The sequence below is a fragment of the Phyllobates terribilis genome, unplaced genomic scaffold (assembly GCF_046119375.1).
Source record: "Phyllobates terribilis strain yellow unplaced genomic scaffold, ASM4611937v1 Scaffold_8__6_contigs__length_399053987, whole genome shotgun sequence".
NCBI lineage: Eukaryota > Metazoa > Chordata > Amphibia > Anura > Dendrobatidae > Phyllobates > Phyllobates terribilis.
In genome coordinates, this window is record NW_027362768.1 from 380501485 (window position 1) to 380573573 (window position 72089).

The following is a 72089-nucleotide window of genomic DNA, read 5'->3' on the forward strand; positions in this document are numbered from 1 at the left end:
ATGTGGCCTTCTGTGGCTATGGCCGTATACACTATGTGGTCTTCTGTGGCTATGGCCGTATACGCTGTGTGGCCTTCTGTGGCTATGGCCGTATACACTATGTGGTCTTCTGTGGCTATGGCCTTATACACTATGAGGCTTTCTTTGGCTATGGCCGTATACAATATGTGGCCTTCTGTGGCTATGGCCGTATACGCTATGTGGCCTTCTGTGGCTATGGCCGTATACGCTATGTGGTCTTCTGTGGCTATGGCCGTATACGCTATGTGGTCTTCTGTGGCTATGGCCGTTTACACTATGTGGCCTTCTGTGGCTATGGCCATATACATTATGTGGCCTTCTGTGGCTATGGCCGTATACACTATGTGGCCTTCTGTGGCTATGGCCGTATACACTATGTGGCCTTCTGTGGCTATGGCCGTATACGCTATGTGGTCTTCTGTGGCTATGGCCGTATACGCTATGTGGTCTTCTGTGGCTATGGCCGTATGCACTATGTGGCCTTCTGTGGCTATGGCCGTATACACTATGTGGCCTTCTGTGGCTATGGCCATATACGCTATGTGGCCTTCTGTGGCTATGGCCGTATATGCTATGTGGCCTTCTGTGGCTATGGCCGTATACACTATGTGGCCTTCTGTGGCTATGGCCGTATACGCTATGTGGCCTTCTGTGGCTATGGCCGTATATGCTATGTGGCCTTCTGTGGCTATGGCCGTATACGCTATGTGGTCTTCTGTGGCTATGGCCGTATACGCTATGAGGCCTTCTGTGGCTATGGCCGTATACACTATGAGGCCTTCTGTGGCTATGGCCGTATACACTATGTGGCCTTCTGTGGCTATGGCCGTATACACTATGTGGCCTTCTGTGGCTATGGCCGTATACACTATGTGGCCTTCTGTGGCTATGGCCGTATATGCTATGTGGTCTTCTGTGGCTATGGCCGTATACACTATGAGGCCTTCTGTGGCTATGGCTGTATACACTATGTGGCCTTCTGTGGCTATGGCCGTATACACTATGTGGCCTTCTGTGGCTATGGCCGTATACACTATGTGGCCTTCTGTGGCTATGGCCGTATAAGCTATGTGGCCTTCTGTGGCTATGGCCGTATACGCTGTGTGGCTGTCTGTGGCTATGGCCGTATACACTATGTGGCTGTCTGTGGCTATGGCCGTATACACTATGTGGTCTTCTGTGGCTATGGCCGTATATGCTATGTGGTCTTCTGTGGCTATGGCCGTATACGCTATGTGGTCTTCTGTGGCTATGGCCGTATACGCTGTGTGGCCTTCTGTGGCTATGGCCGTATACGCTGTGTGGCCTTCTGTGGCTATGGCCATATACGCTATGTGGCCTTCTGTGGCTATGGCCGTATACGCTATGTGGCCTTCTGTGGCTATGGCCGTATACACTATGTGGTCTTCTGTGGCTATGGCCGTATACGCTATGTGGCCTTCTGTGGCTATGGCCGTATACGCTATGTGGTCTTCTGTGGCTATGGCCGTATACACTATGTGGCCTTCTGTGGCTATGGCCATATACGCTATGTGGCCTTCTGTGGCTATGGCCGTATACGCTATGTGGCCTTCTGTGGCTATGGCCGTATACACTATGTGGCCTTCTGTGGCTATGGCCGTAAACGCTATGTGGTCTTCTGTGGCTATGGCCGTATACGCTATGTGGCCTTCTGTGGCTATGGCCGTAAACACTAAGTGGCCTTCTGTGGCTATGGCCGTATACGCTATGTGGTCTTCTGTGGCTATGGCCGTATACGCTGTGTGGCCTTCACTGGCTATGGCCGTAAACACTAAGTGGCCTTCTGTGGCTATGGCCGTAAACGCTATGTGGTCTTCTGTGGCTATGGCCGTATACACTATGAGGCCTTCTGTGGCTATGGCCGTATACACTATGTGGCCTTCTGTGGCTATGGCTGTATACACTATGTGGTCTACTGTGGCTATGGCCATATACGCTGTGTGGCTGTCCGTGGCTATGGCCGTATACACTATGTCGCCTTCTGTGGCTATGGCCGTATACACTATGTGGCCTTCTGTGGCTGTGGCCGTATACGCTATGTGGCCTTCTGTGGCTATGGCCGTATACACTATGTGGCCTTCTGCGGCTATGGCCGTATACACTATGTGGTCTTCTGTGGCTATGGCCGTATACGCTATGAGGCTTTCTGTGGCTATGGACGTATACACTATGTGGCCTTCTGTGGCTATGGCCGTATACGCTATGTGGCCTTCTGTGGCTATGGCCGTATACGCTATGTGGTCTTCTGTGGCTATGGCCGTATACGCTATGTGGTCTTCTGTGGCTATGGCCGTATACACTATGTGGCCTTCTGTGGCTATGGCCGTATACGCTATGTGGTCTTCTGTGGCTATGGCCGTATACGCTATGTGGTCTTCTGTGACTAGATCCGTATGCACTATGTGGCCTTCTGTGGCTATGGCCGTATACACTATGTGGCCTTCTGTGGCTATGGCCGTATACGCTATGTGGCCTTCTGTGGCTATGGTCATATATGCTATGTGGCCTTCTGTGGCTATGGCCGTATACACTATGTGGCCTTCTGTGGCTATGGCCGTATACGCTATGTGGCCTTCTGTGGCTATGGCCGTATATGCTATGTGGCCTTCTGTGGCTATGGCCGTATACGCTATGTGGTCTTCTGTGGCTATGGCCGTATACACTATGTGGCCTTCTGTGGCTATGGCCATATACGCTATGTGGCTGTCCGTGGCTATGGCCGTATACACTATGTGGTCTTCTGTGGCTATTGCCGTATACACTATGTGGCCTTCTGTGGCTATGGCCGTATACGCTATGTGATCTTCTGTGGCTATGGCCGTATACGCTATGAGGCTTTCTGTGGCTATGGCCGTATACACTATGTGGTCTTCTGTGGCTATGGCCGTATACGCTATGTGGTCTTCTGTGGCTATGGCCGTATACGCTATGTGGTCTTCTGTGGCTATGGCCGTATACACTATGTGGCCTTCTGTGGCTATGGCCGTATACACTATGTGGCCTTCTGTGGCTATGGCCGTATACGCTATGTGGTCTTCTGTGGCTATGGCCGTATACGCTATGTGGTCTTCTGTGACTATGTCCGTATGCACTATGTGGCCTTCTGTGGCTATGGCCGTATACACTATGTGGCCTTCTGTGGCTATGGCCGTATACGCTATGTGGCCTTCTGTGGCTATGGCCGTATACGCTGTGTGGCTGTCTGTGGCTATGGCCGTATACGCTATGTGGCCTTCTGTGGCTATGGCCGTATACACTATGTGGCTGTCTGTGGCTATGGCCGTATACGCTATGTGGTCTTCTGTGGCTATGGCCGTATATGCTATGTGGTCTTCTGTGGCTATGGCCGTATACGCTATGTGGTCTTCTGTGGCTATGGCCGTATACGCTATGTGGCCTTCTGTGACTATGGCCGTATACGCTGTGTGGCCTTCTGTGGCTATGGCCATATACGCTATGTGGCCTTCTGTGGCTATGGCCGTATACGCTGTGTGGCTGTCTGTGGTTATGGCCGTATACGCTATGTGGCCTTCTGTGGCTATGGCCGTATACACTATGTGGCCTTCTGTGGCTATGGCCGTATACGCTATGTGGCCTTCTGTGGCTATGGCCGTATACACTATGTGGCTGTCTGTGGCTATGGCCGTATACGCTATGTGGTCTTCTGTGGCTATGGCCGTATATGCTATGTGGTCTTCTGTGGCTATGGCCGTATACGCTATGTGGTCTTCTGTGGCTATGGCCGTATACGCTATGTGGCCTTCTGTGACTATGGCCGTATACGCTGTGTGGCCTTCTGTGGCTATGGCCATATACGCTATGTGGCCTTCTGTGGCTATGGCCGTATACGCTATGTGGCCTTCTGTGGCTATGGCCGTATACACTATGTGGTCTTCTGTGGCTATGGCCGTATACACTATGTGGCCTTCTGTGGCTATGGCCGTATACGCTATGTGGTCTTCTGTGGCTATGGCCGTATACCCTATGTGGCCTTCTGTGGCTATGGCCGTATACGCTATGTGGCCTTCTGTGGCTATGGCCGTATACGCTATGTGGTCTTCTGTGGCTATGGCCGTATACACTATGTGGTCTTCTGTGGCTATGGCCGTATACGCTATGTGGCCTTCTGTGGCTATGGCCGTATACGCTATGTGGTCTTCTGTGGCTATGGCCGTATACGTTATGTGGCCTTCTGTGGCTATGGCCGTATACGCTATGTGACCTTCTGTGGCTATGGCCGTATACGCTATGTGGCCTTCTGTGGCTATGGCCGTATACGCTATGTGGCCTTCTGTGGCTATGGCCGTATACACTATGTGGCCTTCTGTGGCTATGGCCGTATACGCTATGTGGCCTTCTGTGGCTATGGTCATATATGCTATGTGGCCTTCTGTGGCTATGGCCGTATACACTATGTGGCCTTCTGTGGCTATGGCCGTATACGCTATGTGGCCTTCTGTGGCTATGGCCGTATATGCTATGTGGCCTTCTGTGGCTATGGCTGTATACGCTATGTGGTCTTCTGTGGCTATGGCCGTATACGCTATGAGGCCTTCTGTGGCTATGGCCGTATACACTATGAGGCCTTCTGTGGCTATGGCTGTATACACTATGTGGCCTTCTGTGGCTATGGCCGTATACACTATGTGGCCTTCTGTGGCTATGGCCGTATACACTATGTGGCCTTCTGTGGCTATGGCCGTATATGCTATGTGGTCTTCTGTGGCTATGGCCGTATACACTATGAGGCCTTCTGTGGCTATGGCCGTATACACTATGTGGCCTTCTGTGGCTATGGCCGTATACACTATGTGGCCTTCTGTGGCTATGGCCGTATACACTATGTGGCCTTCTGTGGCTATGGCCGTATACGCTATGTGGCCTTCTGTGGCTATGGCCGTATACGCTGTGTGGCTGTCTGTGGCTATGGCCGTATACACTATGTGGCCTTCTGTGGCTATGGCCGTATACGCTATGTGGTCTTCTGTGGCTATGGCCGCATATATTATGTGGCCTTCTGTGGCTATGGCCGTATACGCTATGTGGTCTTCTGTGGCTATGGCCGTATACACTATGTGGCCTTCTGTGGCTATGGCCGTATACACTATGTGGCCTTCTGTGGCTATGGCCGTATACACTATGTGGCCTTCTGTGGCTATGGCCGTATACGCTATGTGGCCTTCTGTGGCTATGGCCGTATACACTATGAGGCCTTCTGTGGCTATGGCCGTATACACTATGTGGCCTTCTGTGGCTATGGCCGTATACACTATGTGGCCTTCTGTGGCTATGGCCGTATACACTATGCGGCCTTCTGTGGCTATGGCCGTATACGCTATGTGGTCTTCTGTGGCTATGGCCGTATACACTATGTGGTCTTCTGTGGCTATGGCCGTATACGCTATGTGGCCTTCTGTGGCTATGGCCGTATACGCTATGTAGTCTTCTGTGGCTATGGCCGTATACGCTATGTGGCCTTCTGTGGCTATGGCCGTATACACTATGTGGCCTTCTGTGGCTATGGCCGTATACACTATGTGGTCTTCTGTGGCTATGGCCGTATACACTATGTGGCCTTCTGTGGCTATGACCGTATACACTATGTGGCCTTCTGTGGCTATGGCCGTATACGATATGTGGTCTTCTGTGGCTATGGCCGTATACACTATGTGGCCTTCTGTGGCTATGGCAATATACGCTATGTGGCTGTCCGTGGCTATGGCCGTATACACTATGTGGTCTTCTGTGGCTTTGGCCGTATACACTATGTGGCCTTCTGTGGCTATGGCCGTTTACACTATGTGGCCTTCTGTGGCTATGGCCGTATACACTATGTGGCCTTCTGTGGCTATGGCCGTATACGCTATGTGGTCTTCTGTGGCTATGGCCGTATACACTATGTGGCCTTCTGTGGCTATGGCCGTATACACTATGTGGCCTTCTGTGGCTATGGCCGTATACAATATGTGGTCTTCTGTGGCTATGGCCGTATACGCTATGTGGTCTTCTGTGGCTATGGCCGTATACGCTATGTGACCTTCTGTGGCTATGGCCGTATACGCTATGTGGCCTTCTGTGGCTATGGCCGTATACACTATGTGGCCTTCTGTGGCTATGGCCGTATACACTATGTGGTCTTCTGTGGCTATGGCCGTATACACTATGTGGCTTTCTGTGGCTATGACCGTATACATTATGTGGCCTTCTGTGGCTATGGCCGTATACACTATTTGGCCTTCTGTGGATATGGCCGTATACGCTATGTGGTCTTCTGTGGCTATGGCCGTATACGCTATGTGGCCTTCTGTGGCTATGGCCGTATACAGTATGTGGCCTTCTGTGGCTATGGCCGTATACACTATGCGGCCTTCTGTGGCTATGGCCGTATACGCTATGTGGTCTTTTGTGGCTATGGCCATATACACTATGTGGTCTTCTGTGGCTATGGCCATATACACTATGTGGTCTTCTGCGGCTATGGCCGTATACGCTATGTGGCCTTCTGTGGCTATGGCCGTATACACTATGTGGCCTTCTGTGGCTATGGCCGTATACGCTATGTGGCCTTCTGTGGCTATGGCCGTATACACTATGTGGCCTTCTGTGGCTATGGCCGTATATGCTATGTGGTCTTCTGTGGCTATGGCCGTATACGCTATGTGGCCTTCTGTGGCTATGGCCATATACGCTATGTGGCCTTCTGTGGCTATGGCCGTATACACTATGTGGCCTTCTGTGGCTATGGCCGTATACGCTATGTGGCCTTCTGTGGCTATGGCCGTATATGCTATGTGGTCTTCTGTGGCTATGGCCGTATACGCTATGTGGCCTTCTGTGGCTATGGCCGTATACACTATGTGGCCTTCTGTGGTTATGACCGTATACACTATGTGGCCTTCTGTGGCTATGGCCGTATACGCTATGTGGTCTTCTGTGGCTATGGCCGTATACACTATGTGGCCTTCTGTGGCTATGGCCATATACGCTATGTGGCTGTCCGTGGCTATGGCCGTATACACTATGCGGTCTTCTGTGGCTATTGCCGTATACACTATGTGGCCTTCTGTGGCTATGGCCGTATACGCTATGTGATCTTCTGTGGCTATGGCCGTATACGCTATGAGGCTTTCTGTGGCTATGGCCGTATACACTATGTGGTCTTCTGTGGCTATGGCCGTATACGCTATGTGGTCTTCTGTGGCTATGGCCGTATACGCTATGTGGTCTTCTGTGGCTATGGCCGTATACACTATGTGGCCTTCTGTGGCTATGGCCGTATACACTATGTGGCCTTCTGTGGCTATGGCCGTATACGCTATGTGGTCTTCTGTGGCTATGGCCGTATACGCTATGTGGTCTTCTGTGACTATGTCCGTATGCACTATGTGGCCTTCTGTGGCTATGGCCGTATACACTATGTGGCCTTCTGTGGCTATGGCCGTATACGCTATGTGGCCTTCTGTGGCTATGGCCGTATACGCTGTGTGGCTGTCTGTGGCTATGGCCGTATACGCTATGAGGCCTTCTGTGGCTATGGCCGTATACACTATGTGGCTGTCTGTGGCTATGGCCGTATATGCTATGTGGTCTTCTGTGGCTATGGCCGTATATGCTATGTGGTCTTCTGTGGCTATGGCCGTATACGCTATGTGGTCTTCTGTGGCTATGGCCGTATACGCTATGTGGCCTTCTGTGACTATGGCCGTATACGCTGTGTGGCCTTCTGTGGCTATGGCCATATACGCTATGTGGCCTTCTGTGGCTATGGCCGTATACGCTGTGTGGCTGTCTGTGGCTATGGCCGTATACGCTATGTGGCCTTCTGTGGCTATGGCCGTATACACTATGTGGCCTTCTGTGGCTATGGCCGTATACGCTATGTGGCCTTCTGTGGCTATGGCCGTATACACTATGTGGCTGTCTGTGGCTATGGCCGTATACGCTATGTGGTCTTCTGTGGCTATGGCCGTATATGCTATGTGGTCTTCTGTGGCTATGGCCGTATACGCTATGTGGTCTTCTGTGGCTATGGCCGTATACGCTATGTGGCCTTCTGTGACTATGGCCGTATACGCTGTGTGGCCTTCTGTGGCTATGGCCATATACGCTATGTGGCCTTCTGTGGCTATGGCCGTATACGCTATGTGGCCTTCTGTGGCTATGGCCGTATACACTATGTGGTCTTCTGTGGCTATGGCCGTATACACTATGTGGCCTTCTGTGGCTATGGCCGTATACGCTATGTGGTCTTCTGTGGCTATGGCCGTTTACCCTATGTGGCCTTCTGTGGCTATGGCCGTATACGCTATGTGGCCTTCTGTGGCTATGGCCGTATACGCTATGTGGTCTTCTGTGGCTATGGCCGTATACACTATGTGGTCTTCTGTGGCTATGGCCGTATACGCTATGTGGCCTTCTGTGGCTATGGCCGTATACGCTATGTGGTCTTCTGTGGCTATGGCCGTATACGTTATGTGGCCTTCTGTGGCTATGGCCGTATACGCTATGTGACCTTCTGTGGCTATGGCCGTATACGCTATGTGGCCTTCTGTGGCTATGGCCGTATACGCTATGTGGCCTTCTGTGGCTATGGCCGTATACACTATGTGGCCTTCTGTGGCTATGGCCGTATACGCTATGTGGCCTTCTGTGGCTATGGTCATATATGCTATGTGGCCTTCTGTGGCTATGGCCGTATACACTATGTGGCCTTCTGTGGCTATGGCCGTATACGCTATGTGGCCTTCTGTGGCTATGGCCGTATATGCTATGTGGCCTTCTGTGGCTATGGCCGTATACGCTATGTGGTCTTCTGTGGCTATGGCCGTATACGCTATGAGGCCTTCTGTGGCTATGGCCGTATACACTATGAGGCCTTCTGTGGCTATGGCTGTATACACTATGTGGCCTTCTGTGGCTATGGCCGTATACACTATGTGGCCTTCTGTGGCTATGGCCGTATACACTATGTGGCCTTCTGTGGCTATGGCCGTATATGCTATGTGGTCTTCTGTGGCTATGGCCGTATACACTATGAGGCCTTCTGTGGCTATGGCCGTATACACTATGTGGCCTTCTGTGGCTATGGCCGTATACACTATGTGGCCTTCTGTGGCTATGGCCGTATACACTATGTGGCCTTCTGTGGCTATGGCCGTATACGCTATGTGGCCTTCTGTGGCTATGGCCGTATACGCTGTGTGGCTGTCTGTGGCTATGGCCGTATACACTATGTGGCTGTCTGTGGCTATGGCCGTATACGCTATGTGGTCTTCTGTGGCTATGGCCGTATATGCTATGTGGTCTTCTGTGGCTATGGCCATATACGCTATGTGGTCTTCTGTGGCTATGGCCGTATACGCTATGTGGCCTTCTGTGGCTATGGCCGTATACGCTGTGTGGCCTTCTGTGGCTATGGCCATATACGCTATGTGGCCTTCTGTGGCTATGGCTGTATACGCTATGTGGCCTTCTGTGGCTATGGTCGTATACACTATGTGGTCTTCTGTGGCTATGGCCGTATACGCTATGTGGCCTTCTGTGACTATGGCCGTATACGCTATGTGGTCTTCTGTGGCTATGGCCATATACACTATGTGGCCTTCTGTGGCTATGGCCGTATACGCTATGTGGCCTTCTGTGGCTATGGCCGTATACGCTATGTGGTCTTCTGTGGCTATGGCCGTATACACTATGTGGTCTTCTGTGGCTATGGCCGTATACGCTATGTGGCCTTCTGTGGCTATGGCCGTATACGCTATGTGGTCTTCTGTGGCTATGGCCGTATACGTTATGTGGCCTTCTTTGGCTATGGCCGTATACGCTATGTGGCCTTCTGTGGCTATGGCCGTATACGCTATGTGGCCTTCTGTGGCTATGGCCGTATACGCTATGTGGCCTTCTGTGGCTATGGCCGTATACACTATGTGGCCTTCTGTGGCTATGGCCATATACGCTGTGTGGCTGTCCGTGGCTATGGCTGTATACACTATGTGGCTCTCTGTGGCTATGGCCGTATACACTATGTGGCCTTCTGTGGCTATGGCCGTATACGCTATGTGGTCTTCTGTGGCTATGGCCGCATATATTATGTGGCCTTCTGTGGCTATGGCCGTATACACTATGCGGCCTTCTGTGGCTATGGCCGTATACGCTATGTGGTCTTCTGTGGCTATAGCCGTATACACTATGTGGTCTTCTGTGGCTATGGCCGTATACGCTATGTGGCCTTCTGTGGCTATGGCCGTATACGCTATGTAGTCTTCTGTGGCTATGGCCGTATACGCTATGTGGCCTTCTGTGGCTATGGCCGTATACACTATGTGGCCTTCTGTGGCTATGGCCGTATACACTATGTGGTCTTCTGTGGCTATGGCCGTATACACTATGTGGCCTTCTGTGGCTATGACCGTATACACTATGTGGCCTTCTGTGGCTATGGCCGTATACGCTATGTGGTCTTCTGTGGCTATGGCCGTATACACTATGTGGCCTTCTGTGGCTATGGCAATATACGCTATGTGGCTGTCCGTGGCTATGGCCGTATACACTATGTGGTCTTCTGTGGCTTTGGCCGTATACACTATGTGGCCTTCTGTGGCTATGGCCGTTTACACTATGTGGCCTTCTGTGGCTATGGCCGTATACACTATGTGGCCTTCTGTGGCTATGGCCGTATACGCTATGTGGTCTTCTGTGGCTATGGCCGTATACACTATGTGGCCTTCTGTGGCTATGGCCGTATACACTATGTGGCCTTCTGTGGCTATGGCCGTATACAATATGTGGTCTTCTGTGGCTATGGCCGTATACGCTATGTGGTCTTCTGTGGCTATGGCCGTATACGCTATGTGACCTTCTGTGGCTATGGCCGTATACGCTATGTGGCCTTCTGTGGCTATGGCCGTATACACTATGTGGCCTTCTGTGGCTATGGCCGTATACACTATGTGGTCTTCTGTGGCTATGGCCGTATACACTATGTGGCTTTCTGTGGCTATGACCGTATACACTATGTGGCCTTCTGTGGCTATGGCCGTATACACTATTTGGCCTTCTGTGGATATGGCCGTATACGCTATGTGGTCTTTTGTGGCTATGGCCATATACACTATGTGGTCTTCTGTGGCTATGGCCATATACACTATGTGGTCTTCTGTGGCTATGGCCGTATACGCTATGTGGCCTTCTGTGGCTATGGCCGTATACACTATGTGGCCTTCTGTGGCTATGGCCGTATACGCTATGTGGCCTTCTGTGGCTATGGCCGTATACACTATGTGGCCTTCTGTGGCTATGGCCGTATACGCTATGTGGCCTTCTGTGGCTATGGCCGTATACAGTATGTGGCCTTCTGTGGCTATGGCCGTATACACTATGCGGCCTTCTGTGGCTATGGCCGTATACGCTATGTGGTCTTTTGTGGCTATGGCCATATACACTATGTGGTCTTCTGTGGCTATGGCCATATACACTATGTGGTCTTCTGTGGCTATGGCCGTATACGCTATGTGGCCTTCTGTGGCTATGGCCGTATACACTATGTGGCCTTCTGTGGCTATGGCCGTATACGCTATGTGGCCTTCTGTGGCTATGGCCGTATACACTATGTGGCCTTCTGTGGCTATGGCCGTATACACTATGTGGCCTTCTGTGGCTATGGCCGTATACGCTATGTGGTCTTCTGTGGCTATGGCCGTATACACTATGTGGCCTTCTGTGGCTATGGCCGTATACACTATGTGGCCTTCTGTGGCTATGCCCGTATACACTATGTGGTCTTCTGTGGCTATGGCCGTATACGCTATGTGGTCTTCTGTGGCTATGGCCGTATACGCTATGTGACCTTCTGTGGCTATGGCCGTATACGCTATGTGGCCTTCTGTGGCTATGGCCGTATACACTATGTGGCCTTCTGTGGCTATGGCCGTATACACTATGTGGTCTTCTGTGGCTATGGCGGTATACACTATGTGGCTTTCTGTGGCTATGACCGTATACACTATGTGGCCTTCTGTGGCTATGGCCGTATACACTATTTGGCCTCCTGTGGCTATGGCCGTATACGCTATGTGGTCTTCTGTGGCTATGGCCGTATACGCTATGTGGCCTTCTGTGGCTATGGCCGTATACAGTATGTGGCCTTCTGTGGCTATGGCCGTATACACTATGCGGCCTTCTGTGGCTATGGCCGTGTACGCTATGTGGTCTTCTGTGGCTATGGCCGTATACATTATGTGGTCTTCTGTGGCTATGGCCATATACACTATGTGGTCTTCTGTGGCTATGGCCGTATACGCTATGTGGCCTTCTGTGGCTATGGCCGTATACACTATGTGGCCTTCTGTGGCTATGGCCGTATACGCTATGTGGCCTTCTGTGGCTATGGCCGTATACACTATGTGGCCTTCTGTGGCTATGGCCGTATATGCTATGTGGTCTTCTGTGGCTATGGCCGTATACGCTATGTGGCCTTCTGTGGCTATGGCCATATACGCTATGTGGCCTTCTGTGGCTATGGCCGTATACACTATGTGGCCTTCTGTGGCTATGGCCGTATACGCTATGTGGCCTTCTGTGGCTATGGCCGTATATGCTATGTGGTCTTCTGTGGCTATGGCCGTATACGCTATGTGGCCTTCTGTGGCTATGGCCGTATACACTATGTGGCCTTCTGTGGTTATGACCGTATAGACTATGTGGCCTTCTGTGGCTATGGCCGTATACGCTATGTGGTCTTCTGTGGCTATGACCGTATACACTATGTGGCCTTCTGTGGCTATGGCCATATACGCTATGTGGCTGTCCGTGGCTATGGCCGTATACACTATGTGGTCTTCTGTGGCTATTGCCGTATACACTATGTGGCCTTCTGTGGCTATGGCCGTATACGCTATGTGGTCTTCTGTGGCTATGGCCGTATACACTATGTGGCCTTCTGTGGCTATGGCCGTATACACTATGTGGCCTTCTGTGGCTATGGCCGTATACACTATGTGGCCTTCTGTGGCTATGGCCGTTTACACTATGTGGCCTTCTGTGGCTATGGCCGTATACACTATGTGGCCTTCTGTGGCTATGGCCGTATACACTATGTGGCCTTCTGTGGCTATGGCCGTATACGCTATGTGGTCTTCTGTGGCTATGGCCGTATACACTATGTGGCCTTCTGTGGCTATGGCCGTATACGCTATGTGGTCTTCTGTGGCTATGGCCGTATACACTATGTGGCCTTCTGTGGCTATGGCCGTATACTCTATGTGGTCTTCTGTGGCTATGGCCGTATACACTATGTGGCCTTCTGTGGCTATGGCCGTATAAGCTATGTGGTCTTCTGTGGCTATGGCCGTTTACACTATGTGGCCTTCTGTGGCTATGGCCGTATACACTATGTGGCCTTCTGTAGCTATGGCCGTATACGCTGTGTGGCCTTCTGTGGCTATGGCCGTATACACTATGTGGCCTTCTGTGGCTATGACCGTATACACTATGTGGCCTTCTGTGGCTATGGCCGTATACGCTATGTGGTCTTCTGTGGCTATGGCCGTATACGCTATGTGGCCTTCTGTGGCTATGGCCGTATACACTATGTGGCTGTCCGTGGCTATGGCCGTATACGCTATGTGGTCTTCTGTGGCTATGGCCGTATACGCTATGTGGCCTTCTGTGGCTATGGCCGTATACACTATGTAGCCTTCTGTGGCTATGGCCGTATACGCTATGTGGCCTTCTGTGGCTGTGGCCGTATACGCTATGTGGCCTTCTGTGGCTATGGCCGTATACGCTATGTAGCCTTCTGTGGCTATGGCCGTATACGCTATAGGGCCTTCTGTGGCTATGGCCGTATACACTATGTGGCCTTCTGTGGCTATGGCCGTATACGCTACGTAGCCTTCTGTGGCTATGGCCGTATACGCTACGTAGCCTTCTGTGGCTATGGCCGTATACGCTATGGGGCCTTCTGTGGCTATGGCCGTATACACTATGTGGCCTTCTGTGGCTATGGCCGTATATACTATGTGGCCTTCTGTGGCTGTGGCCGTATACGCTATGTGGCCTTCTGTGGCTATGGCCGTATACGCTATGTGGCCTTCTGTGGCTATGGCCGTATACACTATGTGGTCTTCTGTGGCTATGGCTGTATACACTGTATACACTATGAGGCCTTCTGTGGCTATGGCCGTATACGCTATGTGGCCTTCTGTGGCTATGGCCGTATACGCTATGTGGCCTTCTGTGGCTATGGCTGTATACACTATGAGGCCTTCTGTGGCTATGGCCGTATACGCTATGTGGCCTTCTGTGGCTATGGCCTTATACGCTATGTAGCCTTCTGTGGCTATGGCCGTATACACTATGTGGCCTTCTGTGGCTATGGCCATATACACTATGTGGCCTTCTGTGGCTATGGCCGTATACACTATGTGGCCTTCTGTGGCTATGGCCGTATACACTATGTGGCCTTCTGTGGCTATGGCCGTATACACTATGTGGCCTTCTGTGGCTATGGCCGTATGCGCTATGTGGCCTTCTGTGGCTTTGGCCGTATACGCTATGTGGCCTTCTGTGGCTATGGCCGTATACGCTATGTGGCCTTCTGTGGCTATGGCCATATACGCTATGTGGCCTTCTGTAGCTATGGCCGTATACGCTGTGTGGCCTTCTGTGGCTATGGCCGTATACGCTATGTGGCCTTCTGTGGCTATGGCCGTATACGCTATGTGGCCTTCTGTGGCTATGGCCATATAGTCTATGTGGCCTTCTGTGGCTATGGTCATATACGCTATGTGGCCTTCTGTGGCTATGGCCATATACGCTATGTGGCCTTCTGTGGCTATGGCCGTATACGCTATGTGGCCTTCTGTGGCTATGGCCATATACGCTATGTGGCCTTCTCTGGCTATGGCCGTATACTCTATGTGGCCTTCTGTGGCTATGGCCATATACACTATGTGGCCTTCTGTGGCTATGGCCGTATACGCTATGTGGCTTTCTGTGGCTATGCCCGTATATGCTATGTGGCCTTCTGTGGCTATGGTCATATACGCTATGTGGCCTTCTGTGGCTTTGGTCATATACGCTATGTGGCCTTCTGTGGCTATGCCCGTATATGCTATGTGGCCTTCTGTGGCTATGGCCGTATACACTATGTGGCCTTCTGTGGCTATGGCAGTATACACTATGTGGCCTTCTGTGGCTATGGCCGTATACGCTATGTGGCCTTCTGTGGCTATGGCAGTATACACTATGTGACCTTCTGTGGCTATGGCCGTATACGCTATGTGGCCTTCTGTGGCTATGCCCGTATATGCTATGTGGCCTTCTGTGGCTATGGTCATATACGCTATGTGGCCTTCTGTGGCTATGGTCATATACGCTATGTGGCCTTCTGAGGCTATGCCCGTATAAGCTATGTGGCCTTCTTTGGCTATGGCCATATACGCTATGTGGCCTTCTGTGGCTATGCCCGTATATGTTATGTGGCCTTCTGTGGCTATGGCCGTATACGCTATGTGGCCTTCTGTGGCTATGGCCGTATACTCTATGTGGCCTTCTGTGGCTATGGCCATATACACTATGTGGCCTTCTGTGGCTATGGCCATATACGCTATGTGGCTGTCCGTGGCTATGGCCGTATACACTATGTGGCCTTCTGTGGCTATGGCCGTATACACTATGTGGCCTTCTGTGGCTATGGCCGTATACACTATGTGGCCTTCTGTGGCTATGGCCGTATACACTATGTGGCCTTCTGTGGCTATGGCCGTATACGCTATGTGGCTGTCCGTGACTATGGCCGTATACACTATGTGGCTGTCCGTGGCTATGGCCGTATACGCTATGTGGCCTTCTGTGGCTATGGCCATATACTCTATGTGGCCTTCTGTGGCTATGGCCATATGCGCTATGTGGCTGTCCGTGGCTTTTGTGGTCCTCCAGCCTTTCCACTGATCCTCCATACACATGCACGCTTGGTGCCACTGAGAATACATGGGTTATGAACAGTACGGTGCAGCTACGAACCTCTGGGAACTGCTTATTTCTGCTGATAATCAAAGGATTGGTCATGTTTAAGCTCAAGATGCCTGATCATTTTTTCACTAAAGTGAAAATGTCAATGTCTATAAACACCGTAAGTCCTGGATTTCTCCCATCTTGGTAACAACACATTGGATTTGCACCATTCGGCCGGGGTCCCACTAGCGTTTGGCATCTGATCCGAGAGCATTGGATGCGATAGGCTAATGACATTCGGCTCCTGCTTTGCTGCGAGCGGGAGACGAATGTCAGTGCTCTGTGCTGCGATCCTCTCAGATCCATCTCCTCTGCTGCTGGCATCAACGGGAATTGCACTGCACTCAGGTGTTATCCGAGTGCAGTGCGATGTTTCACACGCACCTAAAGGCTTATATGTGTGCGTGCGATCCGATCGACGCTGGAAAAAAATACGCCACTGAGCACAAAAACATAGGATTAAATTGGTCCATATGCAATTTGATTTTTTATCGGATTGCATTCGTCTGATTTAATCGCAAGTGAGAGCGAGCCCTTCATCAGACATTCTGTGTATCAACACCCACAAAATAAAGGAGCTGATTGATTAAAGGGGTTGTCCACTATTGAACAACACTTTATGAAGAACTTCACACTTCCCTCCGGGAAAGATTCCGAGAACTTTTTCATTCTTGTCGTACCACTTTCCATTACTTCTGGAAAAAAGCAACTGAAGGGTTAATGAACTACCTGAACGCCGTTTTAAATACGTTGAGGGGTGCCCTTTTTTAAAATGGTATGACTTTTGGGTGGTTTCCATCATATAGGACCCCCAAAAGTCACTGCTCCCTATAAAAAATAAGTTTTGTAAATTTCCTTGAAAAAAAATGAAAAATTACTGCTCCATTTTTAAACCTTCTAAAATGCTAAGAAAATAACACAACTCTTTACAAATGGGGCTGATGTAAAGCAGACATGAGAGAAATGTGATTTATTAATGTTTTTTTGCGTGGTATGACTATTGGGATGAAAGGGATAGTCATTCAAAGTTTAAAAATTGTAATTTTTAAAACATTTTTGTCAAATTTCTGATATTTTTATAAACAAACGCAAAACATATCAACCTAAATCTACCATTATTATAAAGTATCATGTGTCACAAAAAAAAAAGAATCTTAAAATCAATGGATATCCCATTGATTTTAAGATTGTTTTTTTTTTTTGTGACACATGATACTTTATAATAATGGTAAATTTAGGTTGATATGTTGAAGTGTTCCAGAGTTATTACTACATAAAGTGACACTGGTCAGATTTTTAAAAAATTGGTCCGGTCACTAAGGGGTTAAGGCGGCCCTTATCAGTTTATTGTATCCTATATAGATTCAATACAGAAAGGTCTCATTTTCAGGACCCCACACGGATAAAAACAGCCCCAAAGAGTGATGCTTATTTTAGAGCAATGGCCTCCAGCCATTACAAAGGTACAACAACTCCCAGCATTCTCTGACAGCAGCAGAGCCAATCTGGAGGATTCGGCCACCACATACCGTACTTCTCTTCTCTTGCTACATGGAAACCATCAGCAAGCAGCTACTGACAGATCTAGTATCTTATGACGTGCTCCTCTTTAGTTTTTACATTATCTCAAGTTACCCAGTTTATAAGGGATTTAAAGGGGTTTTCCAACTTTCTCAAAAATTTGACCATGGTGGAGGCAGGAGAACATGATATAATGAAAGACACGTTACCTATGTGAGAAATGCAGTGCCCCCTGTTGGTCCGTCAGCTGCAGTGACTTGCCCGCATGGCTAGTCACTGTTGCAGGGCAGCAATTTCCCCTGGGCTTAACACATTTTTTTTATTAATCAGGAATACCCATTGGAAATGAGAATAAAACCATGTCTGTGGCAGCTAGCCTGCTTGTTGGTGGTTTCCTGGATGGGGTAGTGTAAAAGCCATCCCACCACGACAAGGTTACCCACTCGGGACAGTCTTATTCTTTAATTTTAATTCCTCACCTAGTGTCAGCTGACCTCAGTGTAGATGGGGCTGAGCAGCTCTGCCCGATCTACATTGAGGTCGGCTGACACTATATTAGAGAATGGGACTGTCCCGGTTGTGGTTCACCTTGTCGCGGCTTTTACGCTTTTTTTTTTTTATTAAAATCAGTGTTTACTAAGTCCCCTGTGTTATTTTCATGCACTGTTGCTTTTACTTACAGCAGGGTATTTGCTCCTTTCGCGTCTTTCTTAGGTTTGATCATTGATACAATGTTGCATTTGCATTATTTTCTATTAATGTTTCAGTTTGCTTACCCTGGGGTTCACTTTCACTAATCCCTTTCTTTTTCCGGCTTCCATTCTTCCTATCCTGCTGGGTTTTGCTGTCAATCATTTGGAAGTCAGACTGGAGTAGCGAAGCTGTGGCCTCCTACCTGCGGCACTTCGGCTGCTATACAACTACATAACTCCAGTCAGTCTCCAAAAGCCACTGCTCCATGGGTGGTGAGTCACCGATACTTTTCATTAGGGGATTGTACACTTTTGCAAGCTGTTCACATACTGTCATGGGTGTGTCAGAAGTGAGCAACAGTCGCCCTGCTGTTGGTTGCAGGAGATCTCTTCGTTTGGCATTACAGACACCTTCTTAGAGGCTGTCTCTCTAGGACCCAGCGGCTACCTTCTTCTGGCTAACATCCTAGCTTGGGTGTTTAAATACCTGCTGTCTGGTAGATGGAGGTGCCGGCGATGCTCACATTACCCCTTATGAAGGCTCGGAGCAAGTGCATTACTTCTTCCTCTCTGGAGCTATGAGGAAGGGTGTTCATCTCTTTGAAGTCAACTAAAGCTAAGCTATCTTCCCTTGTTTGTTCCCCCTTGTTGTCTTTAGTTTTTTAGTGGGGATCGACTAGCGCTCATCCTCCTCCCTTCCCTAGCCAGGGCCTAACGCCAGGGAAAGACAGGGCAAGGTTCGAGTGCAGCGATTGGTGAAGAACCAATATAGGGATGTTAGTGGAGACAGGGTGATATTAGATCAGCCTAGGAGGTATCCACTCCCCCCTTTCCCTAGTGTCTGGGCTCCTTTTCCCTCTTCCCTTTGTGTTGCACTAAGTCTTTCCCACAAGTTGCGTGACACATATATGTCGAATCATAAAATGAAGCAACTTTACCAATAAACCTGATTGAAATCTTTTATTTCTCTGTATATGCAGCTTCTATGCAGATCGATGCATCTCCATGGTAACAGACAACAAGCCTTTGTAGTCTGACATCAAGACGATAAAGCCGGTGATATAGTAAAGCATGGCTACAGGATCGGACTGCATTGGGTTTCTTTGGGACACATACTCCGGCATAGGAGCTGCGTACCTCAAGATGAACAACCCCTTTAAGAAACATTTAAAAAGTGCTGCTGTAAACAAGCAACTTTTCAATTTACTGGTTATTAAAAATCCTCTTCATTCCCAAGCGGAGAGAATTTCAATCCTATGGTTTACTGCTCATTGCCTCCAGTCTATCAGAAGTGGCCACTTTCCTGGACAAGGAGCGCAGCACTTACAAGCTATTTGCTATAGAGCTTGTAGTCGCTGCTCTGAAGATGGCCGGATCGCTGGATGCGACCAGCTTAATTCCCCCAGTACTCCTCCAATGCTGCAGAGACGGAGCTACCTTTGCTGACATAATTGGTGAGCGCACGGTTTGGGCCAGGTGGGCAACAATGACGCTGGTCCGAATTGTCAATGTTCAGGAGCCCAACACCCGCCCGGGCAAGCAGAAAGTGGGGAGGCTGGGGTGTGATGTGCTCCTGAAGATTGATCTGGAGAATACCCCTTTAAATTGAAAGGATTAGGCATGTAAATGCCCAATTGCCCGATCTTTCTTTCGCAGATATAGAAGAGTTGGGTTTCCCCTGTACACATTAGATGGTTGTCCAGTATCTTGGTAAAATCATCAGGTTTGCTCAAAATTTATCGAATATGTATGGCCTCCTCCTTACATCAGTGGCTGCAGTGAAGGTGGTCTGGAAATACAGTGGGGAAAAAAAGTATTTAGTCAGCCCCCAATTGTGCAAGTTCTCCCACTTATAAAGATGCGAGAGGCCTGTAATTGACATCATAGGTCGACCTCAACTATGAGAGACAAAATGAGAAAACAAATCCTGAAAATCACATTGTCTGATTTGGAAATAATTTTTTTTCAAATTTTGGTGGAAAATAAGAATTTGGTCAATTACAAACAATCAAGATTTCTGTCTCTCACAGACCTGTAACTTCTTCTGTAAGAGGCTCCTCTGTCCTCCACTCATTACCTGTAGTACTGGCTCCTCTGTCCTCCACTCATTACCTGTAGTACTGGCTCCTCTGTCCTCCACTCATTATCTGTAGTACTGGCTCCTCTGTCCTCCACTCATTACCTGTAGTACTGGCTCCTCTGTCCTCCACTCATTACCTGTAGTACTGGCTCCTCTCTCCTCCACTCATTACCTGTAGTACTGGCTCCTCTGTCCTCCACTCATTACCTGTAGTACTGGCACCTCTGTCCTCCACTCATTACCTGTAGTACTGGCTCCTCTGTCCTCCACTCATTACCTGTAGTACTGGCTCCTCTGTCCTCCACTCATTACCTGTAGTACTGGCTCCTCTGTCCTCCACTCATTACCTGTAGTACTGGCTCCTCTGTCCTCCACTCATTACCTGTAGTACTGGCTCCTCTGTCCTCCACTCATTACCTGTAGTACTGGCTCCTCTGTCCTCCACTCATTACCTGTAGTACTGGCTCCTCTGTCCTCCACTCATTACCTGTAGTACTGGCTCCTCTGTCCTCCACTCATTACCTGTAGTACTGGCTCCTCTGTCCTCCACTCATTACCTGTAGTACTGGCTCCTCTGTCCTCCACTCATTACCTGTAGTACTGGCTCCTCTGTCCTCCACTCATTACCTGTAGTACTGGCTCCTCTGTCCTCCACTCATTACCTGTAGTACTGGCTCCTCTCTGTCCTCCACTCATTACCTGTAGTACTGGCTCCTCTGTCCTCCACTCATTACCTGTAGTACTGGCTCCTCTGTCCTCCACTCATTACCTGTAGTACTGGCTCCTCTGTCCTCCACTCATTACCTGTAGTACTGGCTCCTCTGTCCTCCACTCATTACCTGTAGTACTGGCTCCTCTGTCCTCCACTCATTACCTGTAGTACTGGCTCCTCTGTCCTCCACTCGTTACCTGTAGTACTGGCTCCTCCGTCCTCCACTCGTTACCTGTAGTACTGGCTCCTCTGTCCTCCACTTGTTACCTGTAGTACTGGCTCCTCTGTCCTCCACTCATTACCTGTAGTACTGGCTCCTCTGTCCTCCACTCATTACCTGTAGTACTGGCTCCTCTGTCCTCCACTCATTACCTGTAGTACTGGCTCCTCTCTGTCCTCCACTCATTACCTGTAGTACTGGCTCCTCTGTCCTCCACTCATTACCTGTAGTACTGGCTCCTCTGTCCTCCACTCATTACCTGTAGTACTGGCTCCTCTGTCCTCCACTCATTACCTGTAGTACTGGCTCCTCTGTCCTCCACTCATTACCTGTAGTACTGGCTCCTCTGTCCTCCACTCATTACCTGTAGTACTGGCTCCTCTGTCCTCCACTCATTACCTGTAGTACTGGCTCCTCTGTCCTCCACTCATTACCTGTAGTACTGGCTCCTCTGTCCTCCACTCATTACCTGTAGTACTGGCTCCTCTGTCCTCCACTCATTACCTGTAGTACTGGCTCCTTTGTCCTCCACTCATTACCTGTAGTACTGGCTCCCCTGTCCTCCACTCATTACCTGTAGTACTGGCTCCTCTGTCCTCCACTCATTACCTGTAGTACTGGCTCCTCTGTCCTCCACTCATTACCTGTAGTACTGGCTCCTCTGTCCTCCACTCATTACCTGTAGTACTGGCTCCTCCGTCCTCCACTCATTACCTGTAGTACTGGCTCCTCTGTCCTCCACTCATTACCTGTAGTACTGGCTCCTCTGTCCTCCACTCATTACCTGTAGTACTGGCTCCTCTGTCCTCCACTCATTACCTGTAGTACTGGCTCCTCTGTTCTCCACTCATTACCTGTAGTACTGGCTCCTCTGTCCTCCACTCATTACCTGTAGTACTGGCTCCTCTGTCCTCCACTCATTACCTGCAGTACTGGCTCCTCTGTCCTCCACTCATTACCTGTAGTACTGGCTCCTCTGTCCTCCACTCATTACCTGTAGTACTGGCTCCTCTGTCCTCCACTCATTACCTGTAGTACTGGCTCCTCTGTCCTCCACTCATTACCTGTAGTACTGGCTCCTCTGTCCTCCACTCATTACCTGTAGTACTGGCTCCTCTGTCCTCCACTCATTACCTGTAGTACCGGCTCCTCTGTCCTCCACTCATTACCTGTAGTACTGGCTCCTCTGTCCTCCACTCATTACCTGTAGTACTGGCTCCTCTGTCCTCCACTCATTACCTGTAGTACTGGCTCCTCTGTCCTCCACTCATTACCTGTAGTACTGGCTCCTCTGTCCTCCACTCATTACCTGTAGTACTGGCTCCTCTGTCCTCCACTCATTACCTGTAGTACTGGCTCCTCTGTCCTCCACTCATTACCTGTAGTACTGGCTCCTCTGTCCTCCACTCATTACCTGTAGTACTGGCTCCTCTGTCCTCCACTCATTACCTGTAGTACTGGCTCCTCTGTCCTCCACTCATTACCTGTAGTACTGGCTCCTCTGTCCTCCACTCATTACCTGTAGTACTGGCTCCTCTGTCCTCCACTCATTACCTGTAGTACTGGCGCCTCTGTCCTCCACTCATTACCTGTAGTACTGGCTCCTCTGTCCTCCACTCATTACCTGTAGTACTGGCTCCTCTGTCCTCCACTCATTACCTGTAGTACTGGCTCCTCCGTCCTCCACTCATTACCTGTAGTACTGGCTCCTCTGTCCTCCACTCATTACCTGTAGTACTGGCTCTTCTGTCCTCCACTCATTACCTGTAGTACCGGCTCCTCTGTCCTCCACTCATTACCTGTAGTACTGGCTCCTCTGTCCTCCACTCATTACCTGTAGTACCGGCTCCTCTGTCCTCCACTCATTACCTGTAGTACTGGCTCCTTTGTCCTCCACTCATTACCTGTAGTACTGGCTCCCCTGTCCTCCACTCATTACCTGTAGTACTGGCTCCTCTGTCCTCCACTCATTACCTGTAGTACTGGCTCCTCTGTCCTCCACTCATTACCTGTAGTACTGGCTCCTCTGTCCTCCACTCATTACCTGTAGTACTGGCTCCTCCGTCCTCCACTCATTACCTGTAGTACTGGCTCCTCTGTCCTCCACTCATTACCTGTAGTACTGGCTCCTCTGTCCTCCACTCATTACCTGTAGTACTGGCTCCTCTGTCCTCCACTCATTACCTGTAGTACTGGCTCCTCTGTCCTCCACTCATTACCTGTAGTACTGGCTCCTCTGTCCTCCACTCATTACCTGTAGTACTGGCTCCTCTGTCCTCCACTCATTACCTGTAGTACTGGCTCCTCTGTCCTCCACTCATTACCTGTAGTACTGGCTCCTCTGTCCTCCACTCATTACCTGTAGTACTGGCGCCTCTGTCCTCCACTCATTACCTGTAGTACTGGCTCCTCTGTCCTCCACTCATTACCTGTAGTACTGGCTCCTCTGTCCTCCACTCATTACCTGTAGTACTGGCTCCTCCGTCCTCCACTCATTACCTGTAGTACTGGCTCCTCTGTCCTCCACTCATTACCTGTAGTACTGGCTCTTCTGTCCTCCACTCATTACCTGTAGTACCGGCTCCTCTGTCCTCCACTCATTACCTGTAGTACTGGCTCCTCTGTCCTCCACTCATTACCTGTAGTACCGGCTCCTCTGTCCTCCACTCATTACCTGTAGTACTGGCTCCTTTGTCCTCCACTCATTACCTGTAGTACTGGCTCCCCTGTCCTCCACTCATTACCTGTAGTACTGGCTCCTCTGTCCTCCACTCATTACCTGTAGTACTGGCTCCTCTGTCCTCCACTCATTACCTGTAGTACTGGCTCCTCTGTCCTCCACTCATTACCTGTAGTACTGGCTCCTCCGTCCTCCACTCATTACCTGTAGTACTGGCTCCTCTGTCCTCCACTCATTACCTGTAGTACTGGCTCCTCTGTCCTCCACTCATTACCTGTAGTACTGGCTCCTCTGTCCTCCACTCATTACCTGTAGTACTGGCTCCTCTGTTCTCCACTCATTACCTGTAGTACTGGCTCCTCTGTCCTCCACTCATTACCTGTAGTACTGGCTCCTCTGTCCTCCACTCATTACCTGTAGTACTGGCTCCTCTGTCCTCCACTCATTACCTGTAGTACTGGCTCCTCTGTCCTCCACTCATTATCTGTAGTACTGGCTCCTCTGTCCTCCACTCATTACCTGTAGTACTGGCTCCTCTGTCCTCCACTCATTACCTGTAGTACTGGCTCCTCTGTCCTCCACTCATTACCTGTAGTACTGGCTCCTCTGTCCTCCACTCATTATCTGTAGTACTGGCTCCTCTGTCCTCCACTCATTACCTGTAGTACTGGCTCCTCTGTCCTCCACTCATTACCTGTAGTACTGGCTCCTCTGTCCTCCACTCATTACCTGTAGTACTGGCTCCTCTGTCCTCCACTCATTACCTGTAGTACTGGCTCCTCTGTCCTCCACTCATTACCTGTAGTACTGGCTCCTCTGTCCTCCACTCATTATCTGTATTACTGGCTCCTCTGTCCTCCACTCATTACCTGTAGTACTGGCTCCTCTGTCCTCCACTCATTACCTGTAGTACTGGCTCCTCTGTCCTCCACTCATTACCTGTAGTACTGGCTCCTCTGTCCTCCACTCATTATCTGTAGTACTGGCTCCTCTGTCCTCCACTCATTACCTGTAGTACTGGCTCCTCTGTCCTCCACTCATTACCTGTAGTACTGGCTCCTCTGTCCTGCACTCATTACCTGTAGTACTGGCTCCTCCGTCCTCCACTCATTACCTGTAGTACTGGCTCCTCTGTCCTCCACTCATTACCTGTAGCACTGGCTCCTCTGTCCTCCACTCATTACCTGTAGTACTGGCTCCTCTGTCCTCCACTCATTACCTGTAGCACTGGCTCCTCTGTCCTCCACTCATTACCTGTAGTACTGGCTCCTCTGTCCTCCACTCATTACCTGTAGTACTGGCTCCTCTGTCCTCCACTCATTACCTGTAGTACTGGCTCCTCTGTCCTCCACTCATTACCTGTAGTACTGGCTCCTCTGTCCTCCACTCATTACCTGTAGTACTGGCTCCTCTGTCCTCCACTCATTACCTGTAGTGCTGGCTCCTCTGTCCTCCACTCATTACCTGTAGTACTGGCTCCTCTGTCCTCCACTCATTACCTGTAGTACTGACTCCTCTGTCCTCCACTCATTACCTGTAGTACTGGCTCCTCTGTCCTCCACTCATTACCTGTAGTACTGGCTCCTCTGTCCTCCACTCATTACCTGTAGTACTGACTCCTCTGTCCTCCACTCATTACCTGTAGTACTGGCTCCTCTGTCCTCCACTCATTACCTGTAGTACTGGCTCCTCTGTCCTCCACTCATTACCTGTAGTACTGGCTCCTCTGTCCTCCACTCATTACCTGTAGTACTGGCTCCTCTGTCCTCCACTCATTACCTGTAGTACTGGCTCCTCTGTCCTCCACTCATTACCTGTAGTACTGGCTCCTCTGTCCTCCACTCATTACCTGTAGTACTGACTCCTCTGTCCTCCACTCATTACCTGTAGTACTGGCTCCTCTGTCCTCCACTCATTACCTGTAGTACTGACTCCTCTGTCCTCCACTCATTACCTGTAGTACTGGCTCCTCTGTCCTCCACTCATTACCTGTAGTACTGGCTCCTCTGTCCTCCACTCATTACCTGTAGTACTGACTCCTCTGTCCTCCACTCATTACCTGTAGTACTGGCTCCTCTGTCCTCCACTCATTACCTGTAGTACTGGCTCCTCTGTCCTCCACTCATTATCTGTAGTACTGGCTCCTCTGTCCTCCACTCATTACCTGTAGTACTGGCTCCTCTGTCCTCCACTCATTACCTGTAGTACTGGCACCTCTGTCCTCCACTCATTACCTGTAGTACTGGCTCCTCTGTCCTCCACTCATTACCTGTAGTACTGGCTCCTCTGTCCTCCACTCATTACCTGTAGTACTGGCACCTCTGTCCTCCACTCATTACCTGTAGTACTGGCTCCTCTGTCCTCCACTCATTACCTGTAGTACTGGCTCCTCTGTCCTCCACTCATTACCTGTAGTACTGGCTCCTCTGTCCTCCACTCATTACCTGTAGTACTGGCTCCTCTGTCCTCCACTCATTATCTGTAGTACTGGCTCCTCTGTCCTCCACTCATTACCTGTAGTACTGGCTCCTCTGTCCTCCACTCATTACCTGTAGTACTGGCTCCTCTGTCCTCCACTCATTACCTGTAGTACTGGCACCTCTGTCCTCCACTCATTACCTGTAGTACTGGCTCCTCTGTCCTCCACTCATTACCTGTAGTACTGGCTCCTCTGTCCTCCACTCATTACCTGTAGTACTGGCTCCTCTGTCCTCCACTCATTACCTGTAGTACTGGCTCCTCTGTCCTCCACTCATTACCTGTAGTACTGGCTCCTCTGTCCTCCACTCATTACCTGTAGTACTGGCTCCTCTGTCCTCCACTCATTACCTGTAGTACTGGCTCCTCTGTCCTCCACTCATTACCTGTAGTACTGGCTCCTCTGTCCTCCACTCATTACCTGTAGTACTGGCTCCTCTGTCCTCCACTCATTACCTGTAGTACTGGCTCCTCTCTCCTCCACTCATTACCTGTAGTACTGGCTCCTCTGTCCTCCACTCATTACCTGTAGTACTGGCTCCTCTGTCCTCCACTCATTACCTGTAGTACTGGCTCCTCTGTCCTCCACTCATTACCTGTAGTACTGGCTCCTGTTTGAACTTGTTATCAGTATAAAAGACACCTGTCCACAACCTCAAACAGTCACACTCCAAACTCCACCATGGTGAAGACCAAAGAGCTGTCGATGGACACCAGAAACAACATTGCAGCCCTGCACCAGGCTGGGAAGACTGAATCTGCAATAGGCGAGCTGCTTGGTGTGAAGAAATCAACTGTGGGAGCAATAATTAGAAAATGGAAGACATACAAGACCACTGATAATCTCCCTCGATCTGGGTCTCCACACAAGATCTCACCCCGTAGGGTCAAAATGATCTCAAGAACGGTGAGCAAAAATCCCAGAACCACATGGGGGACCTAGTGAATGATCTGCAGAGAGCTGGGACCAACGTTACACAGGCTACCATCAATAACACACTATGCCACCAGGGACTCAGATCCTGCAGCGCCAGACGTGTCCTCCTGCGTAAGCCATTACATGTCCGGGCAAGTCTGAAGTTTGCTAGAGAGCATTTGGATGATCCAGAAGAGTATTGGGAGAATGTTCTATGGTCAGATGAAAGCAAAGTAGAACTGTTTGGTAGAAACACAACTCGTCGTGTTTGGAGGAGACAGAATGCTAAGTTGCATCCAAAGAACACCATACCTACTGTGAAGCATGGGAGTGGCAAGATCACGCTTTGGGGCTGTTTTTCTGCCAAGGATTCAAGGCGACTGTTCTGTGTACATGATAGAATGAATGGGGCCATGTATCGTGAGATTTTTTAGTGCAAACCTCCTTCTATCAGCCAGGGCATTGAAGATGAAACGTGGCTGGGTCTTTCAGCATGACAATGATCCCAAGCACACCGCCAGGGCAATGAAGGAGAGGCTTCATGAGAAGCATTTCAAGGTCCTGGAGTGGCCTAGCCAGTCTCCAGATCTATACCCTATAGAAAACCTTTGGAGGGGGTTGAAAGTCCGTGTTGCCCAGTGACAGCCCCAAAACATCACTGCTCTAGAGGAGATCTGCATGGAGGAATGGGCCAACATACCAGCAACAGTGTGTGCCAGCCTTGTGAAGACTTACCGAAAACGTTTCACCTCTGTCATTGCCAACAAAGGATATATAACAAAGTACTGAGATGAACTTTTGTAATTGACCAAATACTTATTTTCCACCAAAATTTGAAAAAAAAAATTCTTTCCAAATCAGACGATGTGATTTTCAGGATTTGTTTTCTCATTTTGTCTCTCATAGTCGAGGTCGACCTATGATGTCAATTACAGGCCGACATCATCTTTTAAGTGGGAGAACTTGCACAACTGGTGGCTGACTAAATACTTTTTTTCCCCACTGTATACACGATCTTAGGTGGTGTCAATGGTCATCCTATATAACAATGTATTATATATTAGTGTCATAGTAATGTCATATACAACAGGGTGGAATAAATGAGAGGTGACAAGATAAAATAGTTCAATCTCTTTAAGAAAAGTCAAAGGTTACAAGATATAAAATGCCATAAAGAGATCCCATCACTGGAAGGTGAGAAAGTCCAGGAGAGCGATGATCCCATACCAGGAGTTACATCCTCCAACCTAGGAGCGGACATCACAGCTTTGTGGCCTCCCCCATCCCCCTCCTTTTATTATGACCAGATCCATTAATAAAAAGACAAATTAATCTGAAGTGAACCTATTCACCACCAGTGGATTTCAGTCGGTCTCATTGATTCCCCGCTGGCAATTATACTCTGTCACATATCCCTAAGAAATCGCCTTTGCCTTGAGTAATGATCCCGCTGTCCATTGATCGCCACTTTCCACCACCGTCGAGCCATTAATGCTCAATCTCCCCAATAAAGGACATGACTGTTCCCGCAGCGGGTCATCAGCACAATGAGCTCCGGATCCAAGATTCATCAAGTGTCCGAGACAAGTGATCAGGACAAGGACCAAGAGAAGTCAGAGGGACTATATCAATCCCATCTCCACCCCTCCCCCGTAAATGAAATTGTCTATTGTCCATCCAGGACAATCAAGTTCCCCCTCTGGCACAAAGAAATCCCCTGGGGCTGGTCCTATAATCCAGGAGGAAACACAATGTGCGACCCCAGGTCCAGGAATCCGACAAAATATAGAAATGTCTTGGAGAAATCACAATGTAAGAGACATTATAATAGATATAGATAGATAGATAGATAGATAGATAGATAATAGATAGATAATAGATAATAGATAGATGATAGATAGATAGATAGATAATAGATAGATAATAGATAGATAATAAATAGATAATAGATAGATGATAGATAATAGATAGATAATAGATAGATAGATGATAGATAATAGATAGATAATAGATAGATAATAGATAGACTGATAGATAGATGATAGATAGATAATAGATAGATAATAGATGGATAATAAATAGATAATAGATAGATGATAGATAGATAATAGATAGATGATAGATAGATAGATAATAGATAGATAATAGATAGATAGATAGATAGATAATAGATAGATGATAGATAATAGATAGATGATAGATAATAGATAGATAAATGATAGATATATAATAGATAGATAATAGATAGATAGATGATAGATAGATATATAGATAGATGATAGATAGATAGATAATAGATAGATAGATAATAGATAGATAATAGATAGATAATAGATAGATAGATGATAGATAGATAGATGATAGATAGATGATAGATAGATGATAGATAGATAGATGATAGATAGATAGATGATAGATAGATAGATAGATAGATGATAGATAGATGATAGATAGATAGATAGATAGATGATAGATAGATAGATGATAGATAGATGATAGATAGATGATAGATAGATAGATGATAGATAGATGATAGATAGATAGATAGATAGATGATAGATAGATAGATGATAGATAGATGATAGATAGATGATAGATAGATAATAGATGATAGATAGATGATAGATAGATGATAGATAGATAGATGATAGATAGATAGATGATAGATGATAGATAGATAGATGATAGATAGATAGATAGATGATAGATAATAGATAGATGATAGATAGATAGATGATAGATAGATGATAGATAGATGATAGATAGATATATAATAGATGATAGATAGATGATAGATAGATAGATGATAGATAGATAGATGATAGATAGATGATAGATAGATATATAATAGAAAGATAATAGATAGATAGATAATAGATAGATGATAGATAGATAGATAATAGATGATAGATAGATGATAGATAGATGATAGATAGATAGATGATAGATAGATAGATAGATGATAGATAGATAATAGATAGATATATAATAGATAGATAATAGATGATAGATAATAGATAGATGATAGATAGATGATAGATAGATAGCTAGATAGATAATAGATAGATAGATAATAGATAGATAGATAGATAATAGATAGATAGATAATAGATAGATAGATAGATAATAGATAATAGATAGATGATAGATAATAGATAGATAGATAGATAGATAGATAGATAGATAGATAGATAGATAGATAGATAGAGTGGCATGTAAAAGTTTGGGCACCTCTGGTCAAAATTCCTGTTATTGTGAACAGTGAAGCAAGCTGAAGATGAAATGATCTCAAATAGGGCTAAAGTTACAGATGACACATTTCCTTTGTATTTTAGACAAAAAAATATATATTTTCATCTTTTAAATTTTGAAAATTACGAAAAGGAAAATGGACTCATGTAAAAGTTTGTGCACCCTGCATGGTTAGCACCTAGTAGCGCCCCCTTTTGCAAGTATCACAGATTGTAAACTCTTTTTTGTGTCCAGACAATAGTCTTTTAATTCCTGTTTGAGGGATTTTCATCTTTTCTTCCTTGGAGAATTCCTCCAGTTCTATGAGATTCCTGGGGCGTCTTGCTTGCTCTTCTAATTTGAGGTCTAGTCACAGATTTTCAATGATGTTCAGATCAGGGGACTGTGAGGGCCATTGTAAAACCTTCAAGCTTGCGCCTTTTGAGGTCGTCTATTGTGGAGTTTGACGTGTGTTTAGGATCATTCATTATCCATTTTTAGAAGCCATCCTTTTATCTACTCCAGCTTTTTTACAGATGGTGTTATGTTTGCATCAAGAATTTGTTGAAATTTTATTGAATCCATTCTTCCCTCTACCCGTGAAATGTTCCCCGTGCCATTGGCTGCAACATAACCCCAAAGCATGATTGATCCACCACCATGCTTAATAGTTGGCGGGATGTTCTTTTCCTGAAATTCTGTGCTCTTTTTTCTCCACACATACCCTCATTGGTCCACAGGACTTGTTTCCAGAATTCATCAGGCTTGTTTAGCTGTTCTTTTACACTTCTGATGCTGAATTTTATGGTGAGGACGTAGGAGAGGTTTTTTTCTGATGACTCTTCCATGAAGGCCATATTTGTGCAGGTGTCTCTGAACAGTAGAACAATGTACCATAACTCCAGAGTCTGCTAAATCTTTCTGAAGGTCTTTTGCAGTCAAGTGGGGGTTCTGATTTGCCAATCCTACAAGCAGGTCTCATTGAAATGTTGTTTGGTCTTCCAGACCTTATCTTGACCTCCGTTATTCCTGGTAACTGCCATTTCTTAATTAAATTTCGAATTGAGGAAAGGACAACTTGAAAACTCTTTGCCATCTTCTTATAGCCTTCTCCTGCTTTGTGGCCGCCACCATTGTCAGAGCTCGGCCGCTGATTAGAAGATCCCATGGCTGCTGGTTTTTGGCACAAGGTTAGAGGCTGGGTTTTTATAAAGCTGGAAATCTGCCTTTCCTAACGATGATAGTGAACAAGCCATAACCCTAACAGGCTAATTAAGGTCTAAAACCTTGGTCAACGTTATCTGAGCAAAGAAATCTCCTAGGGTGCACAAACTTTTGCATTGGCCCATTTTTCTTTTTGTAATTTAAAGAGAAAAAAAAATTACAACATATATTTATTTTTTTGCCTAAAATACAAAGAAAATGTGTCATCTGTAACTTTAGCCCTATTAGAGATAACAATAACAGTAATTTTGACCAGGGGTGCACAAAGTTTTACTTGCCACTGTAGATAGATAGATAATAGATATATAGAGAATAGATAGATAATAGATAGGTAATATAGATCAGGGTGCAGATCCAGCCATTTTCCCCTTCTCCGTCTCTTCCCTGCGTTATATTTTTGGTTTTGCGTCCTTTTCCTTTTGCTCTATGGCGGATTACAGAGGACGCTGCGGAGACGCGGCAGAAGCTTCTTTTTATGATGTGCTCCCTGGGGATGTTGCATTGGCCCCCCGGACATGGAGGCCGTGTCCGGATCAGCGGAGGCGTGACGTGAGAGCGAGGCGAGCCATTTCACGTAGCCTGCGTGGGTTGGATTCTTGTCGCCGTCCTTCATGTCTGCCGGAATCTTTTCAGAATGCTGCGGCGTCTGTAGAAAGTTCCAGCTGTCAGCCTGTTTGTCAGACACAGGCCACTAATGTTCTCCTGTCATTACATTCTGCATAGAGCTGATTGCAAAGCAAATTACATGCAAATGATACAATACAGGAGTGGCTTATGCAGATTTAAGGTCCCCCCCCCCCCCCCCCCAGTGCAGTAATTAACTCAAAGGCTTAGTAAATAAAGAGCAAGTTAATTAGTTTGTTACAAGTTGCCCTGATTTTCCTGTCACGTCAAAGCTGGAGATTTGAGCTGCGGAAAGCAGTCAGGTCTGATTATGACTAATGTGGGATAACCAAAAATAGAGGGCAAGGATGGGGGGCAACCAAGGGGCTGCAAGCACAGACCTGCCAGAGGGAAGACAGGGAGGACGGCCAGTAACGGACCATGATAGTCTTTGTATGTTCCAGACGTTTTCCACTTTCTTTCCCTTTTTGTAAGAGCGGCACGGTGCTAATATAAAGGCGTGTGCAATTTTTTTTTTTTTGCCACCAACTTATATTTTGCTTTACTGCATCTAAAAGAACCAATGTGCTACCGTTTTAGTATGCAGCTCCAATGCAGATGTACACGATGCGTCTCCACGGTTACAGACTACAATCGAGACCCGTTGTAGTCTGATCCTGCTGTCAGGTCTTGCTCTTTGCCTCCTTGTTTGCTGCCTGTAGACCTGAAGGATTAGAAACGTAAATGACTAAACTAACAGTTTATAATTAAAGAGACACATAGGTCTGCAGAGGAGCTGTGTACGCAAACGGTGTCTGGTTGCTACAGATTTGCTTCATTTTTTTTTTAGTTTAGATGCATTAAAGCAGTGCAATAAAGTGACTACAAACTGCAGCAATCTGATTGTTGCAAAACTTAAGCTTCCAGCAATGACTGCACCTGATCCAGGTTCACCATCTGGGGCTGCATTTACCTGACATACAATGTATCATCCACCTCTCACTAAGTCTCCATTCACTTTACTGATCAAACACATGAGAAAAAGTCAGAGGAACCGTCCTCCCTCCAGAAATAAAGTGCAAACTGAGCTGAGCAGAGAACCATTGCCCAAGAGCCAGAAATGATTGGACAGATCTGGAGGATTGTACACAATGTGGAGACAGTGGAGATTGCACAGATCTATAGGCTGTGGAGATTGTATAGCATGTTCTCCTTTATGGCCACATCATTGACATTCTTGAGGTTTTTACTCTAGAACTTGCTGTTTACAGATCAGGATGATGCAACTCTCTATACAAGGTCTTGATACAATGAAACACAATGGTCGGGAGCCGCCGGGTCGAGTTCTAATGTAGACTTCGGATTGCAGAGCGATGGTTAATGCATCTGGTTATAAAGATGGAGGACAATAAGGGAGGATTGTACAATGAGGTCATGGGAGAATTGCATCATCACGGCGGTGACTGTTCTCACCTCCACATTCCCATCATCCATATTAATTTATTACTATGGGTTACTGCAGATCTGACACCTCTCATAGCGCTGGAGGGGACGGCACTAATTCACCTCTCTCCCTATCACTCTCAGTCCCATGGTACAGAGATTTTGGAATCTAGATGAGCTGGCGAATTGGATTCGATAAAGGGGTGCGCGGTATTAACACTACACGATTATCAGAATTATTCGTAGGAAAGCTCATTCCTGATACATGTGCGGTGTAAACAGGCTGCTTTTGGTTTGCCTAAAAGATCATAGTTCTCGGCAGCACATCATCTCGGCAGCACATTGCCTCGGCAGCCTATGTGCACTGAAAGATCTATTACATCTGAAGCGCAGTCTGCATGGGTAACAGTCTAATACATGGCCGCCGACCGGCAACAAGTAGCTGATCAGTGGTCAGAGAAGGAACCAACAAATCCCTAAGGCTATGTTCACACTGCGCCTTTTTTTTACATTTAAAAATGACTCTAAATGAAGCAGAAGACATTTCCGGAAACTTCTTTTCTCTGGAGATTTGTAAATCCAAAGCATCTTTTTTTCTTTGCTTCTTTTAGTCATCTCTCCTGAGCGTCTTTGTAGCTTTTTCTGCCTCCAGAATTTTATTTAATGTTTTTTTTTTCTGTGTTTTCTATTTTGTTTATCTGGTATTTTTTGACCATTTTTGTAGAGTTTTCTTGACGTTTTTGGACCCCCAGCAAGCAATGAAGAACATGCAAGCATTTTTTTTGCAGCAGCAGCAGAAGAGCAAAAAGAAAAAGCAAAAAAATGCCCAGGCATCTTCTGAGCCTCTTTTTTTGCCTTCCCATTGACTTGGATAAATATTGTGTAACACTTGTCTAAATATTTAGCGTCTTCTTGGTGAAAAACACATGGAGAATATACATGTTACTTCTTTTAAAGTCTTGGAAATTTCAGAAAGCCTGAACATATGATCAGCAAGTCGTTCTTGCATAATAATAAATATTTTCATTCTTCTTTTTTTGCGTTTTTTTGTAGTGTATTGTGCAAAAAAAAAATGACGGCAAAAGATGCAGAAGTGACCTGCACTTTCTTTTTTTCTCCTACGAGTTTTTCAAAACCTTTTTCAATAAATAATAAAAAAAAAAAGCTAACAAACCAAACAACAATGTGGATTTACCATAGAAATTAAAAGGAAGAGTTTTTGAAGCAGTTTTTGAGCAGGATTTTGGAGAGCATCCACTGCAAAAAAAAAAACTCTTAAAAAATGCAGTGTGAATATTGCCTATTGGGTAATATTGTGACTCTGTTCACAGGGCCCAGGTCAGTAGTCGACTTCCAGCATCCGCGTCTCTTCTTCTGATTAGCTGGCCTGGAGCGACGTCATCCGTTGTGGTGGGTCCTCCAAATAGTTTAGCACCATCTTTAATGAGGAGTAGAAGTGCAAAAAATGATGTTCCTCCAGTTGTTACATTGTTCTTGATTAAGTTCTTAAGTCGTTGTCGGCATTATATAATCCTTTAAAGACCCCCCCCCTCTTTACTTTTATCATGAGGGTCTCACCAATCCTTTCCTACAGGTGGTAGATGTGATACAATGTATCTAGTCCTCATGTTCTGGGATAAGAAACAAAGTAACCAATCATATTTCCTTCCACACATCTCTCTTTCCTTTCATGATGAATCCCCTATTGTTTCCATTTCAGGGTCATGACCCAATGATGGACCTCTGCTCATGAAAACCTTGTCGTGATGATGCTTCGTCCAGCGCTCGTCCAGATGAACCACACGGTGCAGAGCCGGCGGCTTTTGTTTCTATCTCAGGTGCATTGTTGGTTTTAGCAGTAACAGCAGGATCCTGGAAATTGGTTTTGTTCCAGCATGGACTTATATATTTTCTATCTACCATTCTCCTTGGTTTGTTTTCTTTGTCAGAAGAGCTTATCAGAAATGCAGACTCTTGAGATAAAGTTGAGAACAAACAGGAACATTTATTACAAAGTTACAACTAAAACTCGACTGAAGGACAAAGCCAGAAAACCCTACAATACCTGCCATAGCCTGCTAGCCTAAACCGGGCTGCTCCCAGGCTATTCTGCCATAGAAAAACCTTAGGAAATAACTTCCAATGACATCGAAATCACCGGCAGATCTCCAACCGGTCAGTGCAGATTGATGGTTTCCAGATCTTGGAGATCCAATGCAATTCTCCTTGATTTCTTGCACTGTATTTCTCAGAATTTTAGAAGTGTTGCTCTCCACCCAGATCCATCAAACCTGTCCAAGCTGCCTACAGATGGGGCCACGTCTCCCCTAAGAGCGTTCAGGAGTCGGTAACTCCTCTCTCCTGGTCGTAGATTTCCATAATGAGGATCATTCCTGGAGATGTCATTGATTTTATCGTGGTCTCCGAGGTAAACGATGCAATGAATGAAACATTAGGGACAAAAAAGATGGATGTCAGAACAGAGGTGTGACGGCTTAGAGACAGGACAGTGCAAAAGTTTTAGGCAGGTGTGGAAAAAATGCAACAAAGTAACAATGTTTTCAAAACTAGAAGCAATAATAGTTAATTTTTATTAGTTAACAAAACACAAAGTGAAAGAAGAAAAGAGAAATGTAAATCCCATCTGGTGACCGTCCATCTCCTCTATCATCAGTATCTGGTGACCTCCGGTCACCTCCATCATCAGTATCTGGTGACCGCCCGTCCCCTCCATCATCAGTATCTGGTGATCGCCCGTCTCCTCCATCATCAGTATCTGGTGACTGCCTATCGCTTCCATCATCAGTATCTGGTGACCGCCCGTCTCCTCCATCATCAGTATCAGGTGACCTCCGATCACCTCCATCATCAGTATCTCGTGATCGCCCGTCTCCTCCATCATCAGTATCTGGTGACTTCCTGTTGCCTCCATCGTCAGTATCTGGTGACCGCCCGTCACCTCCATCATCAGTATCTGGTGACCACCTGTCGCTTCCATCATCAGTATCTGGTGACCACCCGTCTCCTCCATCATCAGTATCTGGTGCTCGCCCGTCTCCTCCATCATCAGTATCTGGTGACCGCCCGTCCCCTCCATCATCAGTATCTGGTGATCGCCCGTCTCCTCCATCATCAGAATCTGGTGACTTCCTGTTGCCTCCATCGTCAGTATCTGGTGACCGCCCGTCACCTCCATCATCAGTATCTGGTGACCACCTGTCGCTTCCATCATCAGTATCTGGTGACCGCCCGTCCCCTCCATCATCAGTATCTGGTGATCGCCCGTCTCCTCCATCATCAGTATCTGGTGACTGCCTATCGCTTCCATCATCAGTATCTGGTGACCGCCCGTCTCCTCCATCATCAGTATCAGGTGACCTCCGATCACCTCCATCATCAGTATCTGGTGATCGCCCGTCTCCTCCATCATCAGTATCTGGTGACTTCCTGTTGCCTCCATCGTCAGTATCTGGTGACCGCCCGTCACCTCCATCATCAGTATCTGGTGACCACCTGTCGCTTCCATCATCAGTATCTGGTGACCACCCGTCTCCTCCATCATCAGTATCTGGTGACCGCCCGTCTCCTCCATCATCAGTATCTGGTGACCGCCCGTCCCCTCCATCATCAGTATCTGGTGATCGCCCGTCTCCTCCATCATCAGTATCTGGTGACTTCCTGTTGCCTCCATCGTCAGTATCTGGTGACCGCCCGTCACCTCCATCATCAGTATCTGGTGACCGCCCGTCCCCTCCATCATCAGTATCTGGTGATCGCCCGTCTCCTCCATCATCAGTATCTGGTGACCTCCTGTTGCCTCCATCGTCAGTATCTGGTGACCGCCCATTGCTACAATCATCAGTATCTTCTCGTCACTTGTATACATGTTATGGAGGATCTCGGCAGGAATTTGTTCCAAACATCTTGGAGCACTGACCCCAGATCTTCTGTGTATGAGTCTTGTGTGGATCCTTCTGTCTCTTCACGTGATCCCAGACAGACGGGAGGATCTGAGATCAGGGCTCACAACAATAAAAGGTAACAGTTATATCTAGATACCGCCGGATCCCCTCTCACAATAGGTGGCGCCATCACTCACCTCATACACCTCCCTGCACAGTGAGCTCTGCACAGATCACAGAGCATGCTCACAATGCTCTGACCTCCTTTAATTCCTGATCTGTTTCACTCTAGTTTTGGGAATTACTTGGGGTCACCTTAGATGGCGGCTGTGCAGAGACTTCCCGCTGCAGTCGGCTTTGCTCTTTTAGGCTCCATGTCAGTGACGCGTCTCCTTCCTTGCAGAAGTCAGCTGGGAGGGGTCTTGTCAGTGGAGTTCCCCTTTAGGTGTCAGTTCAGTCTGTGCTGTCTCTGCATATTATAGTCGGCTGACTGTACCCAATGATAATGTACAAGTCTCCATTATATTGTCCCTTATGCGATACACGCGGCAGAAAACAAATATTTATTCTTCTTCCTAAACTCTGCGCAGCCATGTCTCTCGCTTTTATGTTCCTCCAGACGTTATTCCTGCAGAATATTTCAGTTGTTTGAACATCAACCAGACATAAAAAAGACAGAAACTGACACTCCGGAGACCAAACAAGATTCATACATTTAAAGTCAGCAGCCGAAACCACATTATAAAGAGCCGGCGATGGAGGAAGCCGGATTTAAGAGGCTGAACTCCGACCTCCGCTGACTCACCGCCGTGATACGGGGAGACTCCATATGTAGAGGAGCATCGCCCGACACAAAGATCATTCATCCACAATCACCATTCCTGGAATATAAGACGCCACAATTAGATTTATGGGAGGAATGTCATCTTCCCAAAAATCCACATTTATGACAGTAATTCGATTGTAGATCGCGCCCTGCTGGACGGGATAGAGGCCAAATATCAAACCTGGGCGAGGCTGGGCCGAGGCACAGACAGAGGCGCGACTTGGAGCCCAATGCAACATCACTACCATGACCTGCACCCCCTACATAGCCCCCGACAACCTGACAGCTGAAGTTAAAAAATAGCACTGAGTGGTGTCACCAAAACGGCACCAGAGAGCCCGATCCTTGGCTTACCGTCCATCCCTGGTAAGAGAAAAATCACGTTTTTGTGACTTGATGCCTACTGCCGTACACATGATAGATAAGCTGGAGGTGACAGAGGAGTCTGAAGGGGACAGAGGAGTCTGTAGGGGACAGAGGAGTCTGGATAGGACAGAGGAGTCTGGAGGTGACAGAGTAGTCTGGAGGAGACAGAGGAGTCTGGATAGGACAGAGGAGTCTGGAGGTGACAGAGGAGTTTGGAGGGGACATAGGAGTCTGGAGAGGACAGAGGAGTCTGGAGGAGACAGAGGAGTCTGGAGAGAACTGAGGAGTCTGGATTGCACAGAGGAGTCTGTAGAGGACTGAGGAGGAGTTTGGAGGGGACAGAGGAGTCTGGATAGGAAAAAGGAGTCTGGAGGTGACAGCGGAGTCTGGATAGGACAGGGGAGCCTGGATAGGACAGAGGATCCTAGAGGAGCCTGGAGGAGACAGAGGAGTCTGGAGAGGACTGAGGAGGAGTTTGGAGGTGACAGAGGAGTCTGGAGGTGACAGAGGAGTCTGGATAGTTCAGAGGAGTCTGGATGAGACAGAGGAGGAGTCTGGAGGGGACAGAGGAGTTTGGATAGGACAGAGGAGTCTGGAGGTGACAGAGGAGGAGTCTGGAGGGGACAGAGGAGTCTGGATAGAACAGAGGAGTCTGGAGGTGACAGAGGAGTCTGGATAGGACAGAGGAGTCTGGAGGAGACAGAGGAGACAGAGGAGGAGTCTGGAGGGGACAGAGGAGTCTGGAGGAGACAGAGGAGGAGTCTGGAGGGGACAGAGGAGTCTGGATAGGACAGAGGAGTCTGGAGGTGACAGAGGAGTCTGGAGGAGACAGAGGAGGAGTATGGAGGGGACAGAGGAGTCTGGATAGGACAGAGGAGTCTGGATAGGACAGGGGAGTCTGGAGGAGACAGAGGAGGAGTCTGGAGGGGACAGAGGAGTCTGGAGGGGACAGAGGAGGAGTCTGGAGGGGACAGAGGAGTCTGGATAGGACAGAGGAGTCTGGAGGTGACAGAGGAGTCTGGATAGGACAGAGGAGTCTGAAGGTGACGGAGGAGTCTGGAGGGGACAGAGGTGTGTAGAGGAGAAAGAGGACTCTGAAGAGGACAGAGGAATCTGCAGGAGACAGAGGAGTCTGGAGAGGACAGAGGTGTCTAGATAGGATAGTGGAGTCTGGAGAGGACAGAGGTTCCTATAAGGAACAGTCCATTGACATTTTTCATCCAAGATGCAACCCCACAGGATCACCAGATCATTAGTCATATATGCAGCAACGACCATCGCAGCTGGTGACCATGGATTTTCTTGCATCTAATGCAGAGCAGGCAGCAGTGCATGGGGCGATGCTGCACCCTCACAGGTCTTGGCCATCACATGGAAGCAGGGCCGGGACGCGGGTTAGGCAGGGTAGGCACCTGCCTAGGGCAATACCTCCTGCCTACCTGAGGGGTGCGCATTTCGAAGAAAAAAAACCCTGACAATGCTGAATGCCTGTGGCCACCCATCACCTTCTTCTGGCCATACACATTCAGCATAGTGACGGCCGGGGTGTGGGCACATAGGGGAGAATTGTCAGTCACCGACACTGCTCACCCCTCTCTCTGCCTGCGCTCGGCCGTCGCTACTTCCCCGCACTCAATTGTATTCGCGTCTGTAAGACTCATAATGGCAGATGGTGTGGCAGGTATAGCTGATAATGGCAGACAGTAGGGCGGTTATACCTCAATAAGGCGGACATTGCAGTGGATGTAGCTCATATGGGCAGACAGTGAAGAAGCCAAATAACATAGAAGGCTTATTTAGATCATAATATGGACCGATATTTTTTATTCAGGAGCATTTTAATAACACTCTTATTTTTAAGGGCACCATGTGGGGATGGATGTGCTGCAGAAGAGCGGAGAAGATGGAAGTCTGCAGAGAAGAGCTGTGGATCTGAAAAGTCATTATGGAGACTTGATAGTGGTTCTGGTGATGTATTCATGTACTGATGGTGGTTCTAGTGACCTATTAATTTACTGATGATGATTCTGGTGACATTTTGATGTACTGTTGATGGCTCTGGTGACGTATTCATGTACTGATGATGATTTTAGTTTCGTATTCCTGTACTAATGATGATTTTAGTTTCGTATTCATGTACTGATGATGATTTTAGTTTCGTATTCATGTACTGATAATGGTTCTGGTGAGCAATACTGCACCAGTGATCACTAGAACAACCATCACTACATGAAATGACACCACAACCACCATCAGTACAGGAATACAAGACCAGAACCATCATCAGAACCACTATCTATGCAGAAATATAGCACCAGAATCACCAATAGTTTTGTTGCAAACTGTATTTTGTTGCATGACGGTTATAAAGACCATCATACGTATCCCTTTATAATGGGGTCTGATTAGCTTCCATTCAGGTATACGCCAATTGCTACACCTTAATTGAAACCGAATGGCCCCCATTATAGTTAAGTAATATTAGTTTCCCTGACTGTTCTTGGGTTTGACATTTAAAATATAGGATGTCAGGGATAAATATCGTTATTTTTGCCTGGTATCGTATAAATGGTCGGCCAACAATGAATGATTCCACATCTAACACACTCCCTGTTGAGTCTCACCTCTAAAGTACACCACTTTTTTTTACTTTTGCTGGTATTTTTTGGGAAAACAGGTAACAATTGTAGTGAAAGTGGTCATCAGAGCTTGTTACCTGACCCATCGGAGGGGGAAGGGGGTGCGTTGGGGGTCCTGTTACCTTAGTCTCTGGCCCAGTATGGGGAGTCTATGTCCCACCATACAGTCTCCATGCATACAGAGACCTCTCTCAGTCCTTATCCTAGATCTTCTGGTCCCTGAAGGAAGCCATAGCAGAGACTTCCTCTATAAGAGAGCACGCATACACTCCCATTATATTGGGGCTGTCGTTCCTTATAATGAACTGCTAACGGTAATATAGCCGATGCGTTCTGGCAATAAATGGGTTAACCGAGCCGGCATGTGAAGATGCAGTAGGGACTTTGATGCTTTGATACACAGAGAAGAGCAGCTGAATAAACCATTAGAATTGATCCCCATGAGTGGGATGTGTGCAGAGCAGTCACAGCACAACGCTGCCCCCTATTGAGCATCAGTGGGATGACACCTGTGGGTACGAGTCCTGTGCTATGTATAGACAGTCACGTGCAACATTTGGTTTCTGGTTGATTAGGGGATGAACACTAATGGAAGCGTGATCCACGTTGCATGGGCGGCGTATTCCTGCTCATACTCCTCAGATGTATCTTCATATCTTTGCCACCAGTTTTCCATTGCTCCAATGAAATAAGTCAGCAACTGTGCAAATAGTCTCTGTTTAAAATCTACTACCGTTTTGTGCACGCAGCTCCTCTGCAGACCCATGTACCTCCATGGCTACAGTGTGTGGTCTGCTTTCATATGTTAATGTTCTGACTCCTCTTTATATCCCTTCCTGCCCAGTGATCATCAGCAAAGAAATATATCAACATCTAAGCGTCTACTTATTTGCTCCTTACTTTATTCTCGCAGCATGTGACAAGTAACAGAAGGAGGAGCGGTCTGACAACCAACGCTTACTAGTCCAGGCAAAAATCCCGTAGGTGTCATGGAGCTAACGATGGCCGCCGACTGATGACCCATATCACACATCATCTGATATCTACCAGACGTGCTGCCGATAAACAGCCGACTACAATCAGGATTTGCCTGGTTGGATTAGTACAGTTTCCCTGTCTAGGATGAAGCTAAAGATAGTACTGCCTCCCTGTCTCACTCAGTATATAATGTAGGTACAGATAGTACTGCCTCCCTGTCTCACTCTACATAAGATGTAGGTACAGATAGTACTGCCTCCCTGTCTCACTCTACATAAGATGTAGGTACAGATAGTACTGCCTCCCTGTCTCACTCTGTATGTGATGTAGGTACAGATAGTACTGCCTCCCTGTCTCACTCTACATAAGATGTAGGTACAGATAGTACTGCCTCCCTGTCTCACTCTACATAAGATGTAGGTACAGATAGTACTGCCTCCCTGTCTCACTCTGTATGTGATGTAGGTACAGATAGTACTGCCTCCCTGTCTCACTCTATATAAGATGTAGGTACAGATAGTACTGCCTCCCTGTCTCACTCTATATGTGATGTAGGTACAGATAGTACTGCCTCCCTGCCTCACTCTACATAAGATGTAGGTACAGATAGTACTGCCTCCCTGTCTCACTCTGTATGTGATGTAGGTACAGATAGTACTGCCTCCCTGTCTCACTCTATATAAGATGTAGGTACAGATAGTACTGCCTCCCTGTCTCACTCTGTATGTGATGTAGGCACAGGTAGTACTGCCTCCCTGTCTCACTCTATATAAGATGTAGGTACAGATAGTACTGCCTCCCTGTCTCACCCTGTATATGATGTAGGTACAGATAGTACTGCCTCCCTGTCTCACTCTACATAACTAAGATGTAGGTAGAGATAGTACTGCCTCCCTGTCTGACTCTGTATGTGATGTAGGTACAGATAGTACTGCCTCCCTGTCTGATTCTGTATGTGATGTAGGTACAGATAGTACTGCCTCCCTTTCTCACTCTGTATGTGATGTAGGTACAGATAGTACTGCCTCCCTGTCTTACTCTGTATATGATGTAGGTACAGATAGTACTGCCTCCCTTTCTCACTCTGTATGTGATGTAGGTACAGATAGTACTGTCTCCCTGTCTTACTCTGTATATGATGTAAGTACAGATAGTATTGTCTCACCCTGTATATGATGTAAGTTCAGATAGCACTGTGTCCCTGTCTTACTCTGTATATGATGTAGGTACAGATAGTACTGCCTCCCTGTCTCACTCTGTATGTGATGTAGGCACAGATAGTACTGCCTCCCTGTCTCACTCTATATAAGATGTAGGTACAGATAGTACTGCCTCCCTGTCTTACTCTGTATATGATGTAGGTACAGATAGTACTGTCTCCCTGTCTCACTCTGTATATGATGTAGGTACAGATAGTATTGTCTCCCCCTGTATATAATGTAGGTACAGATAGTACTGACTCCCTGTTGCACTCTTTATAAGATGTAGGTACAGATAGTACTGCCTCCCTGTCTTACTCTGTATATGATGTAGGTACAGATAGTACTGTCTCCCTGTCTCACTCTGTATATGATGTAGGTACAGATAGTATTGTCTCCCCCTGTATATAATGTAGGTACAGATAGTACTGACTCCCTGTTGCACTCTTTATAAGATGTAGGTACAGATAGTACTGCCTCCCTGTCTTACTCTGTATAAGATGTAGGTACAGACAATACTGTCTCCCTGTCTTACTCTGTGTATGATGTAGGCACAGATAGTACTGCCTCCCTCTTACACTCTTTATAAGATATAGGTACAGATAGTACTGTCTCCCTGTCTTACTCTGTATATGATGTAGGTACAGATAGTACTGTCTCCCTGTCTTACTCTGTATATGATGTAGGTACAGATAGTACTGTCTCCATGTCTCCCTCTGTATATGCTGTAGGTACAGATAGCACTGTCTCCTTATACCACCCTGTATATGATATAGGTACAGATAATACTAGCTCCCTGCCTTTACCTATAAATCATTTAGGTACAAATAGTACTGCCTTGTTTTCGATCACTGCATGTGTGACACCCCAGGGGTCTGGTTGCCACAGTGATAGAGATATTACGTCTGAGAGCAGGTGGGAGGTCTCTTGGTCAGGGATCCTATGCATGCCACACCTCCTGCCCAGTCCTGGGAGGGGAAGAACTTCCCCTATATAAACCTAGGGCTGAGGCAGGGTTAGTGAGTAGAGAAGAAGTAGAGACAGAGAAGCAGATATAGGAAAAGAACATCAGGAGCTCTGTGGGAACAGTGCTACAAGGAGTCAGGGGCTGGCAGCTGCAGAGCTCGCCCTGACTGAGAAGTATCACCGGACCCGGAGTCCGAGGCTGTGGGGACTAATCTCTACCCAGCAGCAGAAACCGACCGGCAGGGGATTGCAGGTCCTCTGGCCCAGAAACCCGAAGGCACGGTCACACGCGTGGGACCAGCACCGCCATCGTGGAGCGGAAGCCATTAGAAGGCCCCGAGTCACCGGCCATACGGGTGAGCACCACACGGTACACTCAGGGACGTGGGCTACTTTTACCCGCCTCTAGCAAGGTAGCCAGAAGAGTACAGTTAGTTGGGAAGGCCTACAACTCCGCCTGGCCAGGGGAGATCCCATCTGCTCAAGGACTGACCAGGCCCCGATTGCTAGCAAGTACTCCGGGAGGGTCTATCTTTGTCACCAGTAAAGACCCTGAACTACACCGCATCGTCTCTGAGTGGTTCCTGCTACCCCCATCATCCACGTCGGCTGCCCTGAGGCCATACCCCTCCCGTTGGGGGTTATACCATCCACGCTGCACCATCCTTCCACCAGCCTCAGCGGTCTGCCCTGCAGCGGCAGCTCCATAGCTGCATTCAACGGGTGGCGTAGTCATCCACCATCTACTGCTAATAGACTGCCACTTAGTCTGACTCCCTGGGCACGGACCGGGTCACCGCCACGAGACTACTACCCCCATCTGATCCGGCTCCGGGTAGGCTCCCGCGTGCGCAACGCTGCGCGACTCAGGCCCAGGGGCGCGTCAACTTTTGGCGTAGTCGGCAGGATTTCGTGCCCGCAACCACCGGGTACTGCGTGCCTGAAAAAGAGACTTTTAAAACTTACCATCCGTGAAGTTTTCCCGCCATCCGGCGCCATCTTCAGCCTTCTTCCCGCCATCCGTGAGGTTTTCCCGCCATCCGGCGCCATCTTCAGCCTTCTTCCCGCCATCCGTGGAGTTTTCCCGCCGTTGGCCGCCATCTTGAAGACGCCGCGCGGGAAGAAGAGGGGCGTGGACTCCGAAAGCGCGCGAGAACTGAAGCCCCGCCTCACGTCCGGACGTTGCGTAAGGTCCTGGAAGGAGCCCAGCAGACGCCGACGTCACAGGAGCGCGACGGAAGGTCCTCAACCCTGACGATCCACTGCGGAGCCGCGGCCTACGGAAGAGGATCATCGCAAGGTAGGCCACGGTCCACTAGGGGGGAGAAGGATGTCGGATACGGAGGAGAGCTTCACCGCTTCAACCCCCGCCAGCGCCACCGCTGTTGCGGTCATGCCTTTCACCATGCCCTATATCCCGGGGGCAGCCTGGCTACCCCAGTACTCAGGGGAGTCCCATACCATGCATGACTTTAGAGAAAAGCTGGATAACCTCTTCCAGGTGTACCCCCTCACAGAGGAGCAAAAAGTGAGCATCCTGGTGGCCCAACTAACCGGGGCAGCCCAAAGGGGGGTAAAGTCCTGGCCACCTGGGGGGAGGACTGTCGCGGGGATACTAACCCGGCTGAGGGACACCTTTGATACCTGCACCTCAGCCGAGATCAAGCTTAGATTCTACGGGTGCAAACAGCGGGCACATGAGAGTATAAGGGACTATGCCCTGAACCTACAAGACGCCCTGAGAGCCATTAAGCAGACCGACCTTGACGGCGTGGGAGACGAGGACAGGCTGTTGACTGAACAATTTATAGAGGGTTTATATTGCAATGCCCACCGAACCCAGTTGCGGGCAATGGCCTTACAGGACCCTCATCTGGGATTTGCACAGTTCAAGGACAGAGCCATCCGGGTGCTTCGAGAACCGGCACCCGGTGGCGTTGTGACCCACAGACGCCCCACTACCACTTACCACCAGGAGGCGGCGCCCTTGTCGGCAGGGCCTGTGGGAGCTGATGCGCAGGCTTTGAACAATGACCCGGCTCCAGACCTGCACCATCAGGTCCAAGAGCTAGCTAAAAGCGTTGCTGCGCTAACCCGAACTGTGCAGTCTTTACAGGTTTCCACTCCAGGGAAGATCCAGCTGGCATCCGGACCGGAGGACATCCCGTGGCGTCGACCAAGGAGGACCCCACCGGCCAGAGGAAGACCCAGCGACCGATACAACGAGGACGGACGACCCATCTGCCGCCGCTGCAATCAACCCGGACATATGGCAAGGTACTGTCCTTTAAACTGGCACAACCTGGGGTAGAGGGCCAACCCCCAGGAAAAAGATCACCAGGCCCATCGAACTGGCGCGACAAATATGGGGTAGGACGCTCCAATACCAACGCGGACGCCCTGTCCAGGATGCCAAACCTACCGGACGTAGGAGAAGATCCAGAGGGACTGGAAGAAGTTGAACTCCCTGCGTTCCACCGTCATGGGACTATCCAGTATTCCCATCGGGTAAAGAGTAAGCAAGCCGCTACGTTTAACCCCTTGCCTCACTACAACTGGGAGGAAACGCAAGACAGTGACCCTGCCGTCCGACTGGTGAAGGAGATGCTGACTCGGCCAGAGGCTCGCCTTGACCCAGACGCTCCGGAGGAAGCCAAGCAACTATGGGCTGAGAAGAGTCGACTGTTCCTTTACAAGGGGAAGTTGTGCCGCAGAATGGTTAACTCCCGGACGCATGAACTAATCTGGCAAGTAGTGGTGCCACGAAGAGACGCAGCCATGGTGATGGAGGCATACCACGACGGGGCTGGACACTTCGGATGGAAGAAGCTGGAGTTCCTGCTGTGCGAGCGGTTTCACTGGGTAGGCATGAGGGGAACCATCGAGAGATGGTGCAGAGACTGTGGCCCGTGCAACCTAAGAAGGAAGGACCGTGCCAGCCAGAAGACTCCCCTGCAGTCCATCGTCACCCGGCAGCCGTTGGAACTGGTAGCCTTGGATCATGTAAAACTGACCCCAAGCAGAAGTGGCTACGTCTACGCACTAACCATCGTGGATCACTACTCCCGGTTCTTGGTTGTCGTCCCCGTCAAGGGCTTAACAGCTCGAACAGCAGCTAGAGCCTTCCAGCAGCATTTCTGCCGTCCACACGGGTACCCGGACCAAGTGTTGACAGACCAGGGACCTGCCTTTGAAGCGGAGGTCTTCCAAGAATTCTGCACTCTGTATGGCTGCCGGAAGATAAGGACAACACCCTATCATCCGCAAACTAATGGACTTTGTGAGAAAATGAACCAGGTGGTAATGGATCTTCTGAAAACGTTGCCCCTGGAAGAACGCAGTCTGTGGCCTGAGAAGCTGCCTGATCTGGTGGACCTATACAACCACATCCCGGTAGGTTCCACCAACTGTACCCCGGCTTACCTAATGAGGGCGAGACCTGGTAAGTTACCTGTTGACCTGGAAATGGGAGTCCTGACACCTGAGGACACTTCACCAGAAGCAGACTGGGACACAGAGAGGCAGCAGCAGTACCGGAGAGTACAGGAGAGTGTGGAGCGAAGTCTCTGTCAGGCTAGGGAAAGACAAGAGAAAACTTACAACCAGTATGCTCCCGCTGTTCCCCTGGTACCCGGAGAGCAGGTCTTGAAGAGAAAAAGACGGCTCCACAAGTTGGACGACCAGTGGGAGAAGGACCCGTACACCGTACTGCCCTCAAGCCACGACAACCCAATGGTCTGTACCATCAGTAAAGACGGAGGGGAAACCACGACCATTGTATCCCGGGATCACCTGAAGAAGTGTCCCGAACAGCTACGGAACCCTGAAGAGGAACAAGAAGACCCTCGACCCGTAGAGGAAAGGGAGGACATGGTTAGTACTGTGCTCGGAGACTTCCCTCGGTCTTGGACTCAAGTCAATGGCGCAGTTGTGGTACCCGTACTCACCTTCCTCCAACCAGCATCCCAAGCACCTACGGAGCGACAGGTAGAGCTGGAAGAGCAGCCGGTCCAGGAGGCAGAAGACTCCACACAAGCAGAACAGGAGGATCAACCCTCTGCTTATAGTGAGCCTGCCGTACCCCTAGTGAGCCAAGGAGCCGGTAGACAGCTGCCCAGTTTACCCTTGACAGCTCCTACACCCTGTAGTTCAGGGCTAGACAGTCAGCTCCGTAGGTCCACTAGGGCCACTAGAGGCCAGTTACCCGCACGTTGGAGGATTTGAAGTGTATAAATTGTTTTATTTGTGGTTACCTGTTTTTCTTGTTGCTTGTGTATAATTATGTGTTTCTAGTTGTTTATAGGAGTCTTTGGTGGATTTACCGGGAATCCTGTGTACATAGTTGGAGCGTAACCCAGGACGGACTAAAGACTGTTAAGGACTCGGGGTAGGACAGACCCCTACCTGGTTACGTTTCCCTGTTTTGGTGAAATGGACACCTTGCTTTTCTTCAAAAACTGCACCCGGTTGCGGACACGCCGTGACCATCTTTATATGTTTTTCTTATTGTACTATTATTGTTTATACCTTGTTATGTTTTTCCAAAAATATGTTTAGTCCCGGAGTACTAAATTTCACTAGGGGGGAATGTGACACCCCAGGGGTCTGGTTGCCACAGTGATAGAGATATTACGTCTGAGAGCAGGTGGGAGGTCTCTTGGTCAGGGATCCTATGCATGCCACACCTCCTGCCCAGTCCTGGGAGGGGAAGAACTTCCCCTATATAAACCTAGGGCTGAGGCAGGGTTAGTGAGTAGAGAAGAAGTAGAGACAGAGAAGCAGATATAGGAAAAGAACATCAGGAGCTCTGTGGGAACAGTGCTACAAGGAGTCAGGGGCTGGCAGCTGCAGAGCTCGCCCTGACTGAGAAGTATCACCGGACCCGGAGTCCGAGGCTGTGGGGACTAATCTCTACCCAGCAGCAGAAACCGACCGGCAGGGGATTGCAGGTCCTCTGGCCCAGAAACCCGAAGGCACGGTCACACGCGTGGGACCAGCACCGCCATCGTGGAGCGGAAGCCATTAGAAGGCCCCGAGTCACCGGCCATACGGGTGAGCACCACACGGTACACTCAGGGACATGGGCTACTTTTACCCGCCTCTAGCAAGGTAGCCAGAAGAGTACAGTTAGTTGAGAAGGCCTACAACTCCGCCTGGCCAGGGGAGATCCCATCTGCTCAAGGACTGACCAGGCCCCGATTGCTAGCAAGTACTCCGGGAGGGTCTATCTTTGTCACCAGTAAAGACCCTGAACTACACCGCATCGTCTCTGAGTGGTTCCTGCTACCCCCATCATCCACGTCGGCTGCCCTGAGGCCATACCCCTCCCGTTGGGGGTTATACCATCCACGCTGCACCATCCTTCCACCGGCCTCAGCGGTCTGCCCTGCAGCGGCAGCTCCATAGCTGCATTCAACGGGTGGCGTAGTCATCCACCATCTACTGCTAATAGACTGCCACTTAGTCTGACTCCCTGGGCACGGACCGGGTCACCGCCACGAGACTACTACCCCCATCTGATCCGGCTCCGGGTAGGCTCCCGCGTGCGCAACGCTGCGCGACTCAGGCCCAGGGGCGCGTCACATGTGATATAGGTAAAATAGTACTGGCTCCTCGGCTCTACCTGTAAATGATGTAGGTAAAGATAGTACTGCTTTCCTATCTTTCCCTGTTAATGATGTAGGTACAGATAGTACTGCCTCCTTGTTTCACCCTGTAAATGATGTATATACAGATATTACTTGCCATCCTGTCTCCGCCTGTAAATGATCTAGGTACAGATAGTGCTAGTGATAAGGGCGCAGATAGTACTGAATTTCTGTCTCTCCCTGAAAATGTAAGCACAGATAGTATTGCCTTGCTGTCTCTACTAGTAAATTCTGTAGGCACAGATATTACTGCTTACCTGTTTCACTTTGTATATTATATAGTTATGCCTCCCTACCTTTCTTTGTGTAGGAGGTAGATACAGTTAGTATTGCTTTCCTGTCTCTTCCTGTAAATCATGTAGGCACAGAAAGTACTGCCATCTTGTTTCACCGTGTATATGATAGTACTATCTCTCTGTCTCTCCTTGTAAATGATGCAGGCACAGATAGTACTGCCATCCTATCTCTCCTTGTGTATGATGCAGGCACGAATAGCACAGGCTCCCTGTATTCCATTTCAATGATGTATGTATAGATAGTACTGCTTCTCAGTATATGACACAGGCACAGATAGTGCTGGCTCCCCCCTGTATATTACATAGGCACAGATAGTACTGCATCCCTGTCTTTCTTTGTAAAACTGAAACTTGCATATTAAGAAGTTAACAATAAATTGCTCCCACCTTTCCTCTCATTTTCCCAGTGATCAGGTGAATTGATCAAAGAAGCTTGTGTAAAGCTGCACTTAACTCCTCACCATCATTTTTTTTGTGCTTTTCTCCCTTCAGAGCCATCAAGACTGGAAAACCCTCTCAAGATTTAATAACATTTCAGATCTGTCTGGTTTAATTACTGGTTAATTCCTGGATCTGTGAAAAGCACAGATGGAAAGAAGATGTTGTGTGACAAGATGCATATATTATCAACCTTACAAAGTAGAAGATTATGGAGATTACTAATACAACGTGCGGCACTACGGCTCTCAGCCTGCGCACCATTACTCACTCGGTGCTGACGCCGCGCAGAAGTCATATTTCACTGATTATTCCACAAGTTTAAAATAAAAAATAAAAAGTCACTTACCTGGAGACAAGCTGTGTCTGACTCTCCATCATTGGGGGCATTTTTTGGTCCCTGGCACTGCCCCCCTAATTGTCACTCACTGTGGCATTACGTGGGCACTGTGCATGCACCTGCAGACCGCACACTGCCGATTTAGGTGGCAGCCCAGGACCCAACGACTTCCAGATGAATGAGAAGAGACGTGGATACGAAAATAAACCGTAGAACCGATATACAACGGGTAGCAGGCGCGACACTTTGTTATCTTCCGCACGATACAGAGGCACAATCTCGACGGTCGTCAGTGGCGGCACATAACTTGTGAAGGACGTTATTCTTGGGCTAAAAGTTTATAAGAGTCACATGGGTTAATGTGTGTGGCTGTGACTTCCCATACACAATACTATGTTCTGTGTATATTCCAGCTGCTACTTCTTATAGGATTGTGTCCCAGCCTGGCTGGTTCCTTCCCTAAGACCTCCAGGTCCAGCAAACACCAAGGCTTCCTTTACTAGTCTCTTCTCTATAGGTGCCCTTTTTGCCTGCTGTAGGTAGGAACTTCTGCCACTCTAGGACACACAACCCAGAATTGTGCTGGTCGGCAGTATGGAGATTACGTCTCCTTCACAACTTTCTTACTAACTGCCTAGAAACAGGAACTCAGTTCCTAATGCCCACTTAGCTCCTCCCAAGCCATGGGCTGGCATTACAGTTAGCCTTGTTACCCCTGAAATACAGAAAACTGTGGCCATGAAAATTAACTACACACAAACAACAGGACACATTAGATCGGAAGTCTTCAGAGAGGGTGTTTAGCCATCTTTTCCACCTTTATTCGCTGCCCCTCTTTAATGATTGCCGTCCTTGGCAATCCAGGACCTGTAATGCAATTAGAATAACAATATAAACACATTTACTACTGGAACTTGGCACATCTGGACATCTTCTGCAAGGGGTAGCAGTTCTTGGTATGACACCCGGTCCTTCTTGATTAAGGACCCCAGAAAGACAGGTAGAACAGTCCAGCACATCGCCACAGTCCATAAAATGTAACTGGACCTCGGAAAAAGATAAAACACAGTCTTTAAAATAACAGAACCCTTCAGCCGCGCCAGCGCCCTCAATTGAACAGAAAAGGGCATAACGGGCGCAACAAAAATAAAACCAAAAATAAAAATTCAGCCTATCCGCCTATAAGTGAGTACAGGCCTATTCGGCCTCGAGAGTTATAAATTAGAACAGTCCCTCTTTATTAAAAGAAAAACACAGGCCTTCTCGGCCACGAGGGTATATACCAACAGTCCCTCAACAAAGGCACTTCGGCCTTAAACTGGAGCTCATTTGAGACCGGACTGGTCTCCAGCTTCCTCTTCTTCAAGAAAGGGGTTCCCGGAGCCTGACCCCTTAACAAAACTGTCCCAACAAGGAAACTTACGACATTAACTCCACCATCGCATTTTTTTCCTTTACTCCTGGTCACTCGGTGGATCACAAATGGAAACATGTCTTTCCGGAGATTTCCATCTTCTCCTTGACTGGTCGGTGTAGCTCCTATTCTCTGGCGGAAGGGTAGGCTGGCTCGCATACACAAGCTGCACGGCATGCTGAGACATCTGGACGTTGGTAGAACCTGGGGGTGGTCTGGGCTCCTCATATTCCGCTGCTTCGGAAGGGTAACTTCCTCTCCTAAATTCTGGCGTTGAAGAAGTTGCCAGATCGTGATCTCTTTGCTATGTACTACCCACACAGGCTGGGTTAGCTTTTTCAGCCCTACCAACAGCCTGCTTGCGCCGCCTATCTTTCTTTTTTTTCCCCAAGGACCTTTTCCTTCTCCTTTTCCCTCTCTTCTTTCCATTTGTCCATATCTGCTGCTGTGTATGGCCAGGATATTCCAACCGCAAACCATCCGCGTGGACTGTCCAGTTTCATAAACGTCACCAGCTCACTAGGGCATAAGCTGCACAGGCATTTTGGTAGATAGTCTTTCTTGACGATGCTGCAAGTCACAAACACATCATGACCGGTCCCATACTCCCGAATAAAACCATAGCTCTTCTTTATATTGAAGTTCAACACTTCTCCCTGGGAGCACTGATCCTTGAAATGTTGAGCCATGGGGCCACCAAGCATTCCTGGGCCAAGGCCTCAGCAGCCTTCTTCTCTTCCATCACATACAGTTGTTCCAATACTTGGTGGAATCTTTCCCGGCCATTTCCAGTTGTCAAGGGAAGCTGGGACATGGTACTACTTCCAGTCTTTGGCATAACTGTTATGCACACGCCCGGACTGACTGGCGTGTGCGTGTTTATGTAGTGATTCCACTGTGCCATGAACCGGAGAGTGCCTGGAGAGGCGTAACTAAGTATCTGCCCGATCCGACCAAGGTCGCACGACGGCATACGACGCCAGTGCACCAGGGAGGAACCGAGCAGAGGAACCAGGGTCTACTCCAGGTCAGACTCCGGACACGGCTGTTGACCCACACCGGGGAATACAGGAACAGGCAGACTAGAGCACAGGCTGGGTAGGGTCCAGTACAGACTGGGAGACAAATTCGAAACCGCAGACGCGGTAGACAGAGCTGAGCAAAGCGAAAACCGCAGACGCGGTGGACAGAGCTGAGCAAAGCGAAAACCGCAGACGCGGTGGACAGAGCTGAGCAAAGCGAAAACCGCAGACGCGGCGGACAGAGCTGAGCAAAGCGAAAACCGCAGATGCGGCGGACAGAGCTGAGCAAAGCGAAAACCGCAGACGCGGCGGACAGAGCTGAGCAAAGCGAAAACCGCAGACGCGGCGGACAGAGCTGAGCAAAGCGAAAACCGCAGACGCGGCGGACAGAGCTGAGCAAAGCGAAAACCGCAGACGCGGCGGACAGAGCTGAGCAAAGCGAAAACCGCAGACGCGGCGGACAGAGCAGAGCAAAGCGAAAACCGCAGACGGGGCGGACAGAGCAGAGCAAAGCGAAAACCGCAGACGGGGCGGACAGAGCAGAGCAAAGCGAAAACTGCAGACGGGGCGGACAGAGCAGAGCAAAGCGAAAACCGCAGACGGGGCGGACAGAGCAGAGCAAAGTGAAAACCGCAGACGGGGCGGACAGAGCTGAGCAAAGCGAAAACCGCAGACGCAGCGAACAGAGCTGAGCAAAGCGAAAACCGCAGACGCGGCGGACAGAGCTGAGCAAAACGAAAACAGCAGACGCGGTGGGAACAGGGCTCTGTTCACACGGAACAGACTAGAAGGGAAAGGCAGAACCAGATACCCACAGGGTACTTGCAGAGAAGTAGCGAGTGGACCACAAACGGAAGTACAGTGACAACGAGCAGGAGTTAGGTACGAGTTCAGACTCTGCAGAAAAAGGAATGGAACGGACATAGAGGCAAAACAGGTAAAGGATAGGAGAGAGTTCAGACAGGAACTGAGTGTACGGAGGAGACCGACACTGCAGCGGGATACAGGAGCGGGTCTGGGAATACGGCCCCCAGAGAGGCAGGACGAACAGGCAAGGAGCGTGTTCAGACTGGCCTGGAAATACAGCCTCCAGGAAGGCGGAACGAACAGGCAAGGAACGAGTACAGACTGCAGGTTAAGGTACACAGATAGGACACAGTACAGACACGGGAACTGATACTGCAAGGCAGGAGAGATAGACAGGACTCAGTTCAGACACGGGAACTGATACCGCAAGGCAGGAGACAAAGACAGGACTCAGTTCAGACACGGGAACTGATACCGCAAGGCAGGAGACATAGACAGGACTCAATTCAGACACGGGAACTGATACCGCAAGGCAGGAGACAAAGAACGGGACCTGGCACCTTCAGAGTGCAAGCACACACTGAATGAAACACTATGCTCAGGCAGGGATAGATGGGAGCAGCTGAGCTATATACCAGGTGACAGACAGCAATAGGCTGAGGACGCACATGGGGTGTGACCCACAGCAGGTACAAAAAGCAGGAAGTGATCGGGCGCCGCCCTTAAGCAGCAGAAACAGACAAACAGACAGCAAGGAGGGAAGCCAGAGAGACATTCTGGACTGGAGATCAAGTGCGCGCTCTTGCACAGTGGGAGATGGACCACCATGCAAGGTCGCCGCCAGGTATGTTACAGTACCCCCCCCCCCTTACGCCCCCTCTTCTTCAGGCCTGCCAGAATCTTCCGCAGGGAATTCGAGGACCAGTCGTTCACTTCAAGGAGATCACTTCCACAGTCCACAGGAAAAATTGATCTCATCTGGTTAGCTAGGATGCTACCTCCTATCCAGCCATCCTTGGCAACAGACGAAACGGGTGGAGTACCAGGAACAGCACACAAGGAAGTCTCTCTTCACATATTTTCAGGTGGCACCCCAGAGGGTACAGGAGACAACTGGAAGTCCTTCACCGGGTTGGAGGGGGACAGAGACTTGGGGGTAATCTCTGCTTCGAGGTACATCTTGTCAAGCTCACAGGAAGAAATAGACGGGTTATCAGGTACATAATGAGGAAAAGTCACTGTCTCTTTGTTATCTGGTGGTACCCCGGAGAATTCAGGAAACAACTGGAGGTCCTCCGCCGGGTCAGAAGAGTGCAGAGGCTCAGAGAAAACATCTGCTTCAGAGTACACTAGGTCGGACTCACTGGAGGAAGCAGGCGAGGTATCGGGTACCGAGTATAGGAAAGTCTCTGTCCATTCACCACCAGGTGGCACCCCAAAGGGTTCTGGAGACAACTGGGGGTACTCCGCCTGGTCAGAGGAGTGTAGAGACTCATGGGTAACCTCTGCTTCAGAGTACACAAGGTCGAACTCACTGAACGAAGCAGGCGAGGTATCAGATCCAGGATATAGGAAAGTCTCTGTCCATTCACCACCAGGTGGCACCCCGAAGGGTTCTGGAGACAACTGGAGGTCCTCTGCCTGGTCGGAGGGGTGTAGAGACTCGGGAGTGACCTCTGCTTCGGAGTACACTAGGTTGGACTCACTGGACGAAGCGAGCGAGGTATCAGGTACAGAGTATAGGAGAGTCTCTACCCTTTCGCTACCAGGTAGCACCCCGTAGGGTTCTGGAGACGACTGGAGGTCCTCCGCCTGGTCGGAGGGGTGTAGAGACTCGGGAGTAACCTCTGCTTCGGAGTACACTAGGTTGGACTCACTGGACGAAGCGAGCGAGGTATCAGGTACAAAGTATAGGAGAGTCTCTGTCCTTTCGCTACCAGGTAGCACCCCGAAGGGTTCTGAAGACAACTGGAGGTCCTCCGCCTGGTCGGAGGGGTGTAGAGACTCGGGGGTAACTACCACTTTGGGGTACCCATTGTCAGGCTCACAGGACGAAGCGGACAAAGTATCGAGTACCGAGTGTAGAGAAGTCTCTCCCAATTTGTCATCGAGTGGTATCCCGGAGGATTCAGGAGGCAACAGGGGGTCCTCCGCCAGGTAGTAGAGGTGCACAGACTCAGAGGTAACCACAGCTTTGGAGCATCCTTGGACATGCACACCGGTTAAAGTGGGTGAAGCATCTGATGCCGGGTGCAGGAAGTTCTCCTGTGTGGAGTCTGGATGGGCAGAAGTCTCTTCGGGCAGGAGAACCGGTGCACTACCCACGCACATTACCCGTTGGGGCTTCTGCGGGATACAGGGAGATGAAGCTTCAGTAGGGACTTCAAGGTTGGGGTCAGGAGGTCTCAGGGAGGACAGACCCTGGCGTGACGGCTTGCCTCTACGTCTAGCACGTCTGGACTGCCTCTTGAGGTTGGGAGAAGTCTTCCGGGAAGCGTAGTCACCCTGTGAGGATTCTGGGTGGGCAGTAGTCTCATTGGGCTGGAGGACTATTGCGCTACCCACACACATTACCCATCGGGGCTGCTCCGGGATATTGGGAGGTGAAGCTTCAGCAGGAGCCTCCGGGTTAGGATCATCGAAGACCATTAGAAAGGCCACCAGGAAGGCCATTAGGTCCAGGAGGATCGGATCCTGTGTTTCATATAGGGGGTTGATCCATTCCAAGGCATCACCCGCCAGGTAAGACATAATGAATGCCACCTTAACCCGATCGGTGGGAAAACATAGAGGGTAGAACTTGAAGTGTAGCATGCATTGCTCCACAAATGCACGACTTTGTCTTGGATCCCCATAGTAACGTGGCGGATCCACAGGAACGAGAGCAGATAGATCCATCTGGACGGGTGCGTAATTCGCCTGGAACTCAGCTGAGAAAAAAAAAAAATGTATTTATTTATTTTTAATGCATGTATTCGCTGGAAAACTTCTCAGAGAGCGAAGGCCGTGGGGCTCAACGGGAACCATGGCCTGAGCATGCTGTTATGCACACGCCCGGACTGACTGGCGTGTGCGTGTTTATGTAGTGATTCCACTGTGCCATGAACCGGAGAGTGCCTGGAGGGGCGTAACTAAGTATCTGCCCGATCCGACCAAGGCCGCACGACGGCATACGACGCCAGTGCACCAGGGAGGAACCGAGCAGAGGAACCAGGGTCTACTCCAGGTCAGACTCCGGACACGGCTGTTGACCCACACCGGGGAATACAGGAACAGGCAGACTAGAGCACAGGCTGGGTAGGGTCCAGTACAGACTGGGAGACAAATTCGAAACCGCAGACGCGGTAGACAGAGCTGAGCAAAGCGAAAACCGCAGACGCGGTGGACAGAGCTGAGCAAAGCGAAAACCGCAGACGCGGTGGACAGAGCTGAGCAAAGCGAAAACCGCAGACGCGGTGGACAGAGCTGAGCAAAGCGAAAACCGCAGACGCGGCGGACAGAGCTGAGCAAAGCGAAAACCGCAGACGCGGCGGACAGAGCTGAGCAAAGCGAAAACCGCAGACGCGGCGGACAGAGCTGAGCAAAGCGAAAACCGCAGACGCGGCGGACAGAGCTGAGCAAAGCGAAAACCGCAGACGCGGCGGACAGAGCTGAGCAAAGCGAAAACCGCAGACGCGGCGGACAGAGCTGAGCAAAGCGAAAACCGCAGACGCGGCGGACAGAGCTGAGCAAAGCGAAAACCGCAGACGCGGCGGACAGAGCAGAGCAAAGCGAAAACCGCAGACGGGGCGGACAGAGCAGAGCAAAGCGAAAACCGCAGACGGGGCGGACAGAGCAGAGCAAAGTGAAAACCGCAGACGGGGCGGACAGAGCAGAGCAAAGCGAAAACCGCAGACGCGGCGGACAGAGCTGAGCAAAGCGAAAACCGCAGACGCGGCGGACAGAGCTGAGCAAAGCGAAAACCGCAGACGCGGCGGACAGAGCTGAGCAAAGCGAAAACCGCAGACGCGGCGGACAGAGCAGAGCAAAGCGAAAACCGCAGACGGGGCGGACAGAGCAGAGCAAAGCGAAAACCGCAGACGGGGCGGACAGAGCAGAGCAAAGCGAAAACCGCAGACGGGGCGGACAGAGCAGAGCAAAGCGAAAACCGCAGACGCGGCGGACAGAGCTGAGCAAAGCGAAAACCGCAGACGCGGCGAACAGAGCTGAGCAAAGCGAAAACCGCAGACGGGGCGGACAGAGCAGAGCAAAGCGAAAACCGCAGACGCGGCGGACAGAGCTGAGCAAAGCGAAAACCGCAGACGCGGCGAACAGAGCTGAGCAAAGCGAAAACCGCAGACGCGGCGGACAGAGCTGAGCAAAACGAAAACCGCAGACGCGGTGGGAACAGGGCTCTGTTCACACGGAACAGACTAGAAGGGAAAGGCAGAACCAGATACCCACAGGGTACTTGCAGAGAAGTAGCGAGTGGACCACAAACTCACAAACGGAAGTACAGTGACAACGAGCAGGAGTTAGGTACGAGTTCAGACTCTGCAGAAAAAGGAATGGAACGGACATAGAGGCAAAACAGGTAAAGGATAGGAGAGAGTTCAGACAGGAACTGAGTGTACGGAGGAGACCGACACTGCAGCGGGATACAGGAGCGGGTCTGGGAATACGGCCCCCAGAGAGGCAGGACGAACAGGCAAGGAGCGTGTTCAGACTGGCCTGGAAATACAGCCTCCAGGAAGGCGGAACGAACAGGCAAGGAACGAGTACAGACTGCAGGTTAAGGTACACAGATAGGACACAGTACAGAGACGGGAACTGATACCGCAAGGCAGGAGAGATAGACAGGACTCAGTTCAGACACGGGAACTGATACCGCAAGGCAGGAGACAAAGAACGGGACCTGGCACCTTCAGAGTGCAAGCACACACTGAATGAAACACTATGCTCAGGCAGGGATAGATGGGAGCAGCTGAGCTATATACCAGGTGACAGACAGCAATAGGCTGAGGACGCACAAGGGGTGTGACCCACAGCAGGTACAAAAAGCAGGAAGTGATCGGGCGCCGCCCTTAAGCAGCAGAAACAGACAAACAGACAGCAAGGAGGGAAGCCAGAGAGACATTCTGGACTGGAGATCAAGTGCGCGCTCTTGCACAGTGGGAGATGGACCACCATGCAAGGACGCCGCCAGGTATGTTACAATAACTATGGTTTCCACCAGCCTACAAGCTGCTGCTTCAACATCGATAGATGAAGCTACCCCTGCTTGGACTCTATTGGGTAGGCCTCCCACTTCCCCTTCAGTCAGAGGATGGGCCAAGACGTCGGGGTCGTGGCCAAACCACCATTTTTGTGCATATAGAGGACGCCTGTCCTGCTCAGGATAATTTGAATCCATGGGGTTTGCCAACGTTTTGGTCGAATCATCGACCGACTCTTCCCCCACAGTCAGTAACTGATTTCCACACACCGCTATCCAGTGGGAGTTCTTCAGTTACAATCAACATGGCTGGACTGTCGGCCACAGTGATTAGGGGTGTCGTTAGCGGGCTGGTAGACTCCTCTGCTTCTTCCTCGGCCGATTCCCTGTTCAGGCACAAAACGTGGAATTCCTGAAGCAGCATTCTGATAGGGCATTGAGGTATTCCCGACAACTGTTGTATCAGCTTGTTCAGCCAGCTGCGGCCCTTTCTGAAGGACTCCTGATACAGAGCCACAAACTCCTTCTGCAGCTCCACGATGTCTGCCAGGTGATCCGTCATATTTCCATCTTCATAAAAGTAGCGCTGCTTCCACTTTAACTCACAGCCTGCTAATGGCACCGGTCTTCTCCTCACCGCGTTCTTTCCTCTTTTTCTTCTACACACAAGACAGAACTGTGTTGGTCTGCAGTATGGAGGACACCCAAACAACAGGTCGCATTAGATATTATGTCAGGAGTCTTCAGAGAGGAGGTTCAAACATCTCCTCCTTTACACATCCATTAAAGGGCACAAGGGCTATGGCAGTAGCCGGTGTGGGAACTGTGGCCGACTATGTCATGGAAGCACCTGTCTTGTTCTACTATGTGGGCACCATGATTGTCCCTGATATGCCTTACTATTATGCTTTGCTATGTGCCACTGTGGCTCGCTCTATTATGGAGGAGGCACCGTGACTTGCTCTATTATGGAGGAGGCACCGTGACCAGCTCTATTATGGAGGAGGCACCGTGACCAGCTCTATTATGGAGGAGGCACCGTGACCTGCTCTATTATTTTATCTTAGGCCTGGGACAGCTCATAGAATCTCATGGCTTTCAGTATCACCTATATGCTGATGACACACAGATCTACTTCTCTGGACCCGATATCTCCTCCCTACTAACCAAAATCCCACAATGTCTGTCTGTAATTTCATCCTTCTTCTCTGCCAGCTTTCTAAAACTTAACATGGACAAAACAGAATTCATCATCTTTCCGCCATCTCATTCACCCCCCACAACTGACCTATCCATCATAGTCAATGGCTGTCCACTCTCCCCAGTCCCTCAAGCTCGCTGCTTCGGGGTAACCCTGTACTCTGATCTCTCCTTCACACTACATATCCAAGCCCTTTCCACTTCCTGCCGACTCCAACTCAAAAATATCTCCCGGATCCGCACATTCCTCAGCCATGAATCAGCAAAAACACTAGTGCACGCCCTCATAATCTCCCGCCTGAACTACTGCAACCTCCTGCTCTGTGGCCTCCCCTCTAACACTCTCGCACCCCTCCAATCTATCCTAAACTCTGCTGCCCGACTAATCCACCTGTCCCCCCGCTATTCCCTTGTCTCTCCTCTCTGTCAATCCCTTCACTGGCTCCCCATTGCCTAGAGACTCCAGTTCAAAACCCTAACCATGGCACACAAAGCCATCCACAACCTGTCTCCTCCATATATCTCTGACCTAGTCTCCCGTTACATACCTGCACGCAACCTCCGATCCTCACAAGATCTCCTTCTCTACTCCCCTCTTATCTCCTCCTCCCACAATCGCATACAAGATTTCTCCCGTGCTTCCCCCCTACTCTGGAACTCTCTACCCCAACACATCAGACTCTCGCCTACCGTGGAAACCTTCAAAAGGAACCTGAAGACCCACCTCTTCTGACAAGTCTATTTATCAGTATTTTGAATGTCCGACTACACCACACGTGGATTGCGGTCAGAGATAACCGCCGCTGCGAGGTAGACCACTGAGGCTGGTGTTGGTGTGCAGCACAGGGATAGGATAACTCCCCACGGGAAGAGTGTAGCCTCAGGGCAATGTAGGTGGATGCTGGGGGTGATGGGGCAGGCGCAGCATAAATCACACAGAGTCCAATGGTGCAGTTCAGGCCTTTTACTCACAGTTGATATCCAAGTCACTTCTGTCAGCAATGACTGCCCAAGCCGTGCTGCGTCCACCAGGTGAGGGGCTCAGTCAACCCCCAGGCAACTCAGCAGTGTGGCACAGGACCCCCTTCTATCCTTTCTCTGGCCTCTTGTGCCCCACCAGTGACCACGCTTCTGTCCCGCTGCCTCGGGCCTTCTCTGGTAAAACTTGGCGCCAGTTTCCCTGACCCTATGTGGTGCCTTCCTAGCGGGTGTAGCAAGGGGTCGCACCAATAAATGATCACGACCTCCGGTTCTTGGCTGAGGGATGATTTACCTCCACCAACTTGGGAATCCGGTGCCCTTCCACGGCCTGACCCTTCACCCGATATAACGTGGGCTTGCAACGGTTGCTGTCCGTTCTGCTCTCTTAGGGTCCCTTCTGCCTTCTTGTTTCTGGAGCCTTTCTACTCCTCTGTCTCTTCTCCTTCCTTCCCCTTCTCCTCTTTTCCTCTCTGGCCCCGGCCTTCTCTCTAGGCCTGCCTCATGGAGCTGAGCTCAGGCTGAGCCTCGGCTCCCTGTCAGCTCTCACTCCTTTCTGCTCTGCTTCACTGAACTCCTCTCTGACTAAGATGGCTCCCACCTTTTATCTGCTTCTCTGTGTCTGAGCTCAGGTGACCTGCACCCAATGAGCTCCTTCCTATGCTCCAGAAACCGTCCCCTACTGCTCCTACATCACGGGGTTCTCTCCCCCCTCCCCACTCCAGCCAGGGACATGGTCAGTTGTGCCTGCATAAATGGGAGCACCGTCGAGCTGTCCCCCGGAAATAGGGTGAGTGTGTGTATACAGCTAACTAAGCCCTGGTCCACACTCCATCCTTACCTGGGAGTGGAATATCACACCTCTGGTTAAGGTGCAATACCCCTGTGGCAGCCGAACCTTCGGGGCGCCACACCACTGCTTGAAGAAGTTGTCTTTCAGAAACTGGCAGTACGTCTGGGAGTTGAGCTTCACTCCATCCTCAACCCTAAAAGGTCCCACAAGTTCATCTTTGATGATACCAGCCCATACCAGTACCCCACCTCCACCTTGCTGGCGTCTGAGTCGGAGTGGAGCTCTCTGCCCTTTACTGATCCAGCCTCTGGCCCATCCATCTGGCCCATGAAGAGTCACTCTCATTTCATCAGTCCATAAAACCTTTGAAAAATCAGTCTTAAGATATTTCTTGACACATTCTTGACGTTTTATCTTATGTTTTTTGTTCAAAGGTGGTGATTTTTCAGCCTTCCTTACCTTGGCCATGTCCCTGAGTATCGCACAACTTGTGCTTTTTGATACTCCAGTAGCGTTGCAGCTCTGAAATATGGCAAAAGTGGTGGCGAATGGCATCTTGGCAGCTTCACGCTTGATTTTCCTCAATTCATGGGCAGTTATTTTGCGCCTTTTTTGGCCAACACGCTTCTTGCGACCCTGTTGCCTATTTGCCATGAAACGCTTGATTGTTTGGTGATCACGCTTCAAAAGTTTGGAAATTTCAAGACTGCTGCCTCCCTCTGCAAGACATCGCACAATTTTGGACTTTTCAGAGCCCGTCAAATCTCTCTTCTGACCCATTTTGCCAGAGGAAAAGAAGTTGCCTAATAATTAAGCACACCTTATATAGGGTGTTGATGTCATTAGTCAACACCCCTCCTCATTACAGAGATGCACATCACCAGATTTACTTCATTGGTAGTTGGCTCTCAAGCCTATGCAGCTTGGAGTAGGACAACATGTATAAGAAGTATCAAAGTGATCAAAATACGCATTTGCCTAATAATTCTGCACGCGGTGTATTATGGAGGAGGCACCGTGACTTGCTTTATTATGGAGGAGGCACAGTGACTTGCTCTATTATGGAGGAGGCACCGTTACTTGCTTTATTATGGAGGAGGCACCACGACTTGCTCTATTATGGAGGAGGCACCGCGGTTTTAGACAAAGTGGGGCCCTGGGCAAAGGTTTAAAGTGGGGCCTCAAATACTCACATTTACATGCGCTGAGTTCAGGCCGTTAAACAAGCGCGATCCACAATATTGAAGTTGTTCTGCGCTTGTTTCCCGGACTCTTTACACAGAACGATCACTAATAGATTAATCTGTCCCCGAACTTATCAGCAGCTCATCTGCAGGTTACAGCGGACGATGTTCTGCCAAGAACAATCCAGTCACCCGATGAATGAGCTGCATTTTGCTCGTTTGTTGGGCTATTACCAACATGTTTTATACCTATGAGCTCTCATCTGCCGAGATTTATAAATGTGGAAGCTACATACACACATATGTATACTGTCAGGGAGATATTGATGTCAGGAAAATGTTCTTCCATATTTCCCTGACATGGATATTGACCATTTCTCCCTTTTGTCAGTACCAAGCTGTCCCCTTTTGCTCAGCACAAAGCCCCAACTAACACAGTCATGAGTAAGGCCTTACACAAACAAATGCAAGCCAAGAAGTGTTATAACTTCATTAAGAAGCAAGCATCTTGTCCCTGAAAGATTCAGGGGGCAATTAGTGACATGATTACATTAATTTGTGTTTAACAGGGAAGGTTTGCTTTCCTGAGCTTAAAAAAGAAACCTCCAGCCACTTCGACTCTGATATGAAATATGAAATATTGTGAGTTCCATGAGTCCGGCAATAACGGGACCTATATTTTTAGAGGTAAAATCAGGGAGGGAATAATAGGGATATTTTTTCGGCCGCTGGAAAAATGCTACATAGAGCTGTAGCGCAAAAACACCAGATTAGCCGACAGCAACTATGCGATGTGTGGTCTCTAAATGAAAGTAAAATCATAACTGGAAAAACGAGCGATCAGTTATTGCAGGAGTTAGAGTTTTTGATAAAAATGTATAGGCTGGAGACTGGCCCACATGATGTCACCACCAGGGGCATGTGGGTAAACATCTCCTTAGGTATAAGAGAACCCATGGACATTACAGACTCACTCATTGCCAGGGAGGTATAAGGATTATAAGCAAAGGGTCGCGTTTGATAATGCTCAAATCAACTAGGAAGCCCCTCCTCCACCTATGCTGATTCGTCCCTGCGAACTCTATAGTGTAAGTTGTCTTCTTTTATCCTGTTTATTTTATGTAACTGCATATGTATTTTAATGTCTCCTTTGTAACATCCTTATATATATTTTTCCTAAATACTACCTCCCTTTTGGATTAAATATAAAATGTAATAGTTCTGTTTCTTTTGTCCTGCAATCGTTGCCGTCCGCGAAGCCATATACGCTACCAAAACGCAGGCGTCTACCCAGGCCTGCATTATATTTCAAATCTGAACAGTGGTGGCAGCGAGTAATATTAATAATCGGGCTATCGTGCAGCGGGCAGCAACTGTACGGGGCCCTATCTTGAATCTCCTCATACCTAACAGACCGGACATTCAGCGTCTTCCACTCACACACCACCTCCTCATCTCGCCCCCTATCTGTCGGTGTCCCCCAAGGTTCAGTTCTAGGACCCCTGATCTTCTCCATTCACACCTTCAGCCTGGGACAGCTGATAGAGTCTCACGGCTTTCAGTATCACCTCTATGCTGACGACACACAGATCTACCTCTCTGGACCTGATATCACCTCCCTACTAACCAAAATCCCACAATGTCTGTCTGCTATTTCATCCTTCTTCTCTGCTAGATTTCTAAAACTTAACATGGAAAAAACAGAATTCATCATCTTTCCCCCGTCCACTCAACCCCCCTTCTGACCTATCCATCAAAGTCAATGGCTTTCCACTCTCCCCAGTCCCTCAGGCTCGCCGCCTCGGGATAACTCTGGACTCTGATCTCTCCTTCAAACCACATATCCAAGCCCTTTCCACTTCCTGCCGACTCCAACTCAAAAATATCTCCCGGATCCGCACATTCCTCAGCCAAGACTCTGCAAAAACACTAGTGCACGCCCTCATCATCTCCTGCCTCGACTACTGCAACCTCCTGCTCTGTGGCCTCCCCTCTAACACTCTCGCACCCCTCCAATCTATCCTAAACTAATCCACCTGTCCCCATGCTATTCCCCGGCCTCTCCTCTTTGTCAAGCTTCTCACTGGCTCCCCATCGCCCAGAGACTCAAGTTCAAAACCCTAACCATGGCATACAAAGCCATCCACAACCTGTCTCCTTCATACATCTGTGACCTAGTCTCCCGGTACATACCTGCACGCAGCCTCCGATCCTCACAAGATCTCCTTCTCTACTCCTCTCTTATCTCCTCCTCCCACAATCACATACAAGATTTCTCCCGTGCATCCCCCCTACTCTGGAACTCTCTACCCCAACACATCAGACTCTCATCTACCGTGGAAACCTTCAAAAGGAACCTGAAGACCCACCTCTTCCAACAAGCCCACAACATGCAGTAACCCTCACTCCACCATACCGGTGCACATCCAGCTCTGGCCTCACCTACTGTATCCTCACCCATCCCTTGTAGACTGTGAGCCCTCGCGGGCAGGGTCCTCGCTCCACCATAACGCTGCGCAACCAGCTCTACCCTCACCTACTGTATCCTCACCCATCCCTTGTAGACTGTGAGCCCTCGCGGGCAGGATCCTTGCTCCTCCTGTACCAGTCATTGACTCGTTTTGTTCATGATTACTTTACCTGTTTTTTTGCTACGTTTTTACCCCTTTTTCTCATGTAAAGCGCCATGGAATAAATGGCGCTATAATAATAAAAAATAATAATAATATTATACTGAACACCATTTATATATCTTTACATCTCAGGGTTTAGGAAATTCCAGGGGAGCACAATTACTGTAATATTAGAGTCTGTCTCCTCCGTGTATTGGCGGGTCCTCCAGTGGGCAGCATGCCGTCAGGTGTCAGGTCAGGCGATGGTGGCTCCTTACTGCAGCTGCTCTTCCTCTGCGCCCCAGCAGAAGTCTACATACCTCTGCAGAAGGGCTGAAAACCAACGGCGTATAGAACAGTGACATGATCACACCTGGCGCCAAAAAATCTACACATTACTTCCTCCATGGTGATTGTCAGTGTCACTAATGCCAAGACTGCTATGGGCACAAGAAAAAAAATCTCCCCCTCTCGGTGGCACATTCTCGATTATTGGATGTCATGCTCCATAATATCCCCGATTGTAAGGTTGTGGCCATGACTAATGTCAACTACGGCAGATCCTAATGCTATCGAGGAGGTGACTCACCTACTGACTGATGTACATAACAATGCGCATTGGAAGCAATTTCTCCCCTGTAAACGGGAATTGTTGTATTTTATGCATGAGAATCTGTGAGATATCTAAGAAGAAAATGCTAAAAAGGTGATTTATGAATAGGGATGAATCCGTCCTCCAGTCCATCCGTCAAGCCAGGCCCCATCTGCCGACATGTGCTCGTACTGTACTACTGTGAGTCAATGCTTGATATGAAGAAGTCATTCATTCTCGCACCTTGACATATTTTCAGTTGGAAACCATAGCAACCGGAATGTAAGAAGCGATATTGTATAAAAGTGAAATGACAATGGGTATCGCTGGTTGCTATGGGGAACATCTTCACTGTTTTACCTGAATTGTTCTCGGAATTCTTTGTAACAAATGTATCGAAGATCACATGACTGCGATGTATGTGCTCATGTATCAACCTCCAACATAGGGGCTCATCCTTCAGAGTTTACCCATGACATGGCCAGCAGCTTTCCTGTAGGTAAGAGTAGGGCTAGGCTGCCACATCACTGACATATACTGTATATATATATATATCCTCTGTGCCACTGCTGGGGTTTGCTTATATGACATGCTTGATCTTTTCCCGAAATTGCATCATAGATCCGGATACTTGTATGAAGCCCGAAAAGAAAAGGGTCAAGAAAAAGTGGCCTTATCTCAGGACTGAGGGTCAAACCGTCCACCTGCCTGCGCTTTGGTTCTTAACACTTTCTATACCATAGAGGACCGGAAATCCTATAAAAGACACATGGCTAGGGCTGATAATGATTTTGAGTTGGGGTCCAAGAGCTTCCACCTCCCCCTCTGGATCACACAGCTCTTCTTTCTCTTCTATAAAGGATGGGAATGTGCTTCATATACTTCATATTATTTTTGTAAATTGATTTTGGGGTGGGGGCCTGGTACACATTTAAGACTCCCATATCTGTGGGATTGGCCAACAGCCTAAGGTGTATTGAGACATACAGTACATATTGTTCCATGCAGAAAGTCACCACCATAGGAGTCTAGAGGACACAGAGGAGGACAGAGGAGTCTGGAGGGTACAACGGAGGACCGAGGAGTCTGGAGGATGGGAAGGAGGACAGGAGAGTCTGGAGGATGGGAAGGAGGACAGGAGAGTCTGGAGGATGGGAGGGAGGACAGCGGAGTCTGGAGGATGGGAAGGAGGACAGGAGAGTCTGGAGGATGGGAAGGAGAACAGGGGAGTCTGGAGCATGGGAAGGAGGACTTGGGAGTCTGTAGAAGGACAGAGGAGTCTAGAGGATACAAAGGAGTCTGGAAAAGGGGAATCTGGACAATACGGGAGGACAGGTGAATCTATGGTGGACAGGAGAATCTGTGGCGGACAGGTGAATCTATGGTGGACAGAGGAATCTGTGGAGGACAGGTGAATCTATGGTGGACAGGGGAATCTGGAGGATGCAAAGGAGTCTGGAGGAGAAGGACAGAGAACTAAGGAGTAAAGGAGGACAAAAGAGTCTGGAGGAGGGGATGACAGGAGTGTGGAGGATACAGATGAGTCTGGAAGAGGTAAAGAGAAGTCTAGAGAAGGACAGGGGTTTGGTAGGAGGAGGACAGAGGACTCTGGAGGGGTTAGATGTTTCTTACAGAGAACACTAGCAGTCGGCCCAGCGTTCCTGTATATGAGGGATTCAGAAGGGGTAGCTGTCGGCCACATGATAATTCAGATGACATTTATCTAATGTTTATGGGGGCCTTTAGAATTGGGGTCCATCAGTTTCAATTGTTACCTTTACGTCACAGAACCTGTCTATTCCACAAGGATGGATTATTCGGGTACAAGTACTCATTACTTTTTTCTTGGTTTGTAAGTTATGATAGAGTAGGAGGCCACTTTTTTTGCCTCTATAGACCCCAACTCTGACCATTGCTGCCCTTCTAGATTCCAATATTTCCAGGTCATGGATCGTTTTCTGGATCTGTACTGTATTATCTCAGGTTTATAGGCACAGAAGCGAGACGCCTGGTACAGTACCCCCTGCGGGTAACTTTAACAAGTAAATTACCAGACATTCCCATTCTTGAAGACGTCCTCCACATGATGTACGCATTAGTTATAGGTTTTCAGTTCCTCCTAATGGGAAAAATTGAAAGGTTGCGCCAACGTCACAAGTCACAGCTTCAAGCTGCCATCGACTTTCACACTTACAGTGTAATTATTTGTCAAAGTGTCTCCCCCCTGCTATTACCTGATCATATAGTGATTGTTAAGATCAGAGGCACCGTCCCCCCGCCGCCCGCCACATTTCATTACATAGACCCCTGCCCTCCGAGCAGCAGCCGCTCACAATCGTCTTTCTAAACCTTCAGGTCTTGTAAAACTTATCACTGGGGCTGAGAATAAAAAGCAAAGAGCGGCCGGTGGTAAATACAGAGGAGGCTCCGCAGCTGGAGCAGCATTTATTGTATGTGAGAATTATTCATGACTCCTTCTATCTCTGATGGGCGCACAACACATGGATTCTCCAGGAGGCAATGAAGATTTGTGTGATACCGGGGGCAGAGAGGATTAATAGTCTGTCCTGTGGGCAGTGTCTTCACGGGGAATAAAGAACAGTATTTACTCACCCGGGAGCAGCCCAATCTGGGTATACAGTAGAGTATATACTGCGAATACAGTACCAAACATTATCTATCTATTATCTAAAAAAAAAAAGGAAACGTGGTGGAATTCTGGAAATCACCGGATGGAGACGTCACTGATCAAGTCCGGAGATGCTGCAGCCATGAGAGACAAGTCCGGAGATGCTGCAGCCATGAGACACAAGTCCGGAGACGCTACAACCATGAGACACAAGTCCGGAGACGCTGCAACCATGAGACACAAGTCCGGAGATGCTGCAGCCATGAGAGACAAGTCCAGAGACGCAGCAGCCACGAGAGACAAGTCTGGAGATGCTGCAGCCACGAGAGACAAGTCCGGAGATGCTGCAGCCATGAGAGACAAGTCCGGAGACGCTACAACCATGAGACACAAGTCCGGAGACGCTGCAACCATGAGACACAAGTCCGGAGATGCTGCAGCCATGAGAGACAAGTCCAGAGACGCAGCAGCCACGAGAGACAAGTCCGGAGATGCTGCAGCCACGAGAGACAAGTCCGGAGATGCTGCAGCCATGAGAGACAAGTCCAGAGATTCTGCAGCCATGGGAGACAAGTACGGAGATGCCACAGCCATGGGAGATAAGTCCGGAGATGCTGCACTCACAAGGACACAAGTACGGAGATGCCGCAGCCATGGGAATGAAGTCTGGAGACGTTGCAGCCATGAGAGACAAGTCCGGAGACTCTGCAGCCATGGAGTAGGCTTAGACCACGCAGGCGGCTCACAGTAGTATAAGCAATATGCGGCCTTGGGTTCTCGTGTTGAGAAACGGCAGTTGGGATACTCTGCTCCCTTCTTCCCCCAGCACAATATATGTTTTCTCTTCCTCCTTCATGGAGATGAAATCCAAAAAGAGATCAGAGAGTCTCCTGAAGTGAGTGTCCCTCACTGCTGAGTATTTGGTGCATTGAAGCAGGAAGTGGGTCTCATCCTCCACGGCCTCCAGGTCGTAGTGTGGACACAGTCTGTCCTCCCTGGACTTGTAGTTCTGTCTGTGCCGGCCGGACTCGATGGCCAGATTGTGGGCGCTGAGTCTATAGCGGCTCAGGATCTGGCAGTCTCTGGGGTCCGGGAGTTTCTCCAGATATGGAGCCGGTCTGTAGTCTGTCTGTAGACTCCGGTACATGGTCAGTTTCTGTGAGGTGATGATATTGTTCCTCCAGACACTGGCATATCTCTCCTGGCCCTCGTCTACCATCTTCCTGAGCTGTTGTCAGGCTGCTGTGGTTGGTATTTCGGTCAGGATGGGTTTGGGGGACCTGTTCTTATGGGCCTGATTTGTGTGCGCTATTCTAGGGGTCCTGGTTTTCATGAACCACCTACATGCAGCAGGGCTTTATGGTGATGGGAGCTCGGACTACTACTATGCAGGTGAGCCCGAAATGACAGCGCCCTCTTCAGGACTATAAGGTGTAGAGGAAATCTGCCCAGCTCAGCCCGACAGGCACTGGAGAAGGTGCTCCGATGGACCTGGAGAAAGAGCGGACAGAATTCCAGGTGGAATATGTCTGTATGACTGGAATCCCACCTTGACCAGTCTGGGCATGTGTGAGGACCCCAAACATACGGGAGGATTGGATCTCTATGGCTTGTCTAAAGTTATTTATCATCTATCTATTATCTATCATCTATCTATCATATATCTACACCGCGTGCAGAATTATTAGGCAGATGTGTATTTTGCTCACATGACACTTTTTATACATGTTGTCCTACTCCAAGCTGCATATTCTTGAGAGCCAACTACCAAAGAAGTAAATCTGGTGATGTGCATCTCTGTAATGAGGAGGGGTGTTGACTAATGACATCAACACCCTATATAAGGTGTGCTTAATTATTAGGCAACTTCTTTTCCTCTGGCAAAATGGGTCAGAAGAGAGATTTGACGGGCTCTGAAAAGTCCAAAATTGTGAGATGTCTTGCAGAGGGAGGCAGCAGTCTTGAAATTTCCAAACTTTTGAAGCGTGATCACCGAACAATCAAGCGTTTCATGGCAAATAGCCAACAGGGTCGCAAGAAGCATGTTGGCCAAAAAAGGCGCAAAATAACTGCCCATGAATTGAGGAAAATCAAGCGTGAAGCTGCCAAGATGCCATTCACCACCAGTTTTGCCATTTTTCAGAGCTGCAACGTTACTGGAGTATCAAAAAGCACAAGGTGTGCGATACTCAGGGACATGGCCAAGGTAA